This window comes from Astatotilapia calliptera, chromosome 20 (genome assembly GCF_964374335.1).
Source record: "Astatotilapia calliptera chromosome 20, fAstCal68.1, whole genome shotgun sequence".
Taxonomy (NCBI): domain Eukaryota; kingdom Metazoa; phylum Chordata; class Actinopteri; order Cichliformes; family Cichlidae; genus Astatotilapia; species Astatotilapia calliptera.
In genome coordinates, this window is record NC_137441.1 from 24481369 (window position 1) to 24553457 (window position 72089).

The window sequence follows — 72089 nt, forward strand, 5'->3', positions numbered from 1 at the left end:
GTGAGTGTTCCCACCTTCTGCTCTTTGTAACTTAACGCGATCTTTCCGTTTTTGAGTTTTGGACATGATTTTGGAGTATATCTTTGCAGTAGCGATTGACCGCAAAGTCAAGCTACCGGAAATGTACAACCCCACATCCGGTCTCAAACCAGGAATTTAGCATTTTCTCGTACACAGGGTCAATTTGGTTCCACATATTTGTGTGAGCAAACATTCTCTGTCATGAACTTAAACAAGAACCGATTGAGATCAAGGATGAGTGACTCCCACTTGCGTGATATTTTATGCATCTCAACCACTGCCCTCAAAGCACACCTAATTGCTTTACTAAAATCTAGATCTCAGTATCACCCCTCTCATTAGTCCAGGGATGCCCAAATTCTGTACTGGAGAGCTGCTATGCATGTTTTAGTTCTTTCTGGTTTAGCACAGTTGAATCAAATGAAGAGCAGGCCTCCAGGAGTGACATCCCTGCATTACTCATGTGTTTCTCAACAGTAAAAAGCATAAAGCATGCTAATGCAATACACAAAAGGAAACGTATTTTGTTAAACTCTTAAGACTCATCCAGGCTGGAGAAACTGATCAGGAAGGCTAGCTCTGTGGTCGGCATGAAGCTGGACACTCTGGTGACAGTGGCAGAGAAAAGGACATTAAAGAAACTGCTGGACATTATGAACAATGCTGGGCATCCTCTGCACACGGCCATAAACAATCAGAAGAGTCTGTTCAGTGACAGGTTGCTTCTCCCCAAGACAAGAACTAACAGACTTAAAAACTCCTTTGTCCCACACGCCATCAGACTGTTTAACTCCTCTCTGGAGGGGAGAGGGAGGGGAAACAGGAGGACAAAGGAGGGGGGAACAACTAAGCTGTAGTGCCTCTTCACCTCACTGTACAATACCTTGTGCAATACTTTTTGTAAATAGTCAACAGTGCAATAGACTCAATACTTGAAATGTGCAATTCACTTGTATTTTTATTTTTTATTCCTATTTATTCTATTTATCCCCTTTGTATATTTTATTTATATTGTTTCTGTATTTATATATGTGTGTGTGTGTGTGTGTGTGTGTGTGTGTGTGTGTATATATATATATATATATAACAATTCTGTAACTGTAACTTCGGTCGTTGCTGTGCTTTTTTTTTTTTTTGGAAGTCGAATTTCCCAGAGGAACCCACCCGAGGGATTAATAAAGTTCTATCTTATCTTATCTTATCTTAGATTTGGTTTTAACTGTTGATGTTATGCTCTTAATTCATAGTTGAGTGTGTTGTGTACATATTGTGTAAATTTACAAATGTGTTTATTTCTTGCAGCAAGTGAACTTCCAGTTGTGCAATCTTCCAGTATGTGAAAAACTTTGGCTTCCTGAAAGGTCTTGTAAAAGTCAAAGGGCGAAATTCACTTTAAAAAAAACTTTATTGATAACAGAACACTTTTCATTACTTATAACGCCTGTTTAAATGTTCATTAGGCAAAGATATTGCAAACTCATGGAAATTTAGGGTATTCTATACAGTTTGTTCAATGTTGTCTGACTCTCCAGATATAAATGAAAGGCAGAATTGTGTCTTTAGAGTTGTAAATGCTTGCCTGAGTGTCTTTTATTTAGGTACATTTCTATTTTAAAAATAACGGGTAATTGTGACTATTAAAATTGTTCTTCATTATATTTTCATGTAACTTTGTTATGAAAAAAAAAGTCAAAAGGAACCATTGGCCCCCAGGCGTCTTCACTTTATAAAATTTGGCCCTCTTTGCAAAAAGTTTGGACACCCCTGGCCTACATAATAAGAAGTACACACTTGGAGTTTTTTTTTAAATTAAAAAAACTGTTCGATACTAGGGCTGCCACGATTAGTCGACTAGTCACGATTACGTCAACTATCAAAATCGTCGAAGACTAATTTAATAGTCGACGCGTCGTTTGAAGCTTTGTAAGATCCCAAAAGACGCAGGAATAAGTAGTAGGATTTGAGAGTGTAATAACGGACTGAAACAGAAGATGGCAGCACTGCATGTACAACGATGCCAGCTGCCGTTAAACCCCGAAGAAGAAGAAGCAGTGTCCCAGAATTCATAGCGCGGCCCTGCTCAGTTTCCAAAAATGGCAGCAGCTAGTTAGTTTTAATATTACTCTTATTATTCTTTCTGGGTCACAAAATAAATGTTTAACATATTTCAGGAGAGAATGTAGCTGTGTAAACTTCAAATATCTGCTCAGTTTATCAAGACACCACATATTTTCAAAAGCGCCCCGACATTTTCGGAGACGTCTGTTACCCACTAGCTCGATAGCTAGCCGGGGGCTAGGTCACTAGAGCCCGTGAGAACACCGGACTCCCGGCAAATCGTTTTCAAACCCACCGCCGTCTTTCGCTACTCAGGTTAAACATGATATATAAGTCACTTAGATAACTTAAAAATGTTATTGTTTGGGTTTTTTCAGTATTTTATTTGTTCCTGAGTAAATCGGTTTGGCTGAGATTAAAGTTATAGTTTATACAGTCATTGGTTTTTACACAGCTGAATAAACGTCAAGCAGACAACTGATCATCAGAAGTGTGAGATGCTCGAGAATATACTCCGGTGCCCTGTTATATTTTAGATAGCAAGGAGCAGACGGCTGAGTTTATTAAACTTCACCAAAACAATCTGCAAATTTAATTAAAATTTAATAAACTATCATCTTGTCTTTATTTTTTAGTTAGCACATACACTTAAAGCTGTAAGCTAATGATAGTTATATTAGAGCAGATGCATGCTGGTGCAGTAAGCTCTGTGTTGCATGATCTGATTAGTGGACTAATCGCAAAAATAATCGGGTGACTAGTCGACTATCAAAATAAACGTTTGTGGCAGCCCTATTCGATACTGTCAATCATGAAATTCTAATAAAAAAAATGGAAAGTATGGGTTTAGGGGAGTGGTTTTGGACTGATAAAAAGCTATGTAGTGAATAAGCAACAATATGTACAAATAAATGAGTAGGAATCTAAATTGATGGATCTTGCTTGTGACATACCTCAAAGATCAGTATTAGGTCCAAAAGAATTCATGGATTCTTTATTGTCATTCGCATCACATGTTTACATGAGGTGGAACGAAAATTACGTGCAGCGAAAGAAACAGAGTAACGAAGAAACAGAATAAAAAGAAAACAGAATAACAAGTAATAAGTATTACAATTAAATCTATGCAATATATCGGGTGTGACTGCTTTTATTTTCTATTTCTGGTACAATACTAGCCTGCAAGCAGGAAAGAAATGATACGGCAGGGAGTACATGTAACATTATGAGAAAACAGTGCTGAGCATGCTTCTGACTACTAACAACAGGCCAAACCATGGTCTCACACTGCCACCTACTGGTACAAAAATGGAGCATCAGCTACAAATATCCCAGACTAGTTACCAGGTCTATAGTTAAAACTAGTTAATTTAGAGGATTTTCAAAAGAAAATATCACTTACATTTAAAATAAAATAGCTTAAATATAAGTTAATTCACATAAATGTGATTAGACATTAGTGGCTATCACACACACACACATTCATACTGTTGCTCTTTGATTAGATAACTCTATGGCTGCTGTCAATATACAGGCGAAGCTTACGGGTTATGCAGCCAACTTTGTAAGTTGGATCATTAAGTCTATGAATCACCCTGTTAAGCACAAAAAGGTGCTTACACAACTGAAAAAATCTGATATGTCTTTTCCACAGGGGACTCACCTTTGTATAGCAGACCGATATAGATTGAAGACTGGTTCGGTTGGCCAAATAGTCCATTCCAACTTTAACACTAAGACAGAGGGGTGGCCATCCTTATTGGTAAAAACGTCCCATTTCCCGTATCAACCATTTTATCTGATCCTATGGGTCCCTATGGGTCATTACTGTGGTTGGCCAACTTTATGAACTGATTTAAGCCAACATTTACGCCCCCAAATGGGATGATGAAACCTTAATTGTCTATTAATTCTCGTGAATTCTGGATATGACAACACACAATCTCATTTTAGCTGGAGGTACAAGCTGTGTGCTCTCTAACCTAGAAAGAAGCTCTAATAAGGATACTCATCCAGGGCATGCTCCGACTATATTCCTGTCCACAAAATGTTCTATTGGATAAATTCATTTGTCACTGATAAATGTCCTCTTCCACTTATTGAAACTTGCAATTATCAATCTATTGTTATTTCAGATCATGCCCCCCTATTGATGAGATGGGGGTTGGATGCCTCACTGCCCTCCGCCTCTGGCAGTGGCCCTTTCTACTAAGAAGGCAAAAGTTCTGCATGTCCTGGTGACCCTCCACCTGTTTCACAGGTGGGTGCAGCCTGATCTATCTAGTGGAAGTCTAGACAGACCAGACCAGCTCAACCACACAGACACTTCCTACCTGATTTGAGGACAAAAGCAGAGTATGCAATATGTGGGACAAACACACACAACAGAGGGGAAAGAGATAGAGAAATTGGCAAATGTGAGATCATGCTAAGCAGCTTGAACTGAAAGTGACTGGAAATAATTAGTCGAACAGGAAAAGCCACTGGGAAAAACAGAAAGTGGTACAACGTGGAATACAGTAGGTCAGAGGAAATTGCTGGATCCATGGGTTCCATTGATGTGGAGCAAGTAAACAACCTTCAAGTGACACGGTCTGAAGATGCCAAGTCATGCACAGACAAAAACAGAGATGAAATATTAGTGGTAAAGGAAGATATCTTCTCGCAAGCCAAACAAACTGAACTGACAACTGACAACTGGAAAAGAAAAAATGTGTTTGAAGTGGAGAAAGATAAAAGTCAGAAATTTCTATCAACAAGGTGTGTGTGCACACTCAAGGAAACACCAGGGGGCATTGTACCCAAGCTAGACTGGTTGCAAGAGGCTTTGAAGAAATAAACACTCAAGAACTTTCCAAAGACTCACCAACATGTTCTTCCGAGTCCCTGAAGATGGTCATAGCAGTCATATGTCAAAATCAATGGAAACCGAACTCTATGGACATTAAAGCAGCTTTTCTACAACGTAAAGATTTAACCTGAGACATGTACATCCGACCACCTGAAGAAGCACAGAGCAAAGGAACTATATGGAAGTTGAATAAATGTGTTTATAGCCTGGCAGATGCTTCATTATTCTGGTACACCAAGGTGAAATACACCGTGCAGAAGCTGGGGGGCACAGTGTCAAAAGTCGATCCAGCTGTCTTCTACTGGCTAGATGATCTTTGTAAGGTGACGGGGTACTTGCATGTCATGTACAGTAGCAGTTTTTGATATGGGCGATACGGGCAGTTGCCCGGGGCGGCATCGTGGTGGGGGGCGGCATCACGGACATCGGCAAAAAAAAAAAAATTGCTCGTAGTCATGCTGCCCCGACGTCAGCCAGCGCATATTGGGAATGGTACAGGCACCGATCGGTTTTCTATCGCCCATTTGCTGAGAGCAAGGGCGCCCTCTGTTTGCGAGGTGCGCCTGCTGCTTGCGGCGCAGAGAGGAGAGGGCGGGGCGGCGGGGGATTCTCTGGCTGGCTGGAGCAGCATCTAATAACCAACTTGCAAAATAAAAACAAAACAACAAACACGAAAACACCAGACATTATAATACAGACTTATAATTTGCACCAATGTTTTTTCAAAATTCTATATGCAAAAAGTGAGCGCGAGAGCCCTCAGTGCGCCTACTTGCTGCTGAAGTCAAAGTAAACTTTATTGTCATCTCCGCTACATACAGTCCAGTACGACGAGACGAGACGACGAGGCTCCAGTTACAGCAGTGCAAGTAAACAACAATAAATATAAGAACAGTAAGAAAATAAATATACGCTTTAGGACTCGGGGTAAAGGGAGCAATAACAATTGAAAATTTATAATTTACAGTCTGATGATTTAAAGTCTCACACACAAGCCGTCGAAAGGGGAGGGGGGCGGCTGCTTCCAAATAGAGCACATTTCATTCATAATGTTGTAAATTATGTATTCATAATTTGAATCCTGGGTTGTGTGAAATCCCAGAAATACACCTTAGGCAAAGTTAATCTGTGAACTAAGGTGTAGGTCTATTAGGTTATGTTGTGGTGATCCCTGAGTTGGGGGATGGGTTTTCATACTGGAGTGCAAAATTAAAACCAATGGAAGATGGACAAGAAAAGTTCAAAGCCATTAGGTGCTCAATTTTTAAAAATGAGAAAAGAAGAGGAGGAGAAACGAGCCAAAGATACAGGTAAGCAGATGTGTCATTGGATAATTGACACATCTAACCCCTAACCCTAACCCTTTAACTACATCGGGATGGAGGTTTATTCTCTTCAGAATGAAATACAAGTACAACAAGATACGTACATAAAGAACCTACAGCCTATTCCTATTGATCCCAGGTTTCAGTTCTTGGGTGAAAGCAAATCCGTCAAATTAGTGGTGTTTAGTCATTTCTTGATGGAAAACCTCTCAGATGGAGGCACACAAGGTGGATATTTTATCATGTTGATGGGAGAAGGTGGAAAGTTTTTGCCCATATGTTGTCAGTCGAAACGGATCAGGAGAGTGGTACAGAGTACACTAGCAGGAGAGACTTTGGCCCTTGCAGGTGGGATCGACAGTGCTATGTCAGAACAGTGTGAGAATCTCCAGCATGTTCGTCACAAATGGAATGAGGGGGGGGGATGGAAATAAGGAATTGTTGTGTCTGTTAAAGCACAGAATCAAATAAAAAGAGTTATGTATGCATTGCATTGATAAAAGATTAATAATAAATCATAATGGGTGTGCATGAATTAAACGGTCCTTAAGACATGAGAAAAAGGAGAAGTGATTTTTGTTTGTATGAAACTTAAGAGTTTTTAGGGAAGTTGAGCTGCAGCATTGTTGGGTGGAGTGGAAGAAAGGAAATGCACTAAAACTGCAAGTCATGCCAGTGCGTTAAAGATACAGTGGGGTAAAAAAGTATTTAGTCAGCCACCGATTGTGCAAGTTCCCCCACCTAAAATGATGACAGAGGTCAGTAATTTGCACCAGAGGTACACTTCAACTGTGGGAGACAGAATGTGAAAAAAAAATCCATGAATCCACATGGTAGGATTTGTAAAGAATTTATTCGTAAATCAGGGTGGAAAATAAGTATTTGGTCAATAACAAAAATACAACCCAATACTTTGTAACATAACCTTTGTTGGCAATAACAGAGGTCAAACGTTTACTATAGGTCTTTACCAGGTTTGCACACACAGTAGCTGGTATTTTGGCCCATTCCTCCATGCAGATCTTCTCGAGAGCAGTGATGTTTTGGGGCTGTCGCCGAGCAACACGGACTTTCAACTCCCGCCACAGATTTTCTATGGGGTTGAGGTCTGGAGACTGGCTAGGCCACTCCAGGACTTTCAAATGCTTCTTACGGAGCCACTCCTTTGTTGCTCGGGCGGTGTGTTTTGGATCATTGTCATGTTGGAAGACCCAGCCTCGTTTCATCTTCAAAGTTCTCACTGATGGAAGGAGGTTTTGGCTCAAAATCTCACGATACATGGCCCCATTCATTCTGTCCTTAACACGGATCAGTCGTCCTGTCCCCTTGGCAGAAAAACAGCCCCATAGCATGATGTTTCCACCCCCATGCTTCACAGTAGGTATGGTGTTCTTGGGATGCAACTCAGTATTCTTCGTCCTCCAAACACAACGAGTTGAGTTTATACCAAAAAGTTCTACTTTGGTTTCATCTGACCACATGACATTCTCCCAATCCTCTGCTGTATCATCCATGTGCTCTCTGGCAAACTTCAGACGGGCCTGGACATGCACTGGCTTCAGCAGCGGAACACGTCTGGCACTGCGGGATTTGATTCCCTGCCGTTTTAGTGTGTTACTGATGGTGACCTTTGTTACTTTGGTCCCAGCTCTCTGCAGGTCATTCACCAGGTCCCCCCGTGTGGTTCTGGGATCTTTGCTCACCGTTCTCATGATCATTTTGACCCCACGGGATGAGATCTTGCGTGGAGCCCCAGATCGAGGGAGATTATCAGTGGTCTTGTATGTCTTCCATTTTCTGTTGATTGCTCCCACAGTTGATTTTTTCACACCAAGCTGCTTGCCTATTGTAGATTCACTCTTCCCAGTCTGGTGCAGGTCTACAATACTTTTCCTGGTGTCCTTCGAGAGCTCTTTGGTCTTGGCCATGGCGGAGTTTGGAGTCTGACTGTTTGAGGCTGTGGACAGGTGTCTTTTATACAGATGATGAGTTCAAACAGGTGCCATTCATACAGGTAACGAGTGGGGGACAGAAAAGCGTCTTACAGAAGACGTTACAGGTCTGTGAGAGCCAGAGATTTTCCATGTTTGAGGTGACCAAATACTTATTTGCCACCCTGATTTGGGGCGTGCAGCTCAGATCTCAGCTGACCCTTCTCACCCTGGACACAGTCTGTTTGACCTGCTCCCCTCAGGCAGGAGGCTCCGGTCCATTCGCACCAGAACCTCTCGCCATAAGAACAGTTTCTTCCCCTCTGCTGTCGGACACATGAACAATAACCGTATGACTGTTCCCACCACTAACACATGACCCTACGCTGTGTTCACTGCATCATTCCATGTTTAGCACTGATCACCACCTGCACTCATGTATATATCATGTATATATCTATCTACTTAGCACTTTTAATTCTTATTCTTATTTTATATTTTTATGACAGTATGTTTGCACTGAAGCACCGCAGCAATTTCCTAATGTTGTAAACCTGCTCAACATTTGGCAATAAACCCTTTCTGATTCTGATTCTGATTTACGGATAAATTCTTTACAAATCCTACCATGTGAATTCATGGATTTTCTTTTCACATTCTGTCTCTCACAGATGAAGTGTACCTCTGGTGCAAATTACTGACCTCTGTCATCATTTTAAGTGGGGGAACTTGCACAATCGGTGGCTGACTAAATACTTTTTTGCCCCACTGTAAAAGGGTGGGCCTAAAGAGGAACATGACATGTCCGTAGATGTTGTTTCCACCGGTAGATGTCTAGACATGTCTAGATAGGTCCGTAGAGGTGTATAAAAATGAGAGGCAGAAGCAGAGAGGGGCTTTTTTACTCTAGTCCTGAGCCAGTGAGTAGGATGCGAGAAGACTGAAGATCTGCAGTGAAAAGACTTAGAGCGAGGGACGACAGAGGAGAAGTCATAACCCTTCACCGTGGATCGACTGATTGGATTATGAATTTTGAACTGCCTACTCATCGTATGCTGAGTTAGGATCGGAGTCAAGAAGGTGAAGTCCTGGAGCTTTGTACTGGGCTACACTTTATCTTTCCTTTGGACTTCTGCCAACACAGCGGGGAACTGGATTCTATCACTGCGCACGATGATCCTCCTTCCCTCCTAAAAGAAGACCCACCTCAACAACGGTTGTAGTCACTTAGCAACAGAATAGTTAGAGTTTATAGTGTGATAAATAGGATATTCTAGTAAATCGTTATAACACATCCTTGGGACCTACTGTCCAGGTCACTAAATTTTACTCAGCAAGTGCCATAGATCATTAGAGAGCTGCCGGTAACCTCTTAAGCCCCAAGCCTACCTGATCTCCTGCCTTTTGCCCCCGTATCAGGGGGCGTTGGGGCTTAAGAGGTTTTAATAAGTGTGGCTGACAAATATGTTTCATTAAGGTTGCCAATGAGATCATAGAGTCAGAGGGACCTTCAAGGACCTGCAGTTCAAAAAAGCTCCCTTCCGACAGCCAAACCCATCTGTTCTCTGATTGGATTGTTACATTTGTGATTCACATGACATTGACCAATCAGATGAAAGGAAGAAAAATAGGGTCAAAATTCGTACTTGTAACTTGCAGAGATTCACACGTTTGTTTTGGCTAAGTCCACACACTAATCTTTTGTACGCACACACAAATTCTTTTTACACATACAAATACTGATTTACAAGTACAAAATATTTATGACCACATTTTGAGCCCATAGACGAAGGCAGTTAGAGGCTGGGCAAGTCTCCTCGCCGCCGGCTTAAACTAGTCTCAACTTCACCTGTCAGGTAGGGTACCCGTAGAGATTAAGGGACTCTGACCCGAAGGATGGAGAGCCGGTCCAGACCACCTGTACAGGGGTAACTGGGAACTAACAGCTGTTTTTCTGGCTGCACTCTATTCTGAGCTCACCACTGGTGATGGTACACACAACATCTTCCCTATCGTCTGTGTAACAGACAACTATTCCCTTCTTGATGCTGTCAAGTCCACAAAATCTGTAACTGAGAAGAGGCTGTGGCTCAACATCAGTAGCAACAAAGAACTTATGCACACAGGGACTATTCAGCACATCATATGGACATCTACCAAAGAGCAGCTTGCTAACTGCCTGACAAAAGTGCACTGTAAAATATAACTTGTTGTTTCAACTTAAAAATATCAAGGGCTGCCTTAAAATTTTAAGTCAAGAAATAATTATAGAGTTTGTTCTTGTAACACAACCAATTGTTATCTTAATGAAAAATCACGTTGTCTAAACTTTCGTCTTAGTTTAGTTGACTGAGATTTGTTAGTCAGTTCAACTCCTTTAATTGTAATTTTTACTTGGGAAAACCCTTTCAGATAAATTAAAATAATCTATTGTTTAAACTCTTGTCAAAGTTCAGTTGACTTGGGTTTTTTAGTTAATTCAAATACTTTAGTACTTCTTTTAACTTAGGAATCTATTTTAGCTTAACTAACATAATCTGTTAGCTAAGTTGATTTAAGTTTATTAATTAACTGAGCTCCTTAAGGTAGCTGAGTAAACTTGTAAATCAGTTTCATTTTAATTATCAGAGTTGATTGACTGGATGTAAAGAAAAATGTGTATTGAACATCTTAAGTTTTTTTGGTTTTTTTTTTTTTAGCTTTCTAACATCCATTTCAGCAAAACTACCTGTTAGGTTTATCTTAGATCTCAGCTTTAAATATCTACATTCCTTTAAATTAATTTTCTGTTGTTTACAGAAAAAAAATAAAAACCCACAGATTCCATTAAAGTGTCTCTGATCATTTCAGGCAGAAAGTTTGTTTTAAGAACATGACAAGACAATTACTCATGAGCACCCAACATTCACCATTTATTGTGCCATCTTAGTCATCTGAGAAACAGAAAAATCAGTGACGTAGCTCATCAGGCTCACAATCCATCAAAACTCAAAAGTTGCTCGCTGTGAAACAATAAATTTGAACTTGGTCTTGAGCCCAGTTTGGGTGAAGATTAAATTCTGACCAATACTCTAGGAGCAGTAGTGATTCTTGTGAAGCAACAACATAAAGTCTGCATTAATGTAATGTATCAACGGGACACTTGCTATTTTAGAAAAGTTATTCTTTACATTTGCAAAATTTTTAAACGTCATTGTGCTCAGTCACATCTGTTAGCATAAAACTTGAAATATTAAAATAGTACAAAACCTTTGATAAGTGACTGTAAAGATCAGTTTATAACAACTAAGACATCAAACTCTTGTATTTGTCTTCGTTTACAATTGCAACAAATTCCACAGAACCAATATCTCTGAAAATGAGTGCATGCTCCTGAAACATTTGATAATATGAATATTTCAGAAACATTAGTTTGAGTCTGCTCAATTGCAAAACAAAGGAAAAACTACTGACTTGCATGAGATAAGCATCTGCAGAGTCCACCATTATATTGTTGTTCACATAAGTTTCTTAAACAATGAACAAATGAGCAATTGTTTAAGAACACTAAGGCAATTGTATGCTGTGAGCAAGAGTCTGTTTCTTAGACTATGCACTAGTGAGATGCACTGCCTTCCACCAATGTTCATTAGGACGTTCTGAATGACTTCAAAGATGTCCTTAAGTTCCGTTGGATAGTCTATGTTGAGGGCAAAAAGAAGGCCCAATAGCATGGAAATGGCACTTGAGACATCCCTCAGATTAGACAGGATTACTGCTGCCTCAAGGACAACCAACACATCGATGATGTCTTCTTCTGTCACCATCACAATGCCATCTTTCATCCTCTTAGAAAACGTGTCTTCAATACCTGTCGGCTATAAAAGGGTTCAAAGACAAAAAAAAAAAAAATTACACAATTACAATTACACAATATCCCTTGTGCTTAACCCACACCCCTCTGCATGCGGGCCAAATACACACCCCTTTACGACATCTACCAACACTTTACAACAACAACAGACTAATAAAGCAGGATTAATTTATGGAGCACAGCATATTACATTATAACATAAAATGATCAAGATTATAATAAAAACTTAAAGATCATGACAAATACTTAAATATGGCATGATGTAACTGAGTAAAATATTGGCCTGGACTTGGCTCCAACATCCTGGCCCCTAATTGTTCTTGTGAGCCACAAAACAATTACTCTTATACATACATTTATATATTGTTCAGAACAACAAATCAAACCTTCCAGATAACGAACAGGCAAATATACAAAGTACTTTAACTGCTCATATGGCACATTAAAGTCCTTATTCCAACAGAAACTTCATTTTGTCTTGTTACAGCTGTTAGATTATTCTGTTATTATATGTTACCTTATATATGTAATCAAAATAGTTGAATTAGAATACTGCTGTAGATCACATTATACCCTTTAATATAGAGTGTGTGAGCTGTATGTAGTTTAGTTCTCGTTATACTTTTGAGTTAACAGAGAACCCCTTGATCTGCTGGGAATGTGTTACACTGTTTTCTTGACATGCTTAATTGTTGAATCATGAAGAGAAGATTGTAAGCAGGAGACTCTGTGTCTAAGACAGGGGAGATAGACAGACCACATTCCACACCCCCACCTTACAGAAAGCAGAGAAACAGCTGCCGAGGTCATAACTTAGGCGCTGTAACAGAGAAAGAATGTGATGTTTTGGCTTTTACGACTAGCTGGGGGCCACTAGAGACTATAAAAAGCTGAGCAACCCGTCACCATTTTGAGACATGTGCCTGACCCTCTGGTAGCATCTCTCCCGTCCGGACGTTGTAATGCTCTGACTGTTGAATTGTATGGAAATAAATGATTGTTGATTGAGCATTGATACACCGAGTATTGTCCCTCCTTCAGCCCAAAGATTCAAAGAATTGGGAGATTTCAACACAGCAGGAACTCTTCTTAAGCTGGAACATGTCTTCGCGGATGCGTGTATGTGTGTATGTTGGGGAGATTAGGGAATGGAGTCAGAGGTTCAAGCACATGATTCACCGTAGGAGACCAGCCTTTACCGCTGTCTCTTCAGTAATATGTAGAAGGGGCGCTACATATCACACTCTAGCAGCACACAAAGCTTCGCCACAGGTCGTAGGAGAATGTTTTTGCTGGTTTTCACCTTGGCTTGACGAACCCTACCTTTGGCATCCTCAAACGTCTGAATCACTCGACCCATTAGCCATGAATTTCTTGGACCGGAATCATCCACGATGAGGACAATATCACCTTGACTGATATTTCTTTGTGGCTGGGCCCACTTTTGTCGCTTTTGCAAGTCTGGCAGATACTCCTTGATCCACCGTGTCCAAAACAAATCCGCCAAGTACTGGACTTGACGCCATCTACGCCTCGAGTACAAGTCGCTCCTGCTGAATACTCCAGGAGGTAGCGGAGTTTTGGCTTTCATCAAAAGCAAATGGTTTGGCGTCAAGGCCTCCAGGTCGTTCGGATCGGTAGAGACTCTTGAGATAGGGCGGCTATTGATAATCGCCTCTACCTCACACAGCAGTGTGTGCAGACCTTCCTCATCAAGGATCTGCTGCTCCACAACGGAGCTGAGCACTTTGCGTATGGACCGTATCTGCCGCTCCCAAACTCCTCCAAAATGCGAGGCAGCTGGGGGGGTTGAATATCCATGTGATGCCTTTAACCAACAAGGCTTCTTGAATCTTTGCATTATCCAAAGCACGCACTGCTTCCCGCAGCTACCTCTCTGCACTTACAAAGTTTGTTCCATTGTCAGAACGCATCAACTGAACCTGTCCCCTCCTAGCAACGAACCTCCGCAATGCATGAATACAAGAGTCCGTGTCCAACGAATTTGCCAGCTCAATATGCACAGCCCTCACTGTCAAGCAGGTAAAAACTACGCCATACCGTTTGATCATGGACCTACCCCTTTTGATTTCGAAGGGACCAAAGTAGTCCACACCGACACTTGTGAATGGTGGCTCATCGGGCGTGAGCCTTTCAGTAGGAAGATCTGCCATGATCTGACTTGCTGCTTTCCCATGATGCCGTCTGCAGGCGACGCACCGGGACAAAATCTTCCGGACAGCGGCATGAGATCTTAGTATCCAGTACTTCTGCCGTACCTTTGATAGGACATGATTCCTGCCACAATGCCCAAGATCCTCGTGAGTAGATCTGAGAATGAGAGTGGCTATATGCTGATCCTTAGCCAAGATTGCAGGGTGTTTTAACTCCTCTTGCATGCTAGATCTGCTCAATCTGCCACCCACTCTCAGAATGCCATCCTGTACAACTGGCGACAACTGACAAAGAGGGCTATCCTTAGACACTGTCTTTCCTTGTTGCAGCTTGGCAATCTCTTTGCCAAACCGCTGCCCTTGACTGAAGCGCACTATCTCCACTTCCACCTCAGCTATGTCACTCACAGAAAGTGGCAAGATGGGAAGGTTAGCCTTGAAGTGTGTCATTTGCTTCTCCTGCTCCAACCTTCCATCATAGAGATTCGCTTTTAAATCTTTCCTCTTTCGAGCAAGATGCTTCAGCACACCTTTTAATTTCAGGACCCATGCAACGGCTCTTTTAACCCGACGCCAGCTTGAGTAATGATGAATGAGCTGAGAGGTGGCGTCTGCAGCTTCTTCAACCACGAGAGCATATACTGATGCTTCTTTGACTTCTGGGTCATTACAGATTGGCTGGCATACACTGTCTGGCATTTCTGGCCACTCCATTTCTGGTTTCAAAATGAAATCTGGACCCATGATCCATGTCTTTGCCTTGAGAAAGGCACCAACACCGAGCCCTCTGGAAGCAAAGTCTGCAGGATTGGCCGAGGTGTTCACATATCTCCACTGAGAGACAGCTGATCTATCCTTAATGGCAGCAACTTGATTGGCAACAAACGTACGAAACCTTGCTGTTTAATTCTTGAGGTACTTAATCACCGACGTGCTGTCCGTCCAAAAGACAGACTCCTCCAACTCCAACTCCAGTTCGGCTCTTACCATCCTGTCCATCTTTGCTGCCACCACTGCAGCAGTAAGCTCGAGTCGTGGTATGGTAACTGGCTTCAATGGTGTAACCCTGGCTTTACCAATAATGAAAGCACTATGTGGCTGGTTCAGATTGTTTTTTTGAAACCAGGTATGTGGCTATGCCATACCCCCTTTCACTTGCATCGGCAAAGTGATGAAGTCGAGCTGAAGAGATCTTGCCAAGGTTGACTGGTCTCACACACCTGTCTACCTCAAACCTAGCTAAGTGGTGCAAACTGCCGACCCATTGTTGCCACTGCAGAGACAGAGCTTCTGGCATGAAATCATCCCACGCACCACTGAACCCCTAAAGCTCTTTCAATAGGGAGGCAGTCCCTTTCAAGATCAAGCTCCTTGACTTCTTTGGCCCTGTCATCCTCAGGTATAGACGCAAGCACCGCTCTGCTGTTGGAAATCCACTTAGTGAGCTTGAAACCTCCTGAGGTCCCGAATCAATGAGATTGCCTGCTCTTCAGTGCTGACAGACTTCAGGCAATCATCCACATAAAAGTTCCTTAGAACAGTGTTCGTTGCAATATGGTTGAACCTCTCCTGATTGTCCTCAGCACACCTTTTCAGCGCGTAGCATGCACAGCTTGGTGAAGAAGTTGCACCGAACAAGTGAACTACCATTCTGTATTCCTTGAGGCCTTTACCAAGATCTCAACAGATCAGCATCTTCAGCGGGAACCCTGACTTGATGAAACATGCCTTCAATACGTATGATGGAGCGCTGGCCATGGCTAAGGGCGCTTTACAAAGCAGCTACCCCCACCCACACACTACACAACTCACCACTTCAACTCCCCCAGCGCCTTACTGTTGTCTTCCTTCAGGCTTATTACATGAAGCCCATTCATCTGTTCAGTGTTGAGCACTGATATCTGATGGCACCTCTGTCCTCCAAGCAACAACCAAGTATACAGGATCTCGCCTCAGCAGAAAAACGAGAGAGGCGGGTGGGCTGAGTGATGGTGGTGCGCGGTGGAGGGTGGCCAGCAAGGCTGATGTTATGAAATTAGATTTACATAGCAGATCTCTGTAGAGCTGGTTTTGTTTTATGGCTCTTAACACTTCTGGAGGTAATTTTATGGAAAAAGTAAACCAGTCTTATCAGCTTAAATAGCAAAGTGTGGCTGTCAGTGGAAACTGCAGCCCATTCGTTGATCTATTAACTGAGAGGCTGAGATACCCCGTAAGCCTGTTTTTGATGTCAAGTAGCACTGCTGGAAGTGAAAAGTACTTCCAGCAAACGAGTAGGGCAGAACAAGTCGGATAATATGATTAGCCAACTCTGGTGTAGAAATATAAAGTTTGACCTGCACGGCGGTAGAGAAAACATTACCTACAACTGAGGAGTCCCTCCTCTGTGGACCAAGTATGTGGACCTAACCAAGTATTTTGTTGCTTAAACACAAACAAACTGCAACTAGAAAATATAAAATGAAAGAAGGTTTAATGCCAGAAAGCTCTGAAGGAAAAGCAGTCAACCCGGCAAGTTAATTTTTGCCCGTGAGTCTATCTATCGCCTACCTAACTATCGTTGCTATGGACAGGAAGTATCTCAACTTGGTGAATTATGCTAAAAGAAATGCCGCAGGGTCACCTTAAATCTTCACAGACATCTTGCTCTGATACTTGGATGTCTCAGCACTGCTCAGGTAATTTTATGAGTCATTTGTGTTCATCAACAACCCTTTCAACCTTTGCCATTATTGCGCTCATTTCATGCTACATAGCAGTTAGCGTCTCACTTAATGAGCATTTGAGTGTGGCGGGAAGCGACTAGAAGCAGCAGCATAAAGGAGCTATGGTTGGTGAATGCCAAGGATTGACCTTACAGGAACTGCAGTACACACTCTTCTCTAATCTGCCTTTTCTCTTAGATGTTTTGAAGAATGGAGAACCTCCCCTTCATACACCCCCCTTGCCCCTCCCATGTAGTTCATCTGCAACTAAAGCATGCTTGCAAAATGTAGATTTCTCCAGTTTGTGTAATTAATTTAAAGATAACACTGTGGCAAACTTGGAAAAGCTGCTTATACACGTGTCCCTGGCCAGGGAGTTATCCATCAATTTGTAATGCCTGGAGAACTCTGAAGTAATTCTCTGTGCTTGGACAGAACTATAAGAATAGCACACACACACACACACACACACACACACACACACACACACACACACACACACACACACACACACACACACACACACACACACACACACACACACAGATTTCTGAGCATCACTTTAAGACATTCTGTCCATTTGCTGTCTCAGTAGAGCTTAGCTTGGCTTGAAAATTGGTCTGTCTGGTGTAGGAGCAGTGCCCAGCAGCCTCTACTCCGTCAACCAAGTAACATTTTATTTCTGTCAGTGGTCCAACTCATTTGGATAGTCAAATAAAAAAGAGCAAAAAATAAATAAATGTGGCTTCAAACAGGGTGTGAGAGTGTTAACCTCACATTGTACGTTCGGGCATGGCTGTGAGTTCTCTGTTTAATTATTGCGACTGCCTGTAAAGTGGATATTTTCAGGTACACGCGAGGATAAGTTATCTACAAATGGCCAGTGTTGTCAATTTCACGGCGAGAACAGTCTTGATGTTTCATTATTTAATGGGTTGACTGCTATGAAATTTGCAGAGAACATTCATGCTCACAGTCAGAAGAAGTCTTTAGATTTTGCCCATTACGTGAAAAAAATCAATAAGTTGTTTTATGGTGCTCTCATATCTCGGAGCCTCTGACTCGTGTGTTTGTTATTTTGCAGTTATGGGTAGCCAAATGGAAGATGCTCTTTTAACTGATTTTTTTTCCCTGCATGATCCCTGTAAGGCACTTTCATCAAGAGAACTCTGTCATGCTGTATTAAAACTGAAAAAGCATTCTAGCCGCCTGCTTTTAAAGCACTAAAAACTTTCCTGACATTTTTAATGAGAATATTAAACTCTTTAGTGGAACACAAAGCCAAAAAGGTAAAAAAAATGTCTCTTTGCAAACAACAGCCAGCCTGTCGTTTTCACCTTTGAACACCAGTTGCTCCTCTGTAATAAGTTCATTACTGACTCATTATGCTAATGTGATGTACTTTATCCTCACTGCTGTGTTTGGCAGGCCAGTTGGCGGTGGGAACCTGCGAGATAGTGATGCTCAACAGAGACAGCAGTGTTCCCAGGCGGACCATCGCCAGGCAGACAGCCCGCTGCGCCTGCAGGAGAGGCCAGATCGCCGGCACCACCAGGGCGAGGCCGGCCTGCGTAGATGGTGAGTTCAGTGACTTCTCTAGCCCAATGGAGAATAAATATTAGAGAACGTAGCTGGAGTGATTCAGTACAGCGGGAGAAGAAGTCACTTTGGCAAGCAACTGAATCGGCTGGTGTGCTATAAACATAGAAACAATCTAATTAAAAAGTGTAATTGATGAAAAAAAAGTTCAAAGTAATTTCAATATTTCTGTAACACAATGGATTTTTCCCCTATGCTTGAAGAAAAACTATTTGTATTTCACCTATAACAACTATATTGCAGTCGGCATGTCAAAACCTTTTAATATTTCCCTATATGAAGCCTGTTGTATGCAACTCCACCTTTACCACCATAAATTGAACAGCTGTAGTTCAATTAAACTATTAAAGTAGAAATATTCTCTGAGCATTTAGGGTTTTTTTTTTTTAATTTTAAGATTTTTTTTAGGGAAGTGTTTTTCATCAAGAGTTAAGGATCGAGTCTCCTGGCACACTTGTGTGCTACATATGATCACTAGCGGCTGGTTAGCTTGGCTTACACCCTAACCCTAACACCACTAGCAGAGTCTCCAGGATGTACAAGGAATGATCTCTTGTAAAATATGATTGTGATATTTCTATACTACTGTTAATAATGAACCTCAGAGATGCCTGCAGGCAGGGTTTAGTTTTCTTTGTACGGAGCCAGGCTAGCAGTTATTCTTTCCAGTCTCTATGTTAACCTACACTAGCTGGCTGCTAGCAGTGGCTTCATACTTAATTGAACAAGTTGTGTCAAACTTTTTACTCTTGTTGAGTGTGGGATCTCGATCTGTGTTTCTGAACAAAGTGGGAAAAAGTGGGAAACCTAGTCATGTATTTACTTTTGTACATTTTTTGCAGTAATGCAGGAGTGGAGAACAATGAAGTATTTGAATAAATCTCGTGCAAAAAAAAATAATTTGATAGTTTTTAATGTATGTAATTGCATTGTAATTTCACAAACCTAGGAGTGCTCTCTGGATGCTCTGGTCCCGTTGAGAAAAGCTGAATAATACACTGTAAAATAAAACTAAACACCAAAATTAAAGTAGTGACATAAATACTGAAAAAAACATTTTAGTTAATGGAAATAAAAAACAAAACTAAATTCAACTGATGCGATATTTATATGCCAAATCATAACAACAATCAATTCAAGTCTAGCAATCAGACGACCTCCTGTGATGAAGCACTTGGCGAGTGTGGGAAGCAAAAACCTTTAACAGGAAGAAACCTCCAGCAGAACCAGGCTCAGCGAGGGGCAGCCATCTGCTGTGACTGGTTGGAGATGAGACAGAGAGACAGGACAAAAACAGCTGTGGAAGAGAGCCAGAGATTAATAATAACTAATGATTAAACGTAGAGTGGTGTATAAACACATGGAGAGTGATCCCACAGCAGTCTAGGCCTACTACAGCATAACTAAGGGAGAGTACAGGGTCACCTGACCCAGCCTTAACTATAAACACATAGAAATTTAAGCTTAATCTTAAAAGTAAAGTGTGTCTGTATCCCCAAATCCACACTGGAAGCAGGTTCCCCAGAAGAAGTAACTGCGGAAAATAACACTATTTAAAATAAATTAGTTTTTCATTTGATCCATTCTTGCTTTGGTCAAATTTCCAAAGCAAGGAAGCTTTGATAAATGTATCTTTACTGGAACTGGGATATCTGAAACTAAACTCTAAACTAAACTGATCTGCAAACAAAATGAAAAAAAAAAAATCAACTTCAGGTTAAAATATCGCCAAGACCAATAATACATGCGATAATGACACGTGGAATCATTTCCTCTGCCACAACAGCATCTACAGACCTTTTTCATGGCAGACATTTTGACATAACAGGAACATCATGACAAATTATAAGAGGAAAAGCACAGGTGTAACTATTAACAATAATGTCTCTGTTCCAGTAGGAGTCCCATTTCAGTGAAGCAAAATGCACAATACCGCAGCCCTGCATCGGCTACTCCTGAGTGGAATGCAGTTGCTGTTTTCTGTCTGTCCGCCTGTGTCGTGACTTCCAAACGTGCTGCTGGACAAACCTGCTGTTGCAGGAACTACGGCACCGCTGTGTCAGTCTGACTGTCCTGTCTTTGGACAGTCTTTGTCAAAATGGTAGCGTCGTAACCATGTACTATGCAGTCATGAAACTTTACCAACCCAAGGAGAATGGAAGAAAACAGGACAAAGAGTCATTAGCCACTTTACAGCCAAGTTATTAATGTCAAAAATATCCTAATGCAAAGCAGCATCATCTCCCCCGTTTGACACTGGGTAAAAAGCCAGACTTCAACAACAACAGAGCGCAACCTGTCCTCAATAAGCCCAATGAACAAAATGTATTGGCTTCCTTCTCTCTCCATTAAAAGTAAGTGCCGATGTAATTTGGTTGTTTAACCAGCCAATCGATAATCACTTTGCATGTCTGACTTTTTGATGCCTTTTAGACTGTTTTACTCCTAACTGTGTGATTGGTTGTCTGCATTAGGCCTTCTTCAGTCAGCCACTGTGACATCAACAAATTAGTAATTGCTTTGTGTCTCCAGCGTGTATTGGGTTGAATTTTCCTCCTCCTTTTCCTCCTCCACCTGGGTTTTTTAAAAAAAAAAAAAAGATCACTTGTAATGGAGACTCCAGTGTTCATCCACTTTGTAGATAAGATTTTATACTTTAGAGCCCCTGTCTCTGAGCCATTGGACAGTATCTAGCTAAGGGTGATAAGAACGATGAAAGGGATGGGAGGGGTGTGATTGGAGCTCACAATATCACAATCAGATGCACCATTAGTTCCATCATGCGATGACTCATGTTGGCCTTAATCTAATATCCCTGACACCAGAGCCCCACAGTCCATGTCATCCTCTCGGCGCGCTGCTTTTAACCACCTCTCCCTCTCCGCAGACATTTTTCCATAACACTCAACAGATGCTAATTAATTTACAGAGAACTATGATTACAGCAGCAGGAAATTGATTATTACTGGCTTCCTGCCGCACCACACCCTACGCTCCATTAATAGCCAGCGCATTAAAGTTGGGACCTGTTGCTTGCAGGGTCATATTAAGATTTTCTGCTGACAGCTGAGCTCGTCAGTCGTTGCCAGGATTTTAAATGGAATTAGTGTGTATTGCACCAAAATGCAGTGGATTTAATGATGCCTGTGCTCACATATCCTCTCTAACCTTTTAGCTGAGAGCATATTCATTTACATTCACTTTAATGGCCCTTCCCATAAATCCTCTTTTGCCCTTCTAAACACATAAACAATTCACAGACTTATAAATAGGTTTATATATTTCTGTATCTCACCAAGGCCGGGGATCATTCTTTCAGTGTTCCACTTTCTTCCTGATCAGTTTTATACAACACTTTCACAGCTGCAGAAGAAGTGGATCACTGCCCTTTTGTGATCCTGTGATAGAACAGTGACCTTTAATGAAAGTGGAACCGTCACTGACTCTCCGTCTGTGGCATGTAAACAAAGGCGAGCGAGCCTGCCTGATACGGGGTGTTTACAGCTATGACTAATTTTGGAAACATATGGTGAACGGAGCACAAAAATCTCATTTGTTTTTCAGGTTAAAGAGTAACTTAAACAAATTCCTTTTTGTGACGGAGAGCTGTGGTTTATATGCATGTCCATATGGTGTTTCTTTTGTGTGCTCGAAGACAAGCAGTCAGCTACATGGCTGAGCGTTTTTTGCCTGGGAGCTGCAGGATGTCAGTGCAGTTTCAAACACAACAAGACTAAGGAACCAATCCCGTGGATGCGGCTTGTTAGAACTGAAAATCGGGAACAAGGTTTATCCGACATTGGCGCATTTTTAGCTGCTTGATTACGCAGTCATATCAGGAGCTTGTGCTATTTATGTGTGCTCCTTCCTTTTTTTTTCTATCCTCTGCTCTCTGTTTCAACATTTCTGCATCATGGCCCGTGTATTGTGGTGAAACCGACACACACAGAACAGAGAAATTGAGAGGCGGGTTGCCAGACTTGATTTTAACTAGTTATGTTACTGTAAGTGCAATAAAAGTGTTAATAACTCTAAAGTTGTGCTTGTGATAACAACTGGCCTTTTTAGTGCACTCTTTATGACTGAACCTGCCGATGGACAAGTTAAGCAGTGTTTTCTGATATCTGGCCAGGCAGGCGCTGTGTCCTCCTTCATCCTGCAAGAGAACCCATGAGTGGTGCTCTCACATCCAGAGGGAGAGTGGAAGCACGTTGCAGACAAGTAGCTAAGAGAGGATATGGCTTTAATTTCTCTGTATTTGTGGATCCGCATTTGAATGAGGCCACTAAATGAGACAAAGGTGTGCATTTGGGTGTTACAGATTGGATGTTACAGTTTGTAACACAAAGAGGTCTCCTCGTCTTACAAAGTGAGGACACTGTTGCGAATCGCTTGCTCATAAAGGATCATCGGCTCGTTGGCTTTCTCTTTGTAAAGTCTTTAGCTTACAATACAAAGCACCTTGAGATGGCTTTTGTTGTCAATGGGTGGCACATACTCTAGTTAAAACTGGATTGAACGGAATATGTAACTATTCATTTTATAAAGCGGTAGAAAGATCAAGAGCATGCTCATACATAATACCAATAGCTATTAAATGCTGAGACCAAGGATTGAAAAATTAAGATGTGTGCTGACTTATGATTAGCAAATAACTGCAATGTCCCTGGTTCACTTCTAGTGGGATATATTTTTGCCACGTCATAGTCTTCTCTAGTTCCCCCGGTTTCTGCAGCTGGATCTACACGTTCAATATCTAATAAGAAATATGGAAGGTTATTTTTGCGGGGGGATAACTTGTCTTTTGGAAGTAATAGAGCATTTTTGTAAAGGTGTGAGTCACAGATGCAACAGTGTCAAATCCTGTTATATCTCGACAACCTGCACGGTCCACCTTTATTTCCAGTAGTGTGATTAAAGCTGGTAAAGACATCAGATCTAAGGATATCAAAACTTTAGCTGTTAGCATGCAAATAATGTATTATGAATTAGTACCCAAAGATATTGCAGACATTAGGCGACTGACCTAATAGAACAAAGGCCAGTTCATCTACCAGGATCCATAAGCTAGATCAGCTCAACGATCAGCACCATGGACAGCGATCAAGGAAGCTTTATTGAGTGAATTCAGACTTTAGATATGTCCTTTACAAACATCTACATAACTGGTTTTGGAGATGTAGTGTTTTAACACTGGAAAATTAACAGCTGAATACACTCAACAGAGTATAGAAGTAAAACCTTTGATTTTCACCTGAGGTAGAATAATGTTCCAACATTTCCATTGTCAGCTATGGTGAGTGGTAATGTGATTACAGTCAGAACTGAAGCTTTGATAAACATCCATTTTTACCCAATAGGTATGACCAGTGTGGAGGGTTATTCGTATTTATGTTTGTCTGTTACTGGATTTTCAAAGAACTGATGCTTGTCAGCTTTGGTTGCTGTGCACAGAACTTTGGGAGATTGACTTTTCACACTACACACTGATAAAGTGCACAGTTTGACATTTGACCCCGTGAGCAGCTGACCTTTTGGAGTGTATACGTGCAATTTACACTGTGAGCACAGATTGGATCAAGTCATCGGCAGAGTTATAATCACCACGAAAAGCTCTGGGATTTGAGGGCCTTTACTGTTTCCTGTAATGAATCGAAACTAAAATCCAAGGCTTAGTCTGATGTAACCTCTGAGACATTTTCAAAGTTACTACAATCTGCAGCTGATGGCTTAACAGAGGCAATTGGACAATTCTTCTTATCTCCCTTGCCGTCCTGCTTGTATTCTGCCTTCAGTAATTACATAACGACAAAACTATCTAAGCCTCAAAGTGAATAAAGTCTGTTGTTACCTGTGAATATATGAATTGATTAGCCTAGACGGTAGCTGCATTGCTTGTGCAGTATGACATATTACCGAGTTGTTCCTCCTGTTTTTTTTTTTTTTTTTTTACTTCACTGAACATGTTGCAGCAAGGGCAGTGGCTTTTTTTCTGCAAGTTACTTCTTTTGATACTCTTTTTGTAGGCGTATTTCAAGCTTTTTTGCCCTCTTTTTGTGCTGCTGTATGTCAGGGTTGTGCAGGTTTAGTCTGCACACTGTACACAGGAGGATTATGTGCTTTTCCTTGCTTGTCTCCCTGCTCTCACTCTAATCTGCTCCCCAAGTCTCTCCTGCTCCCTTTCTCTGCGTGGCCCGTTGTTGCCATGCCACCACATCACACGGTAATCGTATGAAGCTCGATGGCCACCATGATAAGAGGCTGCAGGGAGACCGTTTATATGCTGGGTTCAAGCTTCTCGTTTTGCGCTCAGTCAAAGCGTTATTGACAATAAACGGGCAAAAGAAGTGATTTAGAAGAAGCATCAAAACAAAACAAAAGCAGAGGTTTTTTTCGTATTTATATTGCAGACGCATAGCCGAGAGGATTAGATGTACTCTTTATTTTAACTGCAGACAGAGCCAGGCCCTCGTTTTAAACAAGCGTGACTTTGAAAAACATGTTTGCTTCTGATCTGACATTCATTTGCTAGTGTTGTTGGCATAGTTTGCCTGCAGTGCTAACAGCACTTCCTTCCATATTTACCTCATCTTGATCATTTTAATATTTATTGAATGTATATTTCACAGCAGCAGTTTCATGAGCAATTTCATCTTTCATATGGAACACAGCCATGATTATTCAGTGTTGCATAAGCACAAAAGAACGTGTAAAGTTAATTTTAATTGAATTGAATTTGTTACTCTTGTTTTTTTTTTCTTTCTGTTTAGGAGAAATATTTTTATTCACCAAGGAGTTCAAATGTTTCTTTTATTTGCAATTGCAATTAAAAAAAAAAGGATGTGCTGATGTTTCACATTAAAAGCCCTCTATGCAGAGAGTAAAAACACCTTTAAGATTTTTATTTAATAGTTTTTCATGGAAATGGAGTCACCCTGCAATCTACAAGTGTTTGATTACTAGTGTGTCTAAGTGCGCAATTTACTACCTTTGAATGAACTTTCTATGGAACGTTGCTTTCAACAGTGATGCCAAGAAAAGATTCGGTGCAGTGACAAAATTCAGCTTTAGAAAAAGACGAAAGGCTAATGACAAGTGATAAAAAGTCTTGTTGTATCACTGTTGCATTTGTAACTTTGATAGTTGTCCCCTGTGTAGTTAAAGGCGTGTAAATTTTCAGTTGAATTCAATTTTATTTTATTTATACAGCAGCAAATCACAACAGTCAACTCAAGGCGCTTCACATTGTAAGGTAGACCCTACAATAATATGGAACAGGTATTTTCTGAAAATACAATATTTGGCATCTGGTTAATTTTGACCCTCTGTAATTGACCAATAGTTTGTTGCTCATGAAAAGCCAGTTGATTGATGGATTAACCCAGATTGGTTATAACCACTTCATAAACATAAAAAAATTATTTTTTTATGGTACAACTCTACTAATGGTTTATTGATTTCTGATCAGTGGAGCGTAAACTTCCCATCTGTGTCAACAACCACAAATAAAACACTACCCACCAGAAATGCAAAGCAAGCCCCCCCAAAAAACTGCAACAGGAAACTAACTGGATTCTCAACAAACACAATACATGATTATGTGTGGATACATTTTGTAGGCGGGCTGATCATCAGCCCATCAGGCCCATGCTGTCAGGATAATGTTGCAGATTGATCTGTGATTGAAGTTTAATTAACATGAGCCCGAAAACCTGTAAAAACCTGTTACAGTGTTTTTGGTGCCCAGCTTTAATGACTGGCTATAATCTTGTAGGGTGTTTACTGCTGCATAAGAATCATCAGTATTAGTTCCATTATTTCATTTCAAAAGATGCTCTTAATTAATTGTTCTAGTGATTCATTTGTCACTTTGTTTTTTTTCTTCGATGCAATTAATCCTTTGGTGTGTCCTTGGTGAGAAAGTGTCTCTCTCTTCATCTGAATACATTTTAAATGAGCTGCCTGTGGCTTGAGTATAAATTTGATGTTATTTTTTGCTCTTCTGCAGTGGCAGAATTTCATCAGATTAGCAGCGCGTCTGGTTTAGAAGTCGCCGTTGTGCCTCCTGCCCTGCTCTGAGTCTCGTCTGGCAGTGTTGTGTTGCGCTGGGCAGGGCTTGGCACCGTGTGCAGGGGGGACAGATGGTCTTACGTGTGATCTAGTTTGAGGTCCAGAGCCGTACCCCGACAGGGACCCTGGCAGCTGATAAGCCTGGCTTGACGTCCGCGGTCCCTGGGTGGGACTCCGACAGCGACTGCGACACGACGGGCCACCCAGGTGTCGGCCAGACAGAGACACTCTCCTCCTCTCTTCTAGCCACCACAGCCAGCTGTTTCATCTCTGCTGTTACCATAACAAACAGGAAAACATTACAAAACAGGCCTGAAAATCTGTTCAAACACCATGATAAAACTATAATGCCAAGATAGCCACAATATTTCCAGCAATTTGCACCAGTTGAGTAACCCAACAAGCCAGGTTTATTATACCCACAGCATGTAAAGCATACTGAAGGGTGAAATCAAGCAGCAGACAGATATTTTCAGACAGCTTTAGCACAGAAGCTTAGTGGGTGGGTGGGTGGTTGTAACGTCTAAGCTTTTTAATGTGTCTACAATTGTGCGTGCCAGCATTTTGGGAGCGATAGGTTTGATGGATGGAGACAGGCTGAAGCCGAACTGCAGCGCTGCCGTTTTGTTGCCGCTCGCGTTATTCATGATGTTGTCGTGCATGAGGTTATCACAGCAATGCTCTCATCCCCCCCTAACGCCGTGTCACCAATCCACGGCTCTCAGCACCAGGAGACTCATCAAGTCATCATAGATCAACTCATGTTGTCATGGATGGCATTGAAAAAGTAACAAGGGCAAGCTATCGGGTGCCCGGATAGTACAGCAGGAGCTGAAAACTGCATTTATTTTAGCCAACCTGCGTGACTCTGGGTTGGCTGGCCTGATGCACTCCACGGTTAGTCAGCACTCCCACCGCTTTGCCAGCTCAGCTTTTATTCCTTGCCCTGGAAATTGAGTTTTGCTGGCCCTGTAATGTACTCAAAACTACATCTGCAACTGACTGATAAATCTACGCTTTGTTGCACCTGACGGATAGCTGTGAAAATGAAAATTCACCGCGGCACGTTGCTGTGTCAGGAGGAAGGTCACTTTAGATTTGCCTCTTCCCCACTCAGGATGATGCCAAAATGACCATTTTGTCTCAGAATCCAGTCGCAAAGCTAAACTATCTTCTTAAGCTCGTTCTGTACGATGCGACGACAGGTTTATGTATTGTTTCGTTGAACTGCTGTCTCTCCCTGGCTGCATGGCAACACTATGAGAGCAGGCTTAAAAAAGCACAGCTCCTTCCACGATGAGTAAATAATATCCATTATTTGCTGAGGGAGAATGGCTTTGTATTTACACAGCAGTGATTGTGTGTGCCGCGTTACATACATGAGGGTGCTATTCGGCCAGCTTGATAAATACCACAAGACAGCAGATCTTTATTGCAGACTAGCAGTTGGGGTCTGACACTCCAAAGACCAATTTCAGACCGTTAACAAGGCCTGGACAGGAATACCTCACAGCAAAATGTCACAAGGCCTCCCTTTCCGCACCTCTTTCCGCTTCCCCTTCTGCGGCTCCCCTCTCGGTTCCACCATCAGCTCTCCTCCGGACATTCAGCGAATTGTAGTTCCTCTCTTTCAATTTGCCCACCATGTTACCCCGTTCCACAATGTGCTGCCCCGGGGGATCGTGGGTAGGCAGGAGCGGTGGCCCCAGCCAGGTCCGCAGAGAGCTGATAACCTTTCAGTGTTGCTTTAGCACGCTGTGTAAAGAACAATCAGTGCTTATCAACCTCGACGACAGGCGAATGTTAATTCAATGTCATGCAGTCAGGCTGCAGCGGGAGAATGGGAGCATCACTTGGTTACGCTGTGACAGCCTGACGTCTTCTGCCAACAAATAACTTTAAGAAGACTGGAGAAAGGCTTGTTTTTGATTGCCTTTCTGATATGTAATCTCCTCTCTCTAATCTATCTATAAAATGCTACTAAAAATGAATTTAAGGTTTACAGACCCCTGCAGCTGTCATTTGTGTCACAACTGCATAAAGTCTAAAAACAATAAGTCCAGCACCATAGCAATACTGACATCAGAAATAATACATTTGACATTTGCGAGGGCCTAAAACCAAATTACAGCTGCTAGCCTGCCACTAACATGTTGGCCAAATGCCTCCATAAGTGGGTTTACTGTGTAGGGAACACAGCTGCCTGTGTTGTTTGTGGTTTATTTTGAGTAAAACCTGCTAGAAGTGCTCAAATAATGTCACTGTCCATTGGGGCTTAAGACTGCAAGTTTGAAAGTGTAAATCTGGGGGTGCTGAGTGCAACAAAAAATAAAAAATAAATAAAAAAGCGGTCTAACCAGACATCTGCAATCCATTTCCTTCTATTATTCACCATCGCCGCCTCAACAATTCCCAATCTGTCACTGATCTGTTAATGTTCAATTTGCATTGTGGGTTTGTTGGCATCAGGTTTTGACAAGAAGAATGTGTAGACTGAAAAACCCATGGTGCTGCTGCATCAATTTTACTAATGCATTTGTCCATGCTAAATGAACACAGTTTTCTCCTCCCACAGTTACTGGACAACAAGACACATGTAAAAAACAAAAATATATATAATATATAATAATTTTTGAAAAAGGCCCCCTGTCTGTTATTACAATCTGCGTTTTGTGTGTTTTTTGACCAATTTTCAGTCATGTCATTTGTCACGTTCTAATATGGCCACAATGATCTCCAGTGTATAAAAGCTATGATCTCTTTAGGTAGGCAGGCTAAAAACAAATAATCGCCTAAATTGTGGCTACACCTGTAAAACACAATGGAGATATGCCACCACCACCACAGCCTCCAGCTAATTAGGACCTCAGTGGGGGAAAAAGATGGATTCATCTGCTCTCTGATGATGCCAAGAAAATTGAAGATGTGTGCATTTTGTAACAGGATCAAATTTATGGCCAAGCTGTAGCTGGACTCAACTTCTCAGGGTATAATTTAGCTTAAACAAATGAAACATTATTATGTTTTAATTTCCACCAAGAAAAAAATGTCAAAACGGGAAGAGGGGGGGAAGCAATCTTTCTGTGCAGTTGCAGTGAAAGCTTGCATTAGCAAGAGAGTAATTTATGGACCGCCAGCTGGCCTGTAAAGGTTACTACCACAGGCAATTCTGACATGCTAGTTCAACAAGAACCTCATTAAAATACTACAGGCTTTTAGAGACATCAACGTATAAGGTTACCTTTGTGTCTGGTGAGCATAAAAACAACAGATTTGTTTGTTATGGGGAAAAAAAAGTTGACTTTTTCCGCAGTTTTTCTCTCTCGCTCTGTGAATCTGTCTCTCTGTCTAATTTACCTCTTTGACCTGATGTCTTTCTTTGCCTCCCAGCACGAATTGTTCGCAGCCGTCAGTGGTGTGAGATGGCTCCCTGCATGGAGGGGGAGGTCTGCAGCCTCCTGTTCAACCGATCCGGCTGGACCTGCACCAGGGGCAGTGGTCGCATCAAGACCGTCACGGTAATTTACTAGACGTGACATTAATATACGCCATATGCACATAACAGCAATGCGCCTACATTTTCAGCATGAGCGAACCCCCGCCAGCCGATAGTGTCAGGTGAAGCCTGAGCCCTGGGCTACAGGGAGTATATTTCAGTCAAACAGCAGGTCAGCATCCAGGTTTCAAACACTGCATCAATAGTGGAACAAAGATGCCAGAAAATTCATGCAGCACTGCTCTCTGTGGGATCAAACTTTGAAGATTTTTTTAGATATCTTTAGGCCTCAGTCTGGTTTGTTTTACACTTTTACAGGAGTTTTGAATTTTGGTAATTCAAACTTTTGAAACACTGAAGCCTGAATCTGTAGCATATACAGTAATAGTGGTGCAAAGATGTGTTGGGAGGTGCATAGGAAGAAAATCTCATGAAATTAGTGAAATCATCATTAGTTTTTACTGATCTGCAGCTCCTAAGTATAAGATGTTCAGCTCCAGAGCTGCTGGATCAGCCCTGTGCTGTATCACATTTGCACTGAAAGCAAGCAGTGTACCATATTACCCGGGCTACTTGTGGAAAACTTTCTTTTTCCTACATCCTGGATTATTTTACAGAATGGCTTAAACACACTAGCCAAGGCTCAGTCATCTCCTCCCAAAGCTAAAACAAATCATTTGAAGCCAGTCAAATCTGAATCTGACACCAAATCACACGAGCTAGGAACTGCAAGTGAATCACACATTTGGAACAAATGTTCTGTAGTTATTATTCTGTCTTTGTGTTTTTATGGAGAAGGTGGAAGCTGATGGAAAACGTCTGCAAATGCAAATGCAAGACAGATATATGTAATATGTAAAAATGTTGACCAAAGCATTAGGCAGTGTGCAGACAGATAACATTAGTGTCTGACCTCTCTCTGACTTTGTTAGAGATTTAAACGAATGCAAAACATGTTGAATTTTTAAAACCCTCAATATGGTGTCATCTGGTCCTCTGTAGGCTCCTCTCACAGTGCATCCAATGCCTCAGAGCTGCCAGTGCTGCATCGCTTACTGAACACTGATTAATTCTCATTTGATTAAGCAGCGAAACAATGCACAAGGAGCATTGCTAGTCTCCACGAGGGTTAACTTCATATATTTTTTGTATCAATGCAAAAGAATAATCATTATGAATGAGTTTGAAAGCAAAGAATAAAGAAAAATATCTACCCTCCAGACATTACTGCTTGTTTAGTGAACATTAGAGTCACCATGGATACAGGTCTCTCTGTCACTGTGTGCTTCACACTATATCTCTAGGCAATTTCACACTATGCAGCTCTATGCTCCATGAAAATGGAGCAATTTTGTATTCTTTCTGTACAATTCAATGTAATGCATTTCTCTTAGCAGGTGGCCACCTTCCTGCTATGACTTGTGGAGATATGGTGTTGATAACCTTTCTTTGACAAGTCACGTGCAACCCTCTCAACCTCTGGGCGATCGCTTATGATCACAAGGGGATTGCGCAGGTTGCCTGGGGAGAGACAACCTGTCTCCAAACAACCGCTGCCTGTCTCATTCCCTCGGACTCTCAATCATTCTCAGAGTGAAGATGTGCAAATAATTGCCATTAAATTTAAAAATGCAGACGGATTCCCAACATATTGCTATCCATCTGAGTTAGTCAAGTGCAACCCTTTTAGACAGCAACAGACTGGAAATGGTTGCAGACCTATTCCCTTTTTTCAAAGGCGACAAGATCATCAAGCTCTTTGCACATGATTGGCAGAATTCTGGCTGCAGCAGTCTCCAGCTAGTGTTGTTGCCTAATGTAGCATGAGATATCTAGAAATGCTTAGCATCTCTTGACAATGCTTCGGATGAAAACAGGATTTTTTGTTTTTAACTCCAGATCTTAAACTTTATAACAGTTGCTTCGTCTGACAAACTGAATACACACAATCACTGAAAAATAGTCTTTTTTTAATGAATAAAAACATAATTTCTGTCAGTGAGTATCAATCTAAAAAACCTTGCTTTGGACTCAGGACTTCAGTTCTGCATGTAGGAAAAGGATTTACAGTGAAAGTACAATCAAATATGAGACCGAGAGGTCCTGTGCAAGCATCCATGCGCAACAAATTGGAACTGAGACCAATCTCAATGTTGGCATAAACCCATTGTGTCACAGCGCCAATGCCAAAGTACCAGTTTGTATGTATCTGTGGAATACCATGTCCTTTAAGCTATCTCCTTTCAACAGAACATACATGAGTTCATTGGATCATTTAAATAACTGTAAGTGGCTCAATACAAAGAAGTAGGCTCATATTTATGGACAAACACTATTTTGATTGTACCTTCATGCCAGTAGAGTGAATACATTTTTTTACCTGCCTGATATGTGCCTCAGGTAAGATTATGTCAACAGAAAGAAACAGAGGGGTATAACTTACAGAGGCAGTGCAAGTGAAACAGCTTGGTGTTGTCAGCAAGAGATGACAAGATGGACAGAGCAGGAGAGACCGCTGTCCTTCCCGTCAGGTACAAGGCCAAAGGTCAGCCTCTGACCGGCTCTGTTGATTTTCACTCTCTCTTATCTCTCTCATTTGATGTCTCTTCATCTTGTTCGCTCCTCTGCCTCCTCCGTCCAGCAGCCCTGGGCAGCTGTGACAGATTTCACGCATGCATTCCCGCCGTGCTGTAATGTATCCTGACAGCACACTTAGGTTAGTGTTTTGCTTTTTGTACATACATAAACAAAAAATGCAAATGATGTGTTCCTCTGCACATTCTTAATTAGCTGTTGCTGAGCAGATTTTTGTTGAAGAAGTTAATCTGAAGTGATGTCAGTGGGTTTCTTTTTTTGGGGGGGGGGGGGGGGGTTGCTTGTTTGTTTTTTCTGTTATGTATTTTTGAGGGGGCAGGGATAGGAAGGATTTGGCAGTAGAAAAGAGGAGGTATCAAGAAGTATTTGTTGTAAGACCTAAAATGGGAGGAAAGCACATTCTGGAAGATAAATGAAAATGAGAAATCTATAAAGAGGATTGATCAGGCTGGAGGGGGGATAGAAGGATGAAGAGAGAGAACAGGATGGAGGACTTGGCTGCTTCTCGGCCTGCGGCCAAGCTCTGTCTGTCCACATCTGCAAGTATCTGGGAGAAGGAGAGTGCAGAGAGGAGGTTTTAATTGCGAGACAATCTGTCTTCACGTGGTTAATAATCATATTACACACTGGCATTCGGGGAGTGTGTTTTTCTGAAAGCTGATAATGGCTCTTTATTCATGCTGAGGTGCACAGGTTTGATGTAGGTGGAGCTAGCAGATACAACAAAGTGACAAATCTACCTGATGGTGGCAAATCATGCAGAAAGCCATGCATCCAATAAAAGACAATGTGGTTAGAATAATTATACATTGAAGCCGACATTTTTTCTTTTTCATATCTAAGTCCAGTATGAAATCTCTTTCTAATAACTTATCAAATCTATATGAATTCAGTCAGCCAGCTAGGGCTGCCACGATTAGTTGACTAGTCACGATTACGTCGACTATCAAAATCGTCGACGACTGATTTAATAGTCGTTTGAAGCTTTGTAAGATCACAAAAGAAGCAGGAATAAGTAGCAGGATTTAAGAGTGTAATAACGGACTGAAACAGAAGATGGCAGCACTGCATGTACAAGGATGCCAGCTGCCGTTAAACCCTGAAGAAGAAGAAGCTTTGTCCCAGAATTCATAGCGCAGCCCAGCTCAGTTTCCAACAATGGCGGCAGCTAGTTAGTTTTAATATTATTCTATTACTCTTATTATTCTTTCTGGGTCACAAAATAAACGTTTAAAATATTTTTAGGTGCGAATGTAGCTGTGTAAACCTCAAATATCTGCTCAGTTTATCAAGACACCACATATTTTCAAAAGTGCTCCGACGTTTTCGGAGACATCTGTTACCCACCAGCTCGATAGCTAGCCCAGGGGCAAGGCTCACTAGAGCCCGTGAGAACACCGGACTCCCGGCAAATCGTTTTGCCGCTGTCTTTCGCTACTCAGGTTAAACATATATAAGTCACTTAGGTAACTTAAAAATGTTATTGTTTGGCTTTTTTTTAGTATTTTATTTGTTCCTGAGTAAATCGGTTTGGCTGAGATTAAAGTTATAGTTTTTACACAGCTGAATAAACGTCAAGCAGACAGCTGATTATCAGAAGTGTGAGATGCTGGAGAATATAGCAAGGAGTTTATTAAACTTCACAGAAACAATCTGCAAATTTCATTGAAATTTAATAAACTATCATCTTTTAATTTCTGTGCAGCAGCATCTTTCATCGTCTTTAGTTTTAGTTATCACATACCTTAAACACTTAAAGCTGTAAGCTAATGATAGTTATATAAGAGCAGATGCTGCTGGTGCAATAAGCTGTAGCTGTACATCCAATGGATGCATGATCTGATTAGTCGACTAATCGCAATAATAATCGGTGACTAGTCGACTATCAAAGTAATTGTTTGTGGCAGCCCTACAACCAGCTCAAGCTAGTTTCTATGGAGTGCTGCTTTCATTAATGAAAGGAAGAGACGTCAACCTGTCAGCCTATCACTTTCGCCCAGACAGAGACATCTCAACAACTATTTGACTGATGTCAAATAATGAACTGTGCAGGTCAACACTGGAAACTCTTTTTTTTATATGAATCTACACAGTCCTCAAAAAGAATAGGACTTTTGTGTGTGTGCGTGTATGTGTACGCGGTGACCTTTCCTCTAGTTCAAATATCAGGCCCGAATGTAGATAATAAAATTTATAATCTATTCTGGACCACCCTCAGGCCAAAATACAAACTCTGCATACCAGAAATCTAATCAAACAGGCAAATTGCCGTTAATTTGATGCTGCACACTAGTGCTCCCATGAGGATAAACTCTTTTTATTTTAACAACCCCATGGCCTTCCCTACTTTCAATACTTGACATTTTTGGGGCAACTAGATGTTAAAAATGTTAGTATGTTTCATTAGTTGTTGAGGTCTTTGTTCTTTACCTCAAATACAGTATCTAAAGAGAATATATATATGTGTATATCCTCATGCATTATATAATTATTTATTATTAATAATAATGATAATGTTGAAAGAACCTTTTTATATAAAAGAAAATACACAAATCTGTGCACTAATGCTCCATATACAGTGCCTGGATGACAGGAATTTTGCGGCTGTACACACACAGTGGCTTTCAGCTTAAAAGCTTTAATTCAAGGGGTTTAACAAAAGTATTACATTAACCGTTAAGAACCATTAACAGCCATTTTAAATACACCCTGCCAGCCACCTAGCCATTTTCAAAGTCTCAAAAGAAACTGGACAAACAAAAAAAATATAAAGATTGTTTGCAGGCAATGACTGACTGATGTCTAAAGCCCATGGAGTGTTTCCTCCCTTGTGATAACCTGCCAGGTCTTTATGTAGCTGCTGTTGCTGCTTGATTGTGCGTCTTTTTACCTTCAGTAACTGAAAAACGTGCTCCGTTGGGTTGAGATCAGGTGGCTGATGCTGTCATGGAAAATTTCTTTGCCTTGAGAAACTCTTTGTTTGCTTCAGCAGTGTAGACTGTCGACTTTAATTAAAAAATTATTGCACTTTTATATGCTGACTGTACGTGATGCATTTTTTGGAGTTGCAGTGTCAGCGTCACAGGTATAATAAAACCTTAAAAAAAAGTCTAACTATTGTAACACACATTAATTAAGTGATTTGTCAGTTTTACTGCAATATATAGACACTCCCATATTAGACACATGTCACTGCACCTGCAGCTCTTTATAAACACAACCACCTCCCATCACCTCAGCCTCCTCCTTACCGCCCGCCCTCTTGTGAGTGCAGCTCATGGTGGCACTGCCAGGTCACACACTCCAGCCTAACCTGCTAATGGAGTTTGCATATGCAGCCCGCTCTCCACTGCCAGCTAGCCATTAATATGAATCACTCTCTAGAGGCCCCTCCAAACAAGCTTGCAATTTGTCTTCACTAGTGAGCTGCTGAAAGGTCTACATATGATATTCTCCAAGGTGGAAAGCGCAATTCAGGAGGGCTGGGGTGTGGTGTTATGAGGTTGGTTTCATACACTTGACGGGGACACGGGGGGGTGGGGGGTGGATTTAAATTGCGGGGTTACACAAGAGCACAGTTGCATGCCGGGGTCTGTGCTATTGAACGGAAGCTGGAAATGTTCATAAGGTGGAAAATTGACAAGACAGCCAGGGAGAATTTAGGACAGTGAAATTAGTTTTACTCCTTTTAGGCAAGTGAGAGGCTTGTGAGATTGCATCACTTGCTCTCTGCTTGGCGAGAGCTCTGTTGAGAGCACTACTGAGCTCTAATATCAGCCTTTGCTAATGCTTTGCGTTTGCAAAGTGATGGGCTCAAATTGAAATTCTGCATATCAGAAATGCTTCTTCAGTGCGGAAAAAAAAAGATAGGACTATTTTCCTGAATATTGTTACTTCACAGGCTAGCGGGAGCTTAAAGTATGAAATGTAAGTACTTGAAATCCTGATTTGATCATAGTCAGACTGCAGACTCGTGCGCATTTCGACCCACAGACAATAACTCGATGGTTGGTGGGGAAAAAATACCCCAAAAATCTTCATACACCCACACAACAAATGCCATTGCTGGGCTAGTGTGTGGCCTGGAGGGGATTCGACCAGTCGTAGTTGGGCATTTTTTGGCAAAATGAGGAGGGTTACAAAATGAACAGGATACGCACAGACGTACACACACTGAGTGACCCAGTAGGTCAGAGAAGCTTGCATGTTTTTTTTTTTAGCATTTTCTCTTTTTTTCTGCTCTGGTGGCCCTCCTCCAGCTATGTGCTCTTTGTTCCAGCATCAGCCATGGTAAAAAAAAAAAAAAAAGCCAGCGCAGTCTGTGTAGTCCTGCCAGTGTTGCTGTAAACATAAAGACATCATAGCCAGTTAGCATTGCCGGCTTTTTGAAAGGATGCCATGACACAAAAATCTTGATTTGTACAGGAAGGAATAAGTAAAAGGTGTGCCTTTATGAGAAATAGAGCAAAGAAAAACAGGTGTTTGGCTAGAAAACATTCCAAATATGACACCAAAGGGCAAAACAAACAGATAAAACTAGATTTTTGGCACTGTGTCAGTTCAAATGTTCCCGTCCAGTTATGAAGGAGTTATGAAATTCTCACTTCTTTCATAAGAAGTGAGAAAATTACATGGACAGATGATGTAGTTCCACAGTGTCGTTATGTAACACTTGCTAGCACCTCAGTTATAAAGGCTTCAGTGTCTACGACAAAGGACCAGGCAGCCAAGTCACGTGTCGCCATGGTCACTGCTGTGCTGGCAGCCCATCTGACCAGAGACAGACTTCTAATGAGTTTGCTTCTCAAAGGCAGCCCAACACACTCCCAGGCTCTGTCAGGGACACAACTATTTCTCTGCAGCTTCTTGAAATAAATTGTTGATTAGTTGGTGAGGTTGGAGACCTGCGGTAGAGATGACAGTTCTCTGTATGGCTTGGAATCATTAGTGTAAGAGGCTAGAAAAGGATGTTGTGTCCAAATAGGAACAACAAAAAAACAGTACAACTGAGCCTCAGGTGCACTGCCAAAAAATGTCAAAGCATGTCATCTATCTCAAATGGTGTTCTATTTTTCCAAACAGCTGGTGAAAACTAACACTGCAGTCATTGTTTCACCTTTCCAGTGAATATAATTCTACCGAGTGTGTTTGATTTCATTTATAACACTTAATTATTCAAATAACATGAGAAGCAGGTGGTATTATCTCAACCCTACAGGTAGAACATGATATACATGATAAATCTCACGATAACCACCAAAAATGAATTATCCTAATAACAGGTGGAGCTAAAGTCAGATAAATATCATTCTCCTGTGCCACAGACCCTCATTCTTGTCCCAGAATTATTATGATACAGTTATAACACACTTTTTCTATGGGCACTGTGTGAGAGAGAGTGTGTTTTATTTTAAGTCAGCTTGTCATACACCACAGCCAGAAATGCTCATAGATCACCAAAACTGAGAGTAGTATCCAAGTTATGCAATTAGCAGGTAGGTTACAAGTAAGCTGCTACATGTAGCTAGCTTCAAGCTTTCCCCTCAACTAGTCTAAACCACTGGACTGAATGTATTTTCTAGCATACGGGCTAACATGACTTGCTGAGCAGTTGAAAGTTTGGTGAGCATGCTTCCAGCATATTTAGCTAACTAGTTTCAGTTAGCTAATTAGCCTACCATATTGGACTCCTTTGACTACCATACTGGACATGAGGGAAAAATGTCTGACCGATTTTCGACCTGTTCATGCTATAGCAAGAATCTCCTTATCATTGATTTGCTTGCTTGGAGATTAGAGCGGTTGCTTGTAGTTTGCATGATAGACACCAACTCATATGATAACAGAGAACATTTCTCCTTCACAGTAAAAGCTGTGCCTCAAAGCTGCTTTGCAGTCTATTTCTGCTTTGCATCTTGTTTTTCACAATTTTACTAATGCTCAGAGAGCAGCTGTTTACTATTTGCAGACAAGGTGGCAAACTGCTATCTGCTAGCAAGCCACGCATTTGAACATTTCGAGATTTTCTAGTTGAGGATTACTCATTTTTTCCCTCTCAACTGATGGTTGTCATATGGTCTCTACGGCTGAGTGATTACTTATTCACTTGATCATACACTGTCACACTATCCTGTTTTAGGGTATGAGGTTCCTAAAATTACAGTGATATTCAATGTGGCTGCGCAGTTATGAGCTGAGCTGAGATTTCTGTCTTCAGTTGGAGGCAACAACTAGGTGTTACAGACAAAGTGTGAAGGTCAGGAAGTACTGAGAGATGTCCCAACACCTTGATGTCTCTTGGTCTTGATAGGATTCACAGTAAGAAGAACATAGAAGCATTTTTTCTTTTTTAAAATAATTAATAAACCAAGATAGATACAAGACGTTTTCACAGTCATTTAAGTGTAGCCTTCTTTAAAAATGTCATAGCTGTCTCTGAAGCAATAATAACACAAAGAATAAGAACAAGAACAAACCAAAAACAGTGGCTGTTTTGATATATTATAGTGAAGTGCTGTCTCTGTAGAAAAAAAGGAGTATATATGTGTCAAACACACAAGCTGCATTACGCCATAATACTCGGTAAAGTCGTTTTCAAAAGTAAAGTAAATGCTGCAGAGCTGGCTGCTGTGCTGAAGGCTCAAATTAGCCGCCTGTCTTTCATCTGTACATGTAATTACATTTTTATAAGAACTCTTTATAATCGCTTTAGTTGCTATAAAATCTTTATCAAAACAACTAGCCCTACTGAGAATAAAAGCTCTATTTCAAGAGGTCCTTCAGTGTTGGTTTAGTTTTACTTGCAGTTTCATTAGCATATAACTTTGCACTTGTATTTTATATGATTTCACTGTATTTTTTTAGGATATGTAAATTATTTCTTTTTTGTTTTCTTCTTTGTCGCCTCTGGAATCTGTTCAAACCGACTCACTCTCAGTGGGGCACCATCTTTAGATAAAGGTGGTTGTGATGATGGAATCTCTTTGATTAGGTGCTGTAGCACTGTGACCAGCAGCATTAGTTTAGCCCAAATAAAATGCATAATAAGAGAAGTAAAGTAGGTTATTTTTGTAATAGCAACTGCTTGCGCCAAAGGCTCAGAAGGAAACATACAGTAAAATGTTCTTCCAATAAGAGGAAATGGTCTCGGGTCTATTACAGAAAGAAAATAATGATTCAGAAAATCAAAACTGGTTGTCATTAGAAAAATGTTTGCATTTTCAAACTGCACTGAAAAACCAGGCCTGGAACATTTGCAGATATTAGATATGCATGCTGTGCACCATGTCCTTCATTGCTCTGCTGGCTTTCAGTCTCATTCAGTGCCGAAATTATTTAATTTCTGTGCAGCAGCAAGTAAAATTCCAACAATAATGCAAAAACAAACTGTTGAAATAAATTCTAGTGTGCTCGCTTGAATGAAACAGGGTTTAAATTTCACTGCTTTTGTAGTAGTACTGCTGTCTGCCACAAGAAATCTGTAATTTACTAAAACTGTTCTTTTTAATTCACTCATAATCGAATGACAGGAACATGCCGCCGTTGTTTCTTTGATACATACATCAGACAAAAGAGCATGGGGTCTAGCTTTTATGTTTTACTGGCCCACCTCCAGGCTTTCGTACCCATTTCTGCTTGTGAATTGACGGTACTCCTGTCATATTGTATCTGACAGGCCCTCTCTGGATCATCGGGGATAACACACTGTAGCTGGGCTGCTTTGCCTTTGGATGTACATTTATAAAATGACTGATGTTCGAACGCTCGGGTGCCCCTGCCGAGCAAATGCATAGTACACAGAGGTTACACTTGATAAGCAAATATACTATTTATTTCAGTTTCATTTGCAGATCTTCTATTTATCAAGCGGAAAAGAAAAATGTGCTTCTTTGGTTTCTCCTCATCTGTTTGTCACACGCTGTGGCACGATCATCAGTCTTGAGCAGATAGCATGGGGAGAGATGCCGAAAATGTATTGAAATAGGCTAGATTGATAGAGATGTTCAGAAAACAGAGAAACAGCTAATATATTCCCACCATTCCATTTCCTTTTCCATTTGTGTTATCATAGGTGTTGTGTTATTGTGCAGGAATTCTGCAGGACGCTTCATGATCACATTCTCAGTTTATAGTGTTTCCTGTGGTATTCATTTACATGCTATAATAAAGTAACACATTGTGTTTTTGTTTTTGCCTCCTCTGGTACTGCCATTATCTATTAAAGAGTTCTTTTGTCAGTTTGACTTTGCCAGGCGCATGTTGCCCCCTTCTCTTTCCAGTCCAGAGTGAATGCGGTCCCTTCTGCTGTCACTTTCAGCACACTGTACCCGGCTCCCCTATTTGAAGTTCTGTCATTGGCAAGCTTTGAACTGCCATTTGTGTTTTAGCCTGCACTCTGCCTGCCTCCAGAGTTTTGTCTGGTGTAAATTTGTCAAAGCCAAAGGGCACCAACACGGGTTTTTTTGTAACAGTGATGCAGAAAAGCTCTCGCGTAGACCGGACATGCAGGCTCAGCAGCATCCCGTTTCAAAGCTAGGATGTTTTTGAGCCCTTTGGATCTTTAGTGTATGTATTTTTAATAAATTGTTCAGTGCTGCAGCCCCATGATGCACCCGGCTACAAGCTAACATTTCTATCTAATTTAAAATGCTGTAGTCATCCTCAAAACAAACCCCAGGCCTGTTTCCAGTGGTAGAAAGCAAATACAATTACTCAAATGCTGATTTAGTATCCCAGAACATTGTTTTTCAAGTACATTTGTTAATATGTTTTTAATTGTAATTAATGCATGCAGCACCATCTACCTATATAATATATAGTTTTTATTTTTGACACTTTTTCACCAGTATATGTACTCAGTCTTGCAGTTAATACTTTAATATAAAGCACAATATAATGGCTTAGTGAAGTTTTAGCTGATGGTAAAGACTTTGTATTCCAGCTGGCCTCTTTGCAAAGCATTTGAAACTTTAAATGTGTCTTATCATCTTTCTCTGGGGGCCTCATGAATTTCTTTACAGCATCAAAATCAATACACAGGCTGTTAAAATACGCTTGATTTGTGTTCTACTTTGCACTGAACATGAATTCTGAATTTGTTTTCATTTATTTAACATTTTCATAAGTGAATACATGAATCTGTGTTCTCTGTAGTGTTTGTGTATGCCACATGGTTCAAGTCTTCCGGATCATGCCAATTTTGTGGCTATAGCTTGCTTTGTATGAATTCATTAAATCCTGCTTTAAAGAGCAAAACTTAATTAGAAGATTTGAAAAATAGAGGGGTTTTTTTCTGCAGATGGCACATCAGAAATAAAGCAACAAACAGAACATGCTGCTTGGAAACTAATCAGGTTTTTTCCTCTGAGGCAGCTCTGGGTGTGATGCTCTGATGCTTCAGTACATCAGGCTCACACGGTGAGTGTGAACCATCCACCCAGGTTCTTCAGTAAGCTCTGGCTATGGCTAATAACAGCAGAAGCTCCAGTGAATTGTTATGACTGGGACCTTTCTGAGGCTCCGGTTGATGAACCCAGCTAAGTCCTGTGCAGGAGTCCACTTGTTAGGAGAGACCCCTAGGGAAAGATTCTTACTTACTGCAGTGATGGCGCAGCATAGCACCTCTCTCTACAATGACACGCTGTGCTGTTGGTGACAATTTTGCAGCTCGAAGTGCCACCAAATATGCAGCCTCTGCATTGTTTCCCCTTGAGCACTGAGCAAACAAGCCGTCTGCTGTGCCTGCAGTGGCTTTTCGTCTCAGCTACAGAGGTTTCTGTGAGTTGCAATACTACCTTGGCTGATGATTTTATTTTGGGTAATGCGAGGCATACTGTATCTCAAAAATACTTTGATCCTAAAATATGTTGTGTTGATGATAAGGAACGACGTTAATTGAATCCCTTAATATTATTATTTTTTTGTTGCCAGTCTCCACTGGCACCCTCTCAAAGATCCGTGCTGCACACCTCATTTGAACTGGGAAACTTTATCATTTATGCACAGTGCTCAGTGTTTACAAGTGATGATGAAACGAGGGCACCCCGAGCTCAGAGACGAGGTCCAAATGTTTCAATTTCACCGCAATATAAGCAATTAGCAAAGCGCTTGTTAGTGCGCATACTCTCTCTCTCTCACTCTTTATCTGTAAATCTCCCCCCATCCCTTGTGCCGGCGGGAGATGAATATGTCTTCGATGTCCTTGGATTTCTGTCTTGTAAACACCATAGGCGCTAAGCACTGTTTACCGGTGTGCATGGCGGGCCAACAGCCGGCTCCGTCTCTTGCACAGTTGTCCCGCGGGGCCAAACTCACCTTGTTACCCTTTTAATTAGTAGGAGCAGTTAATAGTGTCGGCCGCTTCTGCCGCCTCAGCACTTGCCCTGACTTCAGGAATCGCTCCAATCGATAGCAAAGACTTGGGCTCAGACGGGGAGATGGGGGAGCGGGAGGGAGTCCTTATTGCGGGAGTGGCTCGGGCACATATATGATGATGTTTGAAGTGGACTAAAACAACAAAATTATATTCTTTGAGGGACTGTTTAGGGGCAAAAACCATGCCTTCTCTGTATTCCTTGAACATTTAAAAGTATAACAGGGTCTCTCATGCTTATTCACTCAGTTTCTCCCCTCCCACATTTCCTCTCCTTTGAAAATGAATGTAATCAAAAAGCTAAGGGTTTGCTTGGTAGATTCTATTGTGCCCTTATAAGCTTTTATCCCCTCCAAGCGCTCACCTCCCGTGCTCATTTCTTTTCTTGTTTTGATTTAAAGATGCAGTGGAAGTACTTAGCATTTAGATGACATGCTGCTGGAGAGGTGTGATGGATCAGCGCCTCTTCAGAGGACTGAATTTCTTCGACAGCGCGGGGGCCAGTCGGCTGGTCAGACAGACAGAGAGACAGATCACAGAAGGACCGGCCGAGCAGGCAGCGGAATACCAAGTCTGCCTTAGTGCTGCGAGCCTGGCACAGCCGAAGGGAAAGCAGCGGCTGCTGGGAATGCCAATGCACAGCCCAGACAGCCGTCTCGCCTTAGCTCCTCTGATTGGCTAAACAGACCATTAGCTTTCTGATTATGATTAGCCGAGTCATTATCTGCACAAAAGTGGCTCATTCACCAATATTAAGAAAGCGAGGAAGCTGTATCTCTCCTATGGTCGAGGGGAAAACAGCATGTTGTCGTGTCCTCCTTGAGATGAATGTGGGCGGCAAGAAGTTCCGTTCACAAAGAAATAAAGTGGAACACTGTTTATCACCCTGCCTCACAGCTAATGTGATGAAAAAAAAAGTGTGACGCCACTGATGGAAGAAAAGAGAGGTCCTCTGCTCTTTAATGCAGATGATGCGTTGGCCATTACTTGATCGTATTTTCTGGTTGAGGGGAGAAGCAGTGTCCTCGGAGGTCATAAAATCTGGTAGAGAACAAAATAACCTTCAGCTTCCTTCGTCTCGCCTTAGATATAATTGGAAGATGTGCCATCTGTGCTTTTAAATGGACATATGCTGCTCTGCGTCTAAGGCCAGTAAGCTGAGGGAAAACTGAATAAAATGAAGGCCGGCCCTCTCTTCCTTAGTGACCTTCTGCTTCTTCTTTTCCAGCCTTTGCCCAAGGAGCCGTCGTAGGATGCAGAGGAAAAACAGCAAGTATGAGTTTTGTGATTATCTGCTATTTTGCATAATTTGCATGCTGAGTGCATAACCCTGTTTCCAGTTCATTTGAAGAAACCAAGGATGTTTTGATTGTTGGATCTTGTAGAAAGCACAAATACTAACTTTGAAAAGAAGCAGCAAATAAGAGAGGCCCTGCCTCGAATGCATTTCATAGTGTATTTTCCAGGTATGTGTTCAATGGCGAGCTTGAATAAAGGTCCAGGTCTGGGACAATTTCTGAGTCACTTTGATGTAACAATGCAATGAGTTATTGGCAGTTTTTTGAAATGCATAAGAACTGAAAGTAAAGAGCCCCTCTGTGGCTACATCAAAGGGAGCGGCTACTTCAAGGTTCAAGTTCAAGTTCAGTTTTCTCTCAGGACATATATCGAAAGCATGTCTACATGGAAGAATGTTTTTAGTAACCAAGAGGAAAGCTACAAAAGATTTCACAATAGATTCAAAAAACAGAAAGAAAAGAATTATACTTTAAATCCCTCTAAATCAGTACCACTTGTTTTAAAGTCAGCAAGTAAACTGGAGTGGGTAGCAAGTTAGCCTGACTCAGGTTTGCTTCACATCCAGAAACTTCCCTCCGGAAATGAAGTAACGACTAAACTGAAATCTTCATCGGAGAACTTGACTGAATATATCTGAACCTTTTATATTCTACAGAAAAACCCCCCAAAACAAAACAGGCATTTGGAATCTGCGTGCCGTGTGTCTCATAGCCAATATTCTAAGATTGATTTTCCTTCTTCCACTGAGAAAACAAAATGAATCACGCACAATTACCAAAGACGGGGAGAAAGGGGGGAATTGGGGGCGTCATAAATATTTATCTGCCAGCCCTGGGAATTTGTGCAATTCTGTGTGGATTTGCCAACTCATATTTAAGTGTCTGAATGATTTATGTGGTCAGTCCTGGGGTGTCACATTTGTCCACTGTCACCCTGAATCATTTATGTATTAACATTTATGGATTCATCCATATAACATATTCATGGCAGAATTCTATTATCATTCAAATGGTTTTTTTGATCAAATGATTGGCTAAATTAAGCCATTAACTGCAGAATTTCACCGCAGGTGAAACGTATTCCACCTAGAAAAGAATATATGACATATGAACCCATTTCTTCACATAACTCATATAATTAGATTTTTTTTTTACCTTTTAGACGTGGCATAATTAACTGTGGAGTCACACCAGTGCTGTGTTTATTCACTGGAAGCAATAGTGATTTCAAAAGAAAAGAAAAGAGGTAACTATATTCAGGAAAAAAGGTGTTTCCTGTTCCCTCACAGGCTTCAATGGTGATGGATGTCAAAGCATAAATCAGTTACCGTTGAGTGTGAGGGACGTTCTATTAATACATTCCTCATTAAATTTGTCATTTATTTGATGGAATTAACAAAACAAATGTTGAAGTGTGCCTAACGCAGAGTCCTGATGCCTGTTTTCATAATGTCAGACAATGCACAGGCAAAGAATGACAAGACCTTAATTTGAGTCTCTCGTTAAATTCATAATTGGCTCATATTCTGTATGTAAAGTGTTTTTCTGGAGCTGACATGGATATGAAAATTAAAGTGGAAGGAGGGAAGTCGGTGGGTGGGTGGTGGTGCTGGTCTTGCAGTTTTTTTTCCTTTAACACCTTTGAATCTGTATATTGGCTGTTTTTGTTGTTAACTAAACTGGTTTTGTTTTTGATTAAAAAAATAATGAGGACTGCAGTTTGGCCCTGACAAAAATGTGACACCAAGAAAAGGCGTTTCTGATACTCACAGTTAGGCAGTGAATGCCCTAAAAAAAAATCAGGGCACATTTTCTTTTTCTTTTTTTACTGAAGTGAAAACGCTAATTTAGTTGTTACATGATTAAAAACAAGACTACGTTTATTTCTTTTCCTCTGTGCACAGGAACCATAATCTAATGTCACATTTGTCAAAAGCTGCTTTTGACTTGCTCCCTTAATTCGCAAGGGGTCACCACAGCAGGTAGCTCCACATGTTTGATTTGGCAGATTTTTACACTGGATGTCCTTACTGACACAACCCCAAAGGGATTTGTGTCTCCTCCCGGGATTAAACCGGGGATCTTTTGCTTGTTAGGCAAGTGTGTAAACTACTACACTAGGGATCTGCTAATTAATTTAGATTACTAAAGTAAAAGTTAATTTTTCACAAGCAGGCAAAAGTGACAATAAAGGCTGCTTTGTGCTGCTGCTGTTAATGCGATAGCATTAGGTTCATGGAAAATGTTGGAATTTGACATAAAATTCAAAAGGCTACACAACACAGAAAATCGTCTGCACATTTGCATAACAAGGCGCATGTCTGAAACGATCTAACTTCACAGTTAGTGTCTCACGTTTGTCTTTGTCTTTCTTTCTTCTGCTGCAGGTTCATTGACATCTATGTTGCTAAAGAAACCGAGGCCAGTCATTACACCCAAGATATTTTGTCCGTTCACCAATGAGGCTCCCAAAACTTACATCGGCTCTGACCTTCAATAATAAAAAATAAAAGATAAAATAACCCATAACATCTCCAGTCACCGCAGTGAGAGACCTGAAACATCTGAAAACTCCACGAGGGCCGCATGGTAACAACATCAGCATTGAACGTTCATCACACCCAACTTCATGGGCTAATCATGGAACAAAATCCCTATGAGAAACCCCAGAACAACCAGTGGAAAATTCACTGAAGGCCTTTTTTTTTTGTCTTTTTGTCTGCCACTGCCCAATCTGCAGGGGACAGCTCCTTGAAGATTCTTTTTATACCTTTGTGGCTTGATTTAGACTTGTCACAAGGCCTTTCAAAAGTCAGCCCCTTCATCTTCTTTACAGTCGCCGCCATGAAGCATTCCAAGGTTATATTCCAGCCAAGTTTCTTTAATGACAGTTCATTGCTTGAGTCGTGACTTTACAGAGGTTGAGGCAGGCCATATTGTCCGTTGGATTCTAGCTTTTAACACCTTTCTCTCATTTGGCCGGGTGAGATTTTTACAAGGCCATAGCCGCCAATGTCTCTGCATACACATAACGGGACGGATATTATGAAATAGCATGAAAGTCACACAAGAGATGACAGATGAGTTGACTGTCTTTGCTCACTGAATGGAGATCGTGATGGTGAAATGTGGACATTTTGGATGACTTAGCTTATACCTTATGTTGTTTGGTTTTTTTTATGTGGTGCCAACATAGACTAGAAAAGTAGTTTTTGTCAATGAACATCTTGTACACACAACTGGGAGCATTTAGCAGATGTGGACCCCTGGCTTGTTTTAATGATCTATACTGTGTGTGTGTGTATGTGTGCGTGGGCACAAGGGTGTGGGTGCATGTTTGCATCTGTCCGTGTGTGAATATGTGAGTACACGTGTGCTTGTGTGTGTATGTTTTTCTGTATGCGTGAGTGGGTAGGAACATCCAGAGATACACTGTGAAATAAGTCATATCCGATGCATTATTCATACTCTTGTATATTTTTGGGACACGCCCAGACCAGAGCTCACCATCTGGCAAAAAGGAAGCATTTGGGATTTTACAGATGTTGGATCTCATTTTAATCCTGGGTTCGCCTTTTCCTTTCTTCCTTCTTGTCTTTTCTTTAGTACATAGAAATATTTATATTGGGGATAAAATATAATTGAAACTGAAATTGAAACAGTATTGTCACATAAGTTAAAATTCTGTAATTAAAATCGATTTATGTGTGATTAAATGTATTTCCGAATCCTTGTCTAAACCGACTATATTTTGATATGAAATGTTTTGGCTGGCCAGATGTGCTATTTGCCAAGAAATGCTTGATATATTTAAAATTATGTACATACATACATATTGATATATATATATATATATATATATCCAACTAATGTATTTTTTGTTCTATGGGTCTTACTCTAAGGAGTTATAGAGGAGCAGTAGCACAAAAGGCATCAGTCTGAGAGAAGCAGAAGAAGTGGACACAATAACGTGAACGCCAGTAATATTTTTCCAAAAGAATACAAATAAAAAATAAAACACATTCCAAACACATCGAGCTATGGTCTGCAGATGAATAACATCTCTCCAAGCCATTTGCAAAAGTAATAATCGCCACGGTGATACTTTACTAGGGGTGATTGCAGTTGGTTGCATTATAATGTACAGGTGTTCCGGTTAATGTGCCTGCTCCTTGCTCCCCTTTTTTCATTTCTTTGTACTACAAAGCCCTGTACATCTCCATCTTAATGTATGCATTTGAGGATATAAAGAGAGCATCTGCTCCCAGAAGCTGTGGACTGTGCATTTGGTGTGTGTGTGTGTGTGCGTGTGTTTTCCAGGTCAGTACACAGTCTTCTGTGTTGTGAGAAAATACCAATTTCCACCTGATCCCATTTCTTTGATTTCATGCTGCCTTTATTTATCACTTCTATGGTTGGCACTCACCGTAAGTAAATTGTCCCTTTGTTTTGCCTCACTGTCAGTGCAGGAGCTGCTGCAGTGACTCTAAGCAGGACAGTAACACTGACGGATTTTACTCAATGATAGATAAGAACAGATGGACATACATAAACCTCCTCTGCCTCTGCATCTGAAAAATGTCCAAATCTGACAAGTATTTATGCTAGAACATGTCATCAAAGTAAGTCTGGTATGGTCCCAGTCACACAGGGCTAGCGACTGGTTTTCGACCCCTTGACAGCCTCCAGTTGCTAGGCAAATATGTGTATTGTTGTTGAGAGGTTGCTGGCTGTCACTTGGTGAAATCATTCACAGAGGGCATTACCACTAAACCCTCCTTGTGGTTGCTTTGGTTAATAGCACGTTGCTACAGTCGCCCATAGTTTTCATGGAAGATTCCGGACATGGATGCGAAAACTTGCTAAGTTTGACAGCACGTGGTGTCCATTTCTAGGTTGTGCCCTTTTTATAATTTCCCTACCACTTCGCAAGTAGTTGGCAACTGTTTGCAGACAAGTTGGTGTTTTGTATACAAATTCTTGTTGGCCACATCTGTAACCAAAATATTCTCAAGGAGGTTTTCAGTGCACTATCATACAACTTTTTGGGACCTTCAAAGTAAAAGCTGTGCCTTTTGACCACTACTTTCACTTTCTAGCATCTAAGCAACAACAAGGTTCTCTATGGCGGTATATCATCTTTATGACAGATTTTTTCCCGGCAACACATGGCTGTAATGTATATAGATATTATATTTGTATTTCTCAGACAGCATTTATTTTAAAAAATAGCTGAAAAAAACCCAGAGTCTGAAAATGATATAGTAACGGTATGTGAATTATGATAATAATGGAAAAAAAATATTGAATGCATTGTGTAATACTATACCTGAAGTAACTGTAGAGAATAGATTTCATTACAGACAACCGAGTTATTCACTGTATAACATATCGCTTTACAAAAGTTGCCTTATGTCTTTATTATTTTAGTATTATTCCACAATATGGCAAGTGGATATTGACATATAATGCTACAAGTTATAATTGCATATAATTGCATCAGAAATGTTCCCATACTTCTCACAATTAAAACAGGCAGAGTAAATATTAATCTGATTTATTCTATGTCACAGTTTACTCAGAGCTGTGTGGCTATATGAAATCAACGCGAACCCCTAAGGCATTGTTTAGGAACTAATACTCTCTTATACCCCTGCTTAATATATAATTACCAAATGTTAATGCCTATTTAGTTACTTAATTGCTCAGAGCCACTTAACCCATTGTGCATAAAAGGTTGAAAAGTTTTATAAATTTCATGAGGCTTTTGCTTTCTTTCACAGGTCTATAAAAAGTCCTCATTAATGGGAAACTAAAAGCAGTTTTAAATGTAAGTGCTTGTAAGTATTTTTAATTAACTGCTAAGCCAGCATGACCTTGCATATACTGGTCACAGCAAAAGCCAGTTAGGTGATAATTTGCCTACCGTACTGTATATATTTAGAGTAAAGTACGAGAGTGTAAATGCATCGGATTTCTACTGTAAATCTCTCTTAAGACCCACCTTTCCTGCTAATTACTGTAAAACTAATTAAACTCTATACAACTGTGGCTCTACGGTGGAATTCATTTAGTGTTTTTCTAATCTTATTGGCCACTCAAAAATTTTTACACTGCAGCCTACACACAGAACTTTGTTCTTCATTCAACCAGTAATGGACAGTTTGACATGCGGGCCAGTGGAGCAGTGGACTGATCAGCGGAGGCCGCCACTCTGCCTCCTGAGTCAGCTGGCTCTACTGTATTCTCTCAAATGACCGAGTTCTTTCCAGGAAATCTTAAAGAAATGTAAAATTAAGGGGAAGTAAGGTATTCGTAAAATGCTTTGCCTTGCTATTATTGATTTATGAATTGGCACTGTTTTTCTTATTGGCTCACTGCGAGTGATATTTCTAGGTCATGATGTAGCATTAGTACCATCAAGAATATTAGGTGTTCCACCTGACTGTAAAAAGACTGAGGCATGTGGTTTCTGCGGATGCTGCTGAGCCAGTATTCCCACTCAACTCCCACTCAGAGATGTCCTTTCAACAAGGCCTGTCCCTGCTGCTTCCTTCCACTTTCCTTGTATGTCTTGCTGTCTCAGGGTTTTGGATGTGGGCTTCTGTCGGGATCAACAAATGTGGTATTTTTCCTCCATTCCATCTACATTACAGCACAGTATTTCACTGGATATCAGAAAACCTTTACTACACCAGACAGTGAGCTGTCAGGAAGCTACTGTGACAGAATAAAAACTCTTTGTAATGTGGATTCTATCATATATTGATGTTATAAAAATATGACTTTTACATAATCTTTATGATTATCTAGCATTTGTTAAAGGGAAAAATTGAGTGTGATAAAGGTTTGAAGAAAATCTGATGTCACTTATTATAACGGGTGGGCCATTTATATGGATACACCGTAATAACATGGGAATGGTTGGTGATATTTAAGTCCTGTTTGTGGCACATTAGTATATGTGAGGGGGCAAACTCCTCATCCTGGGTGGTGACCATGGTGGCCATTCATGGTGGCCACACTGAAACCAAGCACACCATTGTTTTTCTTGTGACATTACCACTAAGCTTGATGTGTCACATGGCCCTCTTCCTATTGAAAAAACAAAAGATGTATCCAAGATGGCCGACTTCTAAATGGCCACCATGGTCACCACCCATCTTGAGGAGTTTGCCCCCTCACATATACTAATGTGCCACAAACAGGACTTTAATATCACCAGCCATTGCCATGTTATTACGGTGTATCCATATAAATGGCCCACCCTGTACATTTGTTAAAATGTGTAGTTGCAGATATGAACTTCATAGACGATCACTTCTCAACGCAGATTACCGCCATAAAATCTGATTACATTTCTCAATCAGCTCTGGGAATTGCCCTGTAATTGACACATAAAAAAAGTGATGCTATGTATTGTAGCTACAGCCGAATAACCATGCAGTAAATGTTTGACCATCATGGAATAACACTAGAGTGGGATCAGTGGAGGGGCGAAACTCGTCATGCTATGCTTGCATGAGAGCATTTTTTTCCCTCAGATATATCGTAGCTCGAGTGTTATCAAGTGCCTTTAGCTTGTGTCTATGTGAATCCCAGCTAGCAGCAACCACCATGTAACACAATAACACCTGACACTTGATCTTACTGGCTGTTTTTGTGCTTTTAAAAAAGCAATTGTGTCAGCACTTGTGGGATATCTTTTTTCCTCTTGAATAAAACCATCAGGGCCAGCACAAGGGATAAGTGCTCCAGCACTGCGGGCCTTCATCGCTGTATTTCAGTTTTGCTGCTGAGTCTTCCCTATCCAGAATGGATCCCTGGCCGAGCCTAATGAGACACAAACACACCCTCGAGGCTCAGACTGTCTTGCTAAACACAGCATTGTTGAACGGCGCCGCAGTGTAGCGAATTAGCATTTATGCCCACATAAAAATCCATTTACTGATCCATTAGCTTAGCATAGTGCTAATGAGTTGCTAGTGATGATTCGCAAGGGACTTTGGTAGCAGAGCGTCATTAAAGGTTGACTCTTACAAAATAACAGCTTTGCATGTTGAGAGAGGGCTGTAGAATAACACAACTTCCTGTACTAACAATGTTGCTTTTATTTTATATAATCAACTTCTTATATTAAGGGCCAATTTTTCTCCTCCATCCCCACTCAAATGGTGCTCAGGAACCTGCATGTTTTGCTTGTGGGAAATTGGCATGCCACTGTCACAGGAAATCTATTTAGCCATCGCTCAAACTAATGATGAGGAGGTGGCTGTACTCAGCAGCTTGTGCCAGGTAAGCAGAGCAGAACAGGCTGCAGAAAGCCCCTTCTCAATGGTAAGTTAAAGGTAGAACACAATCAAAGGTATGAGTGAAATAAGCCCTAAGCAGATCATATCAACCCAAAGATTTCTCGAGACATTTTATTGCTTGACTCTTGCTTTCTATTACACCACTAGACACTTTAGTTTTTAATTCAGAATTGAGAAGAAATGTGTGGCTCCACGCTTTGCTCACTTCCAGCAGCACAATGAATGTGAGAAGCAGATCTATAACTGAATGAAATGTCATTTGATTTCCGTTCACAAGAGAAACCAGCAGAATGATATTAGCATCATCGGAGAAAAACCTCATTGCCAAAGCCTCCCGGTCCAGGGCCCATTGCAGTGCTGCCACACTGAAGGGGAAGCAGCTCCGGGGGGGAGATGAAGGTATAAAATGGTCGTTTTACTAGAGCAACACAAGCTAATTTATCATTCTCCAGGGGTCAGGCGACGCTTTCTTGGTTGTGAATTTTAATGTTGTTTTTTATGGGTCTTAATAAACTCTATTTTGCTGCGAGCGTTTATGCAGAAGAGCACAACATCCTTCACTCGGCTCATTTAGTGAGTCAAGGAGAGAAGGGCCGCAGCCAAATTTATCCAATGGAGTCATTAGTTTCTTGCACTAATATGACTCAGGAAGGTGAAATATTGACACTATTGGGAAAGTCATTCATGCTCTCTGCCGCATGCTCAGATTGTGCATGTTACCTTAGATTATTTCACTAATATTATGCTAACATGTAAGAATTTCATGCATAATCACTTTGGCTGTATAATTCAGGATTTCCGCTAAATGGTCAGTGATCTTGATGTGCCTCGCTTGGCTATACTAGCTGTGTGGCTCTACTGATGGCAATATTGGTCCGTTAGTCTGCGCCTTTAGTGCAAACAAAATGTCCCAAAAGATGTTTGGACTGTGTTGAAATGCTGGCCTGAGCCTTTATAGTTCTCGGAAGACTCTTAGTGACGTTGGTACTCATCTAATTACAGCTCCTCCAGGAGGATGATGTTTTGGCTTTTTCGCCAATGTCTCTGCAACTGTTTGGAGCCATCCATTCATCTTAATTTAATTAATTCCCTCTGGTATTTATACTAAACTAATATGGTAAACTTGGTAAACATTACATCTGTCCAACTTAGCTTTTTTACCATCTTAGCTGGCCATTTTAATTAGCCCATTGATTTAGCATTTAGCACAAAGTACAAGATTTCTTGTATAGATGAAACTTCCAAATCTTGTAATACTGTGAGTTTCAAACAAAAGAAAACTGTATGGACATAAAGGAATAGTAAGCAAACAACAGCAATGAAATGTTGGAATTTACTTTCTAAATATTTTTTATTTTTTTTCCAGAAAAAGAAATTTGCTTTATAACTAAAGTCCAAGGATTTATCTAAAAGCACTGTGATACTATGGTATTCAACTTTACGGGTGAATTGTAAGTGTAAGGGCCACCTCTTATTAGAAAGTCACAGGTCACATTTAACCGTTGACATAGTTACGCAGCAGGAAAATCAACCCTGATGGGGGTATAGATCTTGTGCCAGCCTACTGACTTGTTTATCAGATTTTAAGAGGTTGAGTGACACCATTTAACAAAGGGGTCAGTTCATCACATGATTACTTCCCGTTACATTGGCTCAGTGCTCCCAGCTCTGCATCCAGTCAATTACCAGGCCTAATGTTGAGGACCCGGGTGTTTATTTGAATGCTTATTGCCTTTGGACTTGACAGCAGCTACCCGTCCTTGGGACCAAACACAGAGAACGTCCAGATGTCACACAGGACGCTCAGTACTCGCTCAAGGAAAGATCAAATGTACGTTTTATTAGGGCAACATAATCTGCAGAACAGAAGCACAGAACTCTGTTCGAGGACAGCATTCGGGGAAATGTATTTCTTTATTTTAAAAAAAACCTGACACACAATAAAAGCCTGATGAATATTATTATGGATAAAGGCAAATAAGCGGCACTGGAGCTGCAGTGCATTGTTTGCGTGATTGCATTATTTATTAAGGAAGTGAGGGTAAGGCACCCTTAGAAGATAAGTCCGACCATTTCTAAATTTTTCAATTTCACATGGAAAAGCACCCATTCGCATGGAAAGACCTAAACCAACAATGAAATGTTGTTTGTGTTGCCTATGCCTCATACAGCATTCATAAATATTTATATTCATTACGGTAATTTATTATCCTATGTGCTAACATTCTCCTCTTATATATTGCAATGTATTTGGCCTTTTCTTTTTTAACTGACATAAACAAAGGCTTTTCTGAATGTATTATGATCACTCTTCATTCTGCTGTTACTGAAAGGCCGTAACGTATCATTTTATAACAATTAAATAATACCATGTAGCTTACAATGTTGACCTGCTGTGGTAATAAAATATGTTCCTTTGTTGTCTCTGAACCAGAAAGAAAGCCAAGATAAAATCTGCTTTGCACTATTTGCTTTATTTATTAACATTAAATATGACTGAATAACCCGGAGCTTTCTGTGCATTCAGACTTCAGTGCTGTGACAGTGATTAGGCACGAGCCATCGCTGCCCACCAGGACAAACTCTTTTTTCCATGCCTCCAACCAAAGAAATGAGATATCCTCAACGGTGAAATATGTAAAAGTGAAAAAAGGTCTGTCATTGCAGGCAGTCTGTCATTGCCAGTCTTGATTAGCGCAAACTCTGCTGAGCTCAGTGTACTGTCCAGACCCTCCTGACTCGAAGACGAGGTCCTCTGGGTTTTAGCTATGACAGATTGAGGGTGTCAGGAGGGACTCCCAAGGGTGTGTGTTTGTGTGTGGGGGAGTGTGCGCACCCATGCATGAGCAGTTTAACCATTTGAGTGTGGGTGCATGCATTTGCCTTTGCAACGGCCCATGATCGTAATGTGTATACAGTAGTCTGTGTGCTTGCTGTCCGCGTTCTGCCAGCGTGACTGCACGTGCTGTGTAAAATGTGTGTGTGTGACACTGTGGTTGGAGGCTGAGTGTACAGGGCCAAGATCTCATCTGTGAATCACATGTCTCCCATCAGTCTGACAGCATTAAGTCGAGCCCAATCAATACCCCGAGGGCCTCCAATTGCTGCAACTCAGTGACACACACAGAGAGACAGACACACTAGAGGGTGACTGAGAAAGGGTGAGAAGGGGAGATAGTGTATTGGAGAAATGACTTGCAAAGTGATGGATAAGACTTCAAGCCTATGTTTACTTTGCAGCTAAATTGTTCTTTATCTCATTTATCTTCCTACATTTGGGACACATAACTAAGAGGAAAAAATTGCTTTTTATATAGGGGTGTAATTACTTTTTGTTGGTAGAACTACAGATTTTATAACGAAGAAATTAAAGACGACAAAGTATATGAAAACTTACAAAAAAGTAATCTGAGAAACCCCAGAGCTCTATTCTTGGCAAAAATGGAGCACCATTATTTTTTTTCTGAGATGCTGAAAAAAATTCTCTTTATCTGCTGGCTGCAGTAAAACTAATCAGACTGAAAAAAAAAACCCACTTTCCACAGCAGATTGGCTGAGACTTTCTCTTCTAGAATAAATGAAGGTAGCCACACCCACACAAAGTGAATTCAGACCATCGCCAAATGTGCATGACAGAAATATAGTCTTCCCATTCATTTTTTTTGCATCAAATCTCCAAAGCAAAAAACCAAAACAAACCCCGAAAGCACCCCCCCCCCTCCCCCCATGCACATACACACGCACACACTTAACCAAACATGTTTTTCTTAACTTGGCTGGATGGCATCCCAAACACTCCCATGGCCAGGAGTAGTACACGCAAATCCACAATTCTGGTGACATGCTTTGAAATATAAATAACTCATTAATGCAACTCTAAATTAAACAGTAGCTGTCACGAAAACCCATGGATCTGTTATTCAAACAGAAATACTTCATCTCTGCAGGACCTGAAGCAATCCTTTGCATACTTTGAACCCTCTATGGCATGAATTTTAGTTTTTAAGTGTTTAATGCAACAACTGAATAAATGCTAACTGGACTGCCGTTTATGTAGCGCTTTTCTACTCAAAGGGTTTTATACAACACGCCTCATTCACCCATTCTAATACACATTCATACAAGCACCTTTTCTACATCCAAGTGCTTTCTGTCTAACATCCACACACAGATTCAAACTCTGATGAACACAGTGGGAGTAACTTGGGTTCAGTACCTTGCCCAAGGGTACTTTGGCATAGAGACTGGAGCAGCCAGAGATCAAGCCTTCCAATCAGTAGTTGAGTTGTATGAATTTTATGAATTACTTGGGGGTGGTTATGGCCTAGGACGAATGTGGAATACCATGCATGATGCATGGGTCTGCATGTGCAATTGTGTGTGTTTCCGTGTGTCTGAATGTGCTTAATTGCGCTGTGTGGAACTTTATGAATCAGAGGTGGATGTCACATTTCCGTCATTTGACATTTGGATTACCATCACGTCCTGGTGTCTTACATCTACCTTCATAAAAGCTACAGACACCCACACAGACACACACACACACACCATTATGTACATGCACCTGCCAATGCTTACACACACACATCAGATATGTATAGCCTTTAACTGACCCATGATTTCCTAACTGTTCCTCAGACCTAATTCTGGGATCCTCTTGTACTCGCTGTCACTTTCATCCAGTTCACTGTCCTCACTGAGGGAGTGACCTTATGACCCTAAATGTCCAATCAAATTCTTTCCTACCATAAAATCTTTGTGTCCTCATTTCCTCCAACTTTTTACATGATCATTTTAGTGCATGATTTGATTGCTCACACATCCCATCGCTCCAACATACTTGATTCAAATGACCAACTTATGTGCATGAACTGTCGGATAACAGACTGATCATTTGAATCAGGTGTTTTGGAGTGGGGAAACACCTGAAAACCTAAAAGAAGGTGGTTCTAAATTCTAGTCCACTGCTTTACCGTTATTGCCTGAAGAAAGGTGTCCTAACTGCACAATCTTGTCCTGAGGTAACCAACCAAAATATGCTGGTTTAAATAAATTAAATCTGAATCTGTCTATAAACAACTAAAAAATACTTCTTCAGATGTTCTTACAGTTTTTCTCAGTCGCTTTGGTGCGTTTCTCAGATCAGAATTGAAATTCCCATAACTATTAGTTCAACCTCCACAACACTCAGTCATTTGTGCACATCATAGTAGCAATTTCTCCTCTCTCTGAACAAACTGCAAATGATTTTGGACATGAATCAGTTGCTTCCATACATTTCCCTACTGCTTTCTGACATTTCCATTTGCTTATGTCATGTCAGTCAAAAGTAATCATACCTATGGATGCTGAATAGTCATTCCCAATAAAACTAATAGTCATACATCCATTGCTTACAGTTTTTCTCAGTCGCTTTGGTGCGTTTCTCAGAACACCATTAACATTTGCACAGCAGTTAGTGCATTTCCCAAAACAATTAGTGCAAACTGCAAAACCTAGTGGATAGCCTGCAAAAGCACGTCACATGCACAGAATTGATTATCCATACCTCAAAAGCAAGTATCCATGTCAATGAAACTGTCAGTGCCATCAAAATGAAAAGTCTTGACACCATCTTTATGAACAAGATAGTCAAATGGCATTGTCATGTTTCCACTATGACAGTTTATAATTTCAGTGTTTCCCATTGCAAAAACAATTGGTGACACCTGAAAATGCTGACGACAGCACTATGGCCTACCTGTACAGCCATCTGAAATGTGCAGTAAAGTCACTGTAGATGTTATGGGAGTCTTGGGAGTAACTGAGACACTGAATACGTACGTTTCACATTTCCATTGTGTAGAAGTGTTTGTAATCCTACAGAATTGTGCAAAAGAAAAATATGCTACAGTCACTTGTTCACTGTAGAATACATGTAAACATAAAATCACCAATTTGGTAGAGCCTCCTCATGAGTGACAGCTGTAATTCACCTGAGATCAATTGTTCAATTTCGGAGACATTTCCAAGAACAATGATACAGAAAGGTATAGGATTTGCTTGACAGATGGCCAATATTTGGCATGTGATAACTAGTTCAACAATTTTGTGTGTATGAATGTACATATGTATATTGTATATTGTACATATATTTATTAGTTTCAGGTTGGCCATTCTTGTATTTTGCTCGTTTGTGTTGTTGTGTTTGCACATCTCTGTTGCTTGTGGGGCTCGCACACAAGAATTTCACTCGCATGTGCTGTGCCAGTGTGCCTGCACATGTGATGTGACAATAAAAAGTGATTTGATTTGATTTGATTTGATTTGACTTAAGCAATGGATGTATGACTATTAGTTTTATTGGGAATGACTATTCAGCATCCATAGGTATGATTACTTTTGACTGACATGACATAAGCAAATGGAAATGTCAGAAAGCAGCAGGGAAATGTATGGAAGCAACTGATTCATGTCCAAAATCATTTGCAGTTTGTTCAGAGAGAGGAGAAATTGCTACTATGATGTGCACAAATGACTGAGTGTTGTGGAGGTTGAACTAATAGTTATGAGAATTTCAATTCTGATCTGAGAAACGCACCAAAGCGACTGAGAAAAACTGTAAGTCATCACACACAAAATTGTTGAACTAGTTATCACATGCCAAATATTGGCCATCTGTCAAGCAAATCCTATACCTTTCTGTATCATTTTTCCTGGAAATGTCTCCGAAATTGAACAATTGATCTCAGGTGAATTACAGCTGTCACTCATGAGGAGGCTCTACCAAATTGGTGATTTTATGTTTACATGTATTCTACAGTGAACAAGTGACTGTAGCATATTTTTCTTTTGCACAATTCTGTAGGATTACAAACACTTCTACACAATGGAAATGTGAAACGTACGTATTCAGTGTCTCAGTTACTCCCAAGACTCCCATAACATCTACAGTGACTTTACTGCACATTTCAGATGGCTGTACAGGTAGGCCATAGTGCTGTCGTCAGCATTTTCAGGTGTCACCAATTGTTTTTGCAATGGGAAACACTGAAATTATAAACTGTCATAGTGGAAACATGACAATGCCATTTGACTATCTTGTTCATAAAGATGGTGTCAAGACTTTTCATTTTGATGGCACTGACAGTTTCATTGACATGGATACTTGCTTTTGAGGTATGGATAATCAATTCTGTGCATGTGACGTGCTTTTGCAGGCTATCCACTAGGTTTTGCAGTTTGCACTAATTGTTTTGGGAAATGCACTAACTGCTGTGCAAATGTTAATGGTGTTCTGAGAAACGCACCAAAGCGACTGAGAAAAACTGTAAGTAATGGAAACAGGGAAGGAAAAAAGGCTGAGGTATGCCTAATTACTCAAGAACTGCACTGAAAATCAGTGACGACATGTCTTACAGAGCGATGAATCCAAAGTTGAAGTTTTGGTTTGAATGTGTCTACACAGTGGAGAAAGAAAAACATACTAAGGAATATCTATCCTTTATCTATCATTTATATTTTCATTGAAAAATCGGATGGATGGATGGATGGATGGATGGATGGATGGATGGATAGATAGATAGATAGATAGATAGATAGATAGATAGATAGATAGATAGATAGATAGATAGATAGATAGATAGATAGATAGATAGATAGATAGATAGATAGATAGATAGATAGATAGATAGATAGATAGATAGATGAAGAAACAGGGGAAAAGGAGACAGATTAAGCATGTTTTGCTCTGTCTCCCCTGGGGAGGCCCATGTCCAGATGGCTCATTGGAAACTATCCTCCCCCCTCATGCACAAGAGTCCTGTCTCTCATGCAACACAGAGGCCTTGTTATTTTTCACAGTTTCATGGTCTGCAGACTTTAATCTATATGACCCATCATGTATTTGATCCTAGCATCAACCCATAATCCCAACCAGAATAGTATATACTCTACGGGAACTTTGGTGTGTTCCCGTATAATTTATGTGTTAGCACAAATGTCAACTCTGATAAACACTTAAGGAAGCACACTGCTCTCTGCAAGTGTTTGAAGGTTTCAGCATAATGTTTATTGTTTGATTTAAAAAAAAAAAACAGCTAAAGAATTATTTTCTAGGACCATCATGGTGGGCACTCTTGGGATCAACACCTAAACTCTCTTCATTCTTCAGTTTTAGAAAAAATAAAAGTCCCACTCAGCACTACTGCTTTTCATTTAAGTTTTTAACGGGTACTTCTTTGACATGCAAATCAATGAGTTAGAAAACCAATGATTGGATTTCCTTACGTGTTGGCATTTGATCAGAATTTGCACCGAGATCATGCGGCAAGTCGATCAAGTGTAATTCACTATGAAATATCCAAAGTTACGCTTCAGTGGGTGCATCTGGCCCCCGCCATTCATTTTGTTTAGCTATTCCAATGTGGCAATCAAAATGAATTAGCATGACAATTTTATTTCTGAAAAGGCTTAGGGCAACCCATTTTTATTGATGAATTTCAATAAGGATTTGACAAAAGCTTCTTTGAAATTGACTGCTCCCCCCTTTCACTTGACCTTCAGGTATCTGTATCTGTTCTCTGTATGAATGTGGGCTCCGTAAATGTCCATATCAGCCTTAATCGTTTTATATCACCATCTAGAGCTGTATTACTCGGGACTTGAGAAGGTAAGCACCTGAGGTGATGAAAAGGTCTGAATAGATGGTAATGATTGCAATAAATCTCCCAATGTGTTGTGTTAAAGAGTCACACTGCTCATTCTAATCTTTTCCTCAATTTGTAGATTGGTTTAATTTGTTGTAATTTGGATGATTGATGGTTTCCTACAGCATTAAAGGTGATACATAAATGCAGAATATCAGGTGTCACTATGCTCTGAGATTTATTAGAGTATGGAGAAGGTACATTGTGTCACAAGATCTGAGCCAAAGCGGATTATGAAAATGGCCCCGACTTCCTTAGTTTGCAGGGTTAAAAATGTTTCTAGTCACACACTGATCTACAAATGGATATTTTTACAGTTTTAGGGCAGCCTGTGCTAAATATGGCTCCTTTAATTATTTCAGAGGAGCCTTGTTTTGTTGGGTTTTCTTTTCCCCATTGGCCTGGGAAAATACAACAAACAGCTGTGAGTTGTGTTTCTATTAAATGATTCTCTACCTATCTGACATTTTATAGGCAAAATGACTAAATCAATTATGTAATTAAGACTAAGAGACTACAGATATGCTGCATTTAGGCACATGGCTGATTCTGGCAAAATATCACCACTCAAACATGTCCACATGCACAATGAAAATGCTGTTGTTGTTCTTTTTAGTTGTCTCTGTACAACCTGGTACGTGCTGCCTACGTGTAACAGTCATAAGCTCCTGTTTGGAAAGTTCCCTACTGAAAGTTTACTTTTATTATAAATGCTACCAGACTAAATTCCACTGATAAAAACTTGAGCACTTCGTGGGAACATTTCGTTTTCTTCAAGTAAGACATGATGATAAAAAAAACAAGGCTCGCTAAGGCTATTATAAATTCATCCTGGGTCACCAACGCCCTGCTTGAGGAGCTTGATGTGGCTGTACGTGCTTGTTGCTGTGCTTTATAGGCTAATCAGTCCTACAAATCTGAGACTCAATTCAGCTGATAACATTTCATTTTTTTTGTTTTTTCCTTCTTTCAAAAGGTGTCATACTGCTCTTAAGACTTTCTGAAAATGCTGAACTGCACTGAATGCAGAATACCAACTGTGTTCTTGAAGGCTCATCAGAGTCAAACAGTAGACTGCAAGGTTGTTATCCTGTGGATTTTAGTGATGAATGGCACTGCCTGCTGACTTTGGTAAGCCTCTCACCTACATTATGGTTAGGCAATACAACTTTTAAAGCCTTTAAGTGCCGGCGCGATCGTGAAAAGCTCTAATTCATCCACACAGTAACTGATAATGTTTGGACAACTTTTGTGTAAGTGATCCAGGAACAGCTGGCTCAAAAACATCAAAGTTGGTGGCAAAAGAAGAAAAATCAGGTGATCATGAAAGGCTTAAGCATGCATAAATTATGTCTAATCTTCTGATAGTTCACTGACCGAGAGAAATTTCCACCCATGGGGAAAAATGAATATCTGTACAAAAATTCCCAAATCCTTTCAGTGGTCAGCATGAATCACAACAATAGATTTACTGACCAGCCAACCTGCTGACATCACCCTCACTTGTGTTTTTTTAAATTCACTAATTTATTGATAATTAATTATTGATAATTAATTTGTTTTCCCCTCTCAGCTGTTATTCATCAGACAACCGACGTTAATACGTTATTTACATCGCTTGTAATTTATGGTTTATTAAGTGCGCACATGAAATCGTTGTTTCCCACAAAAGACACAGGACTTTTTAGCATTGCTGCAGTAGTCTGATCCTCCAGCTGTGAGCATTGATATTTGATAGTGTCACTTATTATGTATCACACAGTTCTTGGCTCCACAATCTACACCACTATGTTCCCCACTACAGCAGCTCCTCAAACACTCCCTGAGCAGTGACAGCCAGCAAAATCTACACCCACATCTTGCATCACCACAGCCAGACAGCCATTATTTATGGTACCTCCTGCTATGAGCCTTCAGCAGCATAACTGCAGGCCTGCTGCTACAGGTTGTTAGGGTTTTCTGGTGATAAATTGAATGGGATCCAATGCCCTAGGATCCTTAGCGCTACCACCGTCAGTGCTATCATCAAAGAGCAGGCAGTGTTTGATCTGGTCTGGATCTAAAGGTGAAGGACAAAACTGTCCTGTAGTGCTGCAAGACAAGAAGAGGTGTCACGCTGAGAGAGACGTAGACTAGATATAGATGGAACGCTGCAACGCCAGTGGAGGCTGGCATAATTGAGGCCAAGGGGAGTCCATCGTGGGTCCACGGGGAATTTTCCTAAAGGCCTCATCTGTGTTTCTTCAAAGGCAAAAGCTGCATGTAACTTTTCTCACACATTTTTATCCTCAACAGCAGTTGAATCCCATAGAGGATTCGTGGGGAAGTCAAGAAGTCTAGAAGGGTACAAGCTCTTACAAGTCGGCGACAATCCTCATTGGTTTAAGAGGATCCTTAACCGAATTCTTAATAGAAGTGGTTCTTCTTTCTCCTTTTTCTTTTTTTCAATCTTGTGTCCAACTGGCTTTTCTTTTATTGATGTTAGATGGCCAAGGAAGTAGCTTTTGGCCCCGATCATTTGAAAGCACATCATCTTCCTCCCGAAGGCAAATTCTCATTAGCTTCGAAAGTGCATCAAAGAAAACAAAGTCAAGACCATGTAAAAGAAAGGAAGAAAGAGGGGAAGGAAAAGACAAAGAGGGAGAGAGAGATCTGGTTTGCCTCACCATTCATCATCATCCATCTGTCTTAAAGGCTTGGCTCAGATCCCTTGTAGTGAAATATGTTGATAAGGAGGAAAGAAGCAGCGGCGAGGGAGAGAGGAGGAAGGAGTGATTAGCAGAGTGAAAGGAGGAGAGGAGGAGGGGCACTGGATGAAAGAGAGAGAAAGGAAATGAAGCGAGAGGAATAGAGGACAAATGAATGAGAAAAAAAAAAGTAAGTAACAAAGAGGCAGACAGTGTTCTCCATCAGATCAATGCTGCGTCTTGGAGGCCGCAGCGGCAGTCCTGAGCGCAGAGATCCTGTCTATAGTCAATTAGATGAGATGGTTCACCTCCTCCTGTCAGATGCTGGCTGAAGCCCCCAGCAGTCATAGCAGGTCTTCGTCTTCCTCCAGACTCAGACAAGCTTCCTGTTGCTCAGTGTTTTCATCTACATGAGGTTATGTGATGTGATGTTTGTGTGTGGTACTCAGGGTGCATTCAAGTGTGAGCACAAAAGTGTTCAAGTCTGTGTGAGCTGTACGCCGAAAAGTATCCTCAAATGCTCATTGTATTCCTCATAGCACAACTTTACAACTTGTATTTTAACGTAAATTGAATATTTGTATTACATATGCATTAAGTGCCTCCAAAACCACAACACTGCCTTTAACTTTCTACATTTACTTCATAAGAATGAGCCCTTCTTGCAAAGTGACCTACCTCTCTCTAACTCAAGAAGAAGTGAACGTCCCGAGCGCCTGAGTGAAGGTGCCAGGATTGCACAACAACAACAGTGCCTCTGAAACCCCAGAGAGCTGCTTTGGAAAGGCATACCTGAATGAGCAAGACTGCCGTACACAGGAAAGCAGCCCATAAGTCATTTGTGTACGCATTAAGACCTGCTGTTGTGTTTTAATGTTAAGTGACTTCCAGCAGCTGTGTGAATAAATGTTATCAATTTACATGGGGCAGAACTCAGCTCCATGGCAACTGAAAATTAATGAGATTTGCAACATGTTAAATGTGTGTTTTACTCCAATCAAAATCTTTGGCTAAGCCTAACCAAGTAGTATTTATACCTAAACCTAAGTAAGTAGTTTTGGTACCTGAACCAAACCCAAATTCAAATCAAAATGACACTCACTGAACACTTAATGTGGTACACCTTGCTACTACATCTTTGGCTTCAAACTGCCTTAATCCTTATGGCATTCATTCAGCAACAGTGTCCTCTCTTGTGCACTGTCCAAATCAATGGACGGTGCACGAGAGAGGTGGAGAAGAGAGTGCAGGCAGGGTGGAGTAGGTGGAGATGAATGGCACGGGTGATTTGTAACAGAAGGATAGCAGCAAATGTCAAAGGGAAGATTTACAAGATGGTAGTGAGACCTCCTGTGATGTATGGCTTGAAGACGTTGGCAATAACAAAAAGACTGGAGGTGGCAGAGACAGCAGGGACAGCTCAGGTTGAGTAGTTTTAAGACACATGCAGAGGAAGGATAGTGGATATATTGGACAAGTGTAGGTGCTGAATCACCACCACACCCCAAACATGCTCTATTGGATTGAGGTGTGTGGAGGTCGTTTCATGTTCAGGTTGAGAGCTTTGTGATATGACATGTTTTTCTACTTGAAGCAGTCATTAGTCTTTTGGTTTTATGCAAGAATTTTCAAGTCTCTTATCAACTATCATGAGAAATTATAAGAGAGAGCTTTTTCTGGGTGACTTCAACTTTCATGTCTGTTATGCCTTATTCTCTGTATTTGCTTCTGACTTTATCAAAATTTTGGAGTCTTTCAGTCTGAATCAACATGTGGAGCACCGTCATATATATGTGCATGATTGTAAGCTTAATGGACTTTGTTGTCTCAGACCACAATGCTGTGCTGCTCCAGATCCAACCCATCTACAGTGATTCGCTCCCAAACACTAAAATGTAGCTTTGTTGCTCATTTTTGTATAATTTTCCGCATTTACGCAACAGCTTTCATAAGCAGCAAATGTGATGTCGCTGTGGATGTCTTTGTAGGCACTTTTAATAGCTTATGCTCGAAATTTCTGAATACTGTAGCTTGAAAACTGAAAACTGCTACATTTTCTTGGTTTCCTTGGTTTAAAGAGGCAATGCAGAAACGCTGAGAGAAAATGGAAAAAGGACAAACTACATGTTTCCCTCAAGAAGCTGATGTTCATCTACCAGCTGAAATTCAAAGAAGTGAGATCCTGTCACAACTTAATACAATCCCATAATACTTCTTAATTCAATAAAATCTGTTACTTTTTCCTATCCTGTCGAATCTTCTGACAAGACTTAGCTTTGGTGTCCGGCACCCAGGTTAAAGGCACAAGTATAGGTTTGCTGTGGTTGCTAGCAAGCGGTATTAAAAAAAAATGTGACACAGACTGGAAATGGAGAAGGTCTGCCTTCAAAGTAAAAGTTGCACTTTAAAAAAAACCACATTGGCTGCAACTGAGGCGCAACTTTTTGAAGGTGTATGGTTTCCACTTTCAGTTTGTGTCACCCTTTTTACAGCTTCACTACAAGTGTTTGTACACAAGCTCATTACTTCCTTCTAAACTATGGCTTCGGCAATCAGCTAGCAACCCAAGCAATCACAAGTAGGTTTTTGCCAACCTGTTAGGGAATGCACAACTTTGTTAAGATTAGTAGTCATCAGATGCTCACGGACCAGTCTCTATGTTTGTGTGACTGAGGCCTTATTCACCCGATCTTGCATCGTCACCATGATTCAAAATAGTAGACAAGCTAACATCATGTGGTTAGTTGGTTATGCATATGCAAACCTGAACAAATGGTATGGAGCTATAGCGGCAGTTTTTTGCAGCTTGTTTTTTTGCTCAGGCCTGATTGTGTGTGTCCATTTTTAGCGCAAGTGGTCACCAGATAGTTGGGCGAGCTGAAGGGAGCAAGTGTGATTGATTGAGTGAATGACTGAGTCCGACTGAGTTTGAAGGAGTACGTGCACACTAGAAGCCACTAATAAAGTATTAGCAGGACAAGCAATTTGCTTCTTAGCCAGGCTCCTTGGCATGAAAAGAAGGACTTTTACAATAATGAGAGAAGCAGAAGAGGCAGTGGAAATGAACTCTTATCTCAACTAAAAGAGGAAAAGAGGCAGACTTAAATGGCATAATATATCAGCATAGCACAGGGGGGTAGAGAGAGATAAATAGAGACAGAGAGAGAGGAAAAGCTGATTATTCACACATTAGCCCTTTTTAACCTCTAGTTAGGATGAACCAATTATACTATGGAGACAGCGATGGTAACAGAGCACCTGAAAACACATAGCTGATCAACAGGGCCTAAGTTACAGCTCATTATCATGATGACAATTAAAAGGTATAAGTGTGAGAAGTCAATCACACTGATATATGAAGCCTATGTATTCCTTACATGGGAAGCATGAACGTGAACATCATCACAATCAAAAATCAAGCTCTGCTTCACTGATGATAAATGTGAGCCTGGTTTTACTCAGACACCTGTATATTTAAACGTGTTAACCACTGCTGAGCCCCAAAATGTACTGATCGTGCTGCAAACACAGTTGGGTGCTGTTGGTACTGTATTACTTACGCACTAACATACCTCAGCATTCAACTCGTGGCCAAGACTACAAGTTAGCAAGACTACAGTTGCTGGCAGTTCTGTGAAGCTGTGGAAACTGTTTAGCATGTGAAGATGTTTACTTTTGGGTATGTTGCTTTTGTGACTGAAATTATACAATAAGTCATATCATTTTCTGATTTTTCTCTGACCATGTGGGGTGAATAAAGTAATGCAGATGTTACCCTTGTGATTATTTTACATCGTACATCCTCAGCATTATGCTAACTTGCTACATTTCTCTTTCATTAGAAAGACTGTGATCCTCAAGCCTTTCTGGCTTTGTTTTCTTACACAGCCTTCTGTTAGCTCACTCCAAGAATAGGCTGGACTCTCACTCTGTATTTTTGTTTTAGTATATTTTATCTGTGCTCTGTGCTTTAAATTTTGATGCGCTGAGGGACTGTAGAGTGGTGGGAGGGCTGGCCCAGAACAAACACTGGAAGTGACTCAGATGAGCTGGATGCAAGCCTGCATTCAGCAGAGGACCACAGGCATCTTCATAAAGCCATCTCACCAGATACTGAATGACTGGCACTACAGAAAGCCATGAAGGAGAGAAGGGACAAGGAAGTTTTGTCCAGTGTAGAAGACGAAAAAGCCCCAAAATGTGCTGCTGAATCTTGCTGCTACTTGCATTCCTTTGAAAATGATCAAGTTTCAAGAGCTGGTGCAGAGGATTGGTGTTTATTTTAAACTCTGTGCTAGTAAAGCACATGATCACCTTATTCTGTGCTCTCAAAGTAAATGTAACTGGATTCTACATGAGCCTGTGAGTATAGTTTTACAACTAATATATTGTGTGGATTGTTCATAATGGAAACTTTACCTTCTTCATCTGCAGGGAAATTAAATTTTGGAGATTTCATTCTCATATGCAAAAGTAATGCTCCGTGATGTTTCATTTGTCTCACAGACAACAAATGTATTGTTGATTAATTACCTACAATGAAGCACTGTATCTCATTAGATGTGGAATTTGCTGACTAGCTGGTATCTGATCTTTAAGTCCATCTGGGAGCAATATATCAGCGCTACACTAATAGCCCACTATGCATCGCTTTGGAACTTTTTCTGCATGAAACACAAATTTCATTTGCAGTCAAATGAAATGGAAATCTCTGAAAGTCAAAATGAAAAAAGATGAAAGGTATGAGCAGCCTGTGAGATTGTGTATCCTTGTAATATTTCAGTGATGCTAACTTTATTGTTGATCGTCATGGCAAGGATAGATGAGAGAAGCTGGCAGGGAAAGGTCATTTTTCATGTCACTCTTTATCCTCTCCCCTCTCGTACTTCCTCGCTGTCTTTCTTTTGTCTCCCTCTTTTTTTCTGCCAACTTTGCAAATGTAAGGCTTCGCCCTCTCTCGTTTTCCCCCCATCATTCCTCCTCCACCCCTCTCCCACCTTCTCCTCCCTCCTTCTCCTCCTCCTTGCATCTCCCTCTATCTCTGTCATCATCTCACCCCTCTTGCTCCATCGCTCCTCTCTCTCTCTCTCACCACGCTCCCCCTCCCTCTCCTCTTTCCTTTTCTTTCTCGGCGTGAAATGTGTAGCTCATTAGTTTGCTCGCCACACCGTCTCACGTCAGTCTGTCCTTCACATCTCGCTACACTGCTAAGAAGTCATTTACGCTGCTGCGTAACCCCACCCCCACCCCCTGCAAACCTCACCACCACCAGCCTCCATATGGTTTCATCATGGGTGGAGGCCTGGGAGATACTTGGCTTGAAAGTCAAACGTGCCCTGTGATTAGTTTAAGTTGCTCTGTAACATTTACTTATAAAAGTTTACTGTCAAGTAAGTTGGGTACTATGATGTTATGCCAAATTATATGTATTTATCTCTGCCTGCTTACTATGTTGAAGGTAATATTGAACTAAATATGAATTATATTTATGTGTGGGTCACAGTTACTTTGTGAATCACATGGCAAGGAAAATTTTAAAATACAATTTTTACAATGTATAATGTAAACAAAGTGAACTTCACCTTATCCAAGACTAGAAAGCGGTTTGCACATTCACTCATCAGTAATAGTCAATAATAAAAAATCAATCAAATCATGTATGACATGCTTACTATTAAGTCCAAGAAGGCAAGTGCTGATATGGTGCTGATAAAAATATGTGAAAATATTCTAATTGTCTGTGTTTCATTCATTGAAATGGCTTGTGTTATGGCTTAGCATTGTGTTTACTTCTTATATTTCATAAAGATGATGATAAAATGATAAACATTTATCTGGAGCAATGGAACTCGTCACTAACACCTTTTTTTTTTTCTGAATAAAAGACCTCATGCTCCACTTTTGAAATGCTCCTGGTGTGATATGAAATCCTTCAAAGAGCAGCACAAAACTCTGTTACACAGATGCAGAAACAGACATGGCAGATGCAGTGCACTCCTGAGGTAACCCCGGCAGAAGAAACTGCCTCTTTATCAGGTCAGTGCACTCCTGGGTAGCAGGTAGTGTTACACGGTGTTACTGTCTAAAACTAATTACACTCCTTTCGAAGCATTTAGCAGTAATAACTTTAAGTACTCATTTCCGTGTGACTTTATCAGCATCTCACATCTTTTTTACAGCATTGAGTTCATTGCAGGCATTCACGTATGGAAGCTCTCTTATAGTTCAGCACTTCAACCAGGTTGAGGTTTGGACTTTGGCCGGGGCTTTCAGCACATGGTTCTGTTTTTTTCAGCCATTCTTAGGATAATTGTTTTGTTGCATGACTCAGTTTCATCCAAGCTTCAGCTGTTGGGGAGATCGCCTCACATCTGACTCTAGAATATTTATACAGAGGAGTTCATCGTCGACTCAATGGCTGCAAGGAATCAAGGTCCTGTGGCTGCAAAACAAGCCCAAATCATCACTGCTCCACCACATTGCTTTATCATTGTTATGAGGTATTTGTGCTGATGTGCGCATATATTTCTGCTTTTAAAGAGGTGTTCACACCTTTTGGTGATCATTTAATCAAGTGTGCATTTGATTAGCAATTCCTGGCTGCTACTTACCCTCCTAATTCCTATGGAAGGGGTGTACTTCCACAGACTTCACAGAGTTTCCTTTTCACACGACTGTATCTTTGTCTGCTGCTGTGATCTCGCAGAGCTGAGAGAGTGGCAGAAGAACATATTTAGAAAGTTTATTTAATGTAACAATACTGCATGGAAACCATATCCCATATGATTAAAATGTACTTTAGATATCCAGCATAAAATCACTTTTTTACAAAGTGGATCTCAGTGTTTCATGTGATTTGCTGTTGCTTAATGATTTTTGACATTTTAGCTGAATGAGATGGAGATAATGCAAATGATTTGTTACCCTGCTTAGGAGTTTAGTCGCGTAATTGCAATTTGTTTGGTTATATAAAAATATTACATCATTTACATGTGTGATCTCAAAGGCCCTGCACGCCCACAGTCTGCCCACACAGGCATTTTCACTTATGTTACCTAATAAGTGATGTGCTTGATTGACATTCAGCGATATCGCTAATTCCCAGTACAGCTTCACTCAATTTACACCAGAATAGAGGTCTAAGTGAAAACACCTGTGTAGGTGTGCTGGGCTTTTAAACTGCAGAGTAGCCCAATGTGCATAAAATATATGTAAATAAATGAAAGATGGCATATAATAAGAGTAGAAGTGTAAAGAAGTATAAAAAGGAAAACGTTCAGTAGTACATTAGTTTAGTGCTAGTGTATTAATGTTTTCCGACTGAGATTAATTATTGTCCATGCTTTATTTCTGCTGCTTTCATATGAGACTACAACTCCAAAACAGAGTTACAGTTATTAAAGTTTGTCATTTTGTAATTAGTTTTTATTTTTATGTCTTTTTTTCAGTTTTTGTTTTAATTCAATTTCGTTCCAGTTAGTTACCAGGGTTAGTTTTTAATGTTTCAGAATGTTTAGTTTTACTTTTGTTTCTTATGAATTTTTAGTGGGTAGTTTTAGTCTCATTATGTTTACGGGGATATGCCAGAGGCAAGATTTTGAAATATTAGTTGACTCGCAGTCTTGTAGAGATCCAAAGTCTCAATAAATATGTCCTATATACGCTTCATAAGGCAAGTTGGGATCATTTTGCTTAATTAACAAATACTAAAACACTGCAGGGTCTTCACTGAAGGAGAAGGGCCATCTCTAACAGCATAGAGGCAGTGGAAAAAAGGCGTCAGGTGGCTCTGGATAAAGAGAGCAAGCAAAGGCTTGATCAGCTGGGTCACCTGAGTGAAGGTGTCTGATGTTCGAGAGACCCAAAACACCCGATGACCTCAGGACACACCACAGAGGATGTACCATAGCTTGGCATCTGAAGGTGTGTCATTACAATAAACAAAGGCTACTTCCTCTATATGTATTATTTTATTTTAGTTCATTTTCACAGCTCGTTTGTCAGCTTTTGTGTTTTTAAACGTTTGTTTTAGTTAACTAAGTTTTCGTTGTTAGT

At 40.7% G+C, this 72089-nt stretch overlaps 1 protein-coding gene across 1 annotated transcript; it reads left to right on the forward strand.

Moving 5' to 3' along the window:
* Positions 1 to 18329: 18329 nt before the first annotated feature.
* On the forward strand, positions 18330 to 48076 carry LOC145422922 (chemokine-like protein TAFA-5). Its single transcript, XM_080294911.1, has 4 exons — positions 18330 to 18496; positions 29978 to 30105; positions 44279 to 44323; positions 46736 to 48076. The coding sequence occupies exons 1-3, from the start codon at positions 18379 to 18381 to the stop codon at positions 44300 to 44302; spliced, it is 270 nt and encodes an 89-aa protein (XP_080151037.1). The 5' UTR covers positions 18330 to 18378; the 3' UTR covers positions 44303 to 44323; positions 46736 to 48076.
* The last annotated feature ends 24013 nt before the right edge of the window (positions 48077 to 72089 follow it).

Excerpts from the sequence above, each read along its gene's own strand:
- LOC145422922 (XM_080294911.1), top strand. The coding sequence starts at position 18,379 with ATGCTCAACAGAGACAGCAGTGTTCCCAGGCGGACCATCGCCAGGCAG. Across the intron at positions 18,497-29,977 it reads GAGGCCGGCCTGCGTAGATG|CACGAATTGTTCGCAGCCGT; the intron begins GTGAGTTCAGTG and ends TTTGCCTCCCAG. Across the intron at positions 30,106-44,278 it reads GTCGCATCAAGACCGTCACG|CCTTTGCCCAAGGAGCCGTC; the intron begins GTAATTTACTAG and ends CTTCTTTTCCAG.